Source organism: Protopterus annectens, chromosome 9.part0 (assembly GCF_019279795.1).
Source record: "Protopterus annectens isolate FY-2018-M chromosome 9.part0, PAN1.0, whole genome shotgun sequence".
NCBI lineage: Eukaryota > Metazoa > Chordata > Ceratodontiformes > Protopteridae > Protopterus > Protopterus annectens.
In genome coordinates this window covers 278,085,622-278,157,710 of record NC_056743.1, presented here as the reverse complement: position 1 = coordinate 278,157,710, position 72,089 = coordinate 278,085,622, and positions in this window count along the sequence as shown.

Genomic DNA, 72,089 nt, shown 5'->3' with positions numbered 1-72,089 from the left:
AGTGTAGAGAAATGGAAGTTAGGGTCTTACTTGGCATACATTAGATACAAAGAGAGGTAGGGGGAAGGGGCACATTGAACAAAAGGTAATGTATAAAAAAAAATCACAAAAATAAAGGCAAGAAATAAAATAATTTTCCCAAGTAATGAAATAAGCAATGACGATTTATAAAAAGATGCAAAGGGTGGGCCCTATAAATATCTACAGACAAATCAGCATAGGTAGACCTTGATTGCTCCTAAAAAGGAGGAAGTTAATTATGTCTCCTCTCTATCTTCTTTGCAGGACCCCAATCCATTTTCCTGTTCCCAAATTCACACTTCCATTTGGCTGCCAGAGGAGCTCCAAACAGGACCAGAGACTCTTAGATAGGGCTAGATGCAAGAAGACAGATGGTATGTTGATATAGCAAAGAAGGGGGATGGTCTGGCCTCAGTTGCTTCCCGTAGTACATCAAATGGTCAGGGATCATAGCTGTACCCACGTGGTGGTGGTTATTTGGATGACAGTGACCTAGGTTTGGTAAGCAGCAGGCATCTTGTGTCTGCGATACTAGGAAACCTCCAGTGGATGAAATGTATTTACCCAGTAGCTTTAAATCGGCCAGACATTTTAGAGTGCGCTGTTTTGTATCATGTGGGGACCATAGTGGCTATTGAACAGATACTATATATCCATAAGAAGGTAGCTAGTGTGGCACCTCACTTGGATCTGTTAGTTTTAAGGTACAAAGGCATAGTAAAGGGACCAATCCTGGAACAGGCCAATTGGGGTACATCTCACAGACAGCCATAGACCACAAACATTCACATAACTTTATTCCTCCAAGACCTTTCAAGTGAGCTTGCCTTGTGGTAATGCAGAAGGGAGGGGACAGATAACCATGCTGGTAAGGCTGACTGGTGGCCCTGTAACTGATGCCTGTCTGGAAGGTTATAGCAACTAACACAATTGTAAGTCTGGCTGAGAAAGTACATGCATTTTGCTGAATGCTATGGACGCCAAGGTGGGCAGAACAATCTACTTTGGTAGGGATTTGCCAGAATGAGTTAGAGGAACAGCAGCTGGTTATCTGTTGATGGAGCTGAGGAAGTTTTGGCTTTCAGGTGAGTTTGGCAACTATTTTGCATGTGAATTAAGTAGCTTAGGCACGGGATTACAATCAAAAGGGCAGAACTGCTGAAGCAGCAAGTCAAATGATGCACTAAATCAAATTACTAGTTTATGGATGTGAAGTGACAATGGGCATCCCAAATTATCAATGATAACTGCATTAAAATTAATGATTTAATGTGCCACTGTATCTTGTTGAAGGCTATGAAACACTGGGCATGTAGCTGCAACACAGTGTCATATAGTGTTTACTGATGGAAAGGGATGGACAAGCATATATTTTCATTTATGAATTTCAAAGACACTTCTTCTAAAGTTAATTGGAAAAGATTGTACAGCCAACGTAGAACAAACAAGCCACTTTATTCCAAAGTTTTCTTTATTTATTTATTTTTATTATATGGTGCCCTTACTTCCTGCAATGACTCTCCTTTTCGCTTCTTACATTGACGATGCATTCCTTTACAGCAGGCAAGACCTGGAGATTAGGTATTATATAATAGCTGGGGATATATGCACATGTGGACATGAACTTGGATGAAAAATATCCCTACTTCCAACAGGAAGTGATGGCCTAAGTACATCACGGAGCACTCCTGTGGCAAGAGACCACTGAGCATTTTCTCCAGTTCTCCTAATATTTATGGTGCACATCTATACAGTAGCCCTCTTACAAAATACACACCCTTTCCCTGACAAAAAGTTGACCACCACCACCAAGTCAGTTTCTCCGATGACTTGGCTTGCTACTCAAACCTGAGCCAAGACTCCATTTCTTCTGTGACACTCAGCATTGCTTTTTTGTCATTTTTCTATCAGCAACCTTCCATGAGAAGTCATCTTAATTTATCATAGCATCTTAATGATGTGGATATTATAAGAAGGCTCACTGATATGCATCATATAATATAATGATTTAAGCAACAAATACTTATCTAGTTCATGAAGTATCGCCACTAAAACAATTCAACGTTTCTTACAAGGTAGTGGTACAGTTATGCAAAACATGTATCAGCATGGGTCAATGTTTAGTCTTCATACTAAATACCCAAGTGCCTTGAGAATTCCACCTGTCAGTAAAACATGTCTGAATACAACTCCAAGTAAAACATGATGTGGGTAGAAAAATACTGAACAAAAACAAGAGCTTTCTAAAATGCAAAGCTTTTACTAAAAATATCTGTAGAAAGGGGAAGTTGAATATCAGCCAGCATGCATCATGATTTTTAAAATGCTTTGAACTTATACATGGTAAATGCAAAAGGATGGAATTAATAGTTCTTACACCCCCCCCCCCCCCCATATTCATTTAGGCAAGGCTAGGCAGTACAACAATGTGCATAAACAGACACAAGACAAATGTTTACATTAATGACATGGCACACAGTTATGTTGCTCCAGGCTTAGTAGAATGGATCTGAGGCACACAGAATAAATATGTTCACTGCAACATACGGTAACTGGAACAGACCAGTTGGTACAACGGTTAAGGTCTTTGCCTCTAAAGTACAAGTTTTAGTCCTGATTTCTGACCAATGCTTGTTTAGAATTTTCATGTTCTCCCTGAATCTCTGTGGGGTTCCTCCCACCTCTGAAAAACTTGTTAAGTACTGCCATCTCAAACTCAGCAAAGAATGGAGCTATGAGCAGCAGCACAGACTCTTCCTGGTGCCCTACAGGGGGAAGAGTTGTAAAAACCAACTGCTTTGGTACTGTGGTACGCAGTATCCTCAAGATAGAAGAACATGGATCACAGATTGCATGACATGACAGGGCTAGCCACCCAACAGTGAAAAATATAGCTCTAGGTGATCTGCTCATGTTGACATGCATTTTTGCTGGTGATAAGTGGGTTGAGCACTCAGCTTGCTCTAACCTCCAAGGACCCATGCTAATGGTGGGAGGCTGTGTATTGCCAGAAGCCTTGGGCCAATAAGCTATTGGTTGGTCGGTGTCTAGTTGCCCAGCAGCATAGGTTACCTGGGATAGCACTGTTGGAGCAAAAAGTTGAATGTAAAACCAATCAACCTGCCAACCATAAACTAAGAATTGAAACACTCAATGTGGGTTCACTGACAGGATAAAGCTTGAAAATGGATGACATGAAGGGAGAGGCTAGACATCTTAGAGAAGGTGGAAGGGCAGTGCAGCAAAGCCACTTGGCTTGGTGTGGGAATTGTGGTTAGGGAGAGGCATCAGAATTGGTGACAGACTGATGGCAATCAGGCTACAGTGCAAGTATATGGCACTATTCATAATCTCAGCCTATTCCCCACAGCAGAGTCATGACAATGAGGAAGACAGTCCATTCAGATAGCAGTTGCATGACAGACAAAAGAAATGACTACATAACAGCAGAAGCCAAAGAAGCTCCAATTTCAGAAAAGGTCAAAGAGAACAGATTATGGAGATTTGGGCATGTGCAGGAAAGCAGAAAATCTGGTGAAGAGGATTTGGGACAGACAGGAAGAAGGCAAGAGAAAACAAAGGTGTCCAGCAAAGAGGTGGCTGGATTGTGTGATAGAAGACCTGTGACAATTAGGCATGAGTGCCAAAGGTAGGAGAGCAGCACTGAATAGAGAAAGATCCCACAAAAGACACAACACCCTAACCCAATGTAAAAAATAGCAAAAGGAGATGATCATAATCTATCCTAAATAAAGCGCATGCAAACATTTATAAATTATATTTATGCTCTTCAACAGATTGTGTTTCTCTTTTCTTGATACAAGTTATTTAAACAATCAGAGAACTGGAAAAGGCATTCAGAGTCTCCAGGCGGTCAGGATATCAATCTTTCTCTTTTTGACCAGCTCAATATGCTAGTGATGAAAAGAAAACTAGTGTGACAATAGTTGTAAAATGGGCTCAGCACTCAGTAAGACAAACCACTTGTGCTCTAGCATTAACCTACAAGAAGCACTGCCTGTTAAGAACAAAGTCCTTGTAAATATATCATTGGCTCACCTCTGCCTGATACCTAACAGGATATTCTTTTAAAGAGAGTATATAGAACCCTCAGTACAAGAAGTATAAAGCCTTCAGCATATGCAGATTTAAATCTGATGCTGATGGTAAAGAAAGGCCTATCTTTCAGGCGAACTACTGCACCTGCTCCTCCCCATAACGCTACTATGCTCTTTTGCTCCACAGTAGTAAGAGAATAGCTAAACCAGTGGTCCAAAGTGCCTCTAAAATAAAAGCCTCTGTTGCCTTAGATGATTCTGTACACAATGAGGTATGTTCCTGCTTCCACCATGATGGAATACTGATGGATATCCAGTGTGCCTGTGTAGAACTCATGGAGAGATATCCTTATGAAACCATGTATATGATTCACATTAAGTAAATTAAATGGCAAGCAGTGCCAAACAAATGCTGAAAGGTTTGCAGCCTAATTTCAGCACGCACATATAGACCCCTGACTTTAGCATGGGCAGTGCCATATACCATTCCTTATGTAACCATAGCATCATTCAGAATAGCTGCACAAACAGTATTGGCAAGGATTTACTTAGACAAATGTCTGAGTACTCAGGGGCAAACCTGCTTACATAGTAGCAAGGTCTCTAATACAGACAGAATACTACTATTTAGTGTTGGAGTGGTAAACATCTCACAGTATTCACGTTTTTCCTTGCTGGTATAATGGACTGCAGAAACCATTTTTAGTTACTAGAAATGGGAGAAAGTGGTGATGAAATCTGCTCTCATGTCAGTATAAATACAACTTAATAGACCATTAGGCACCAAGTTGTACCAGAAGAGATCTAAGAAAAATGTTACTTTTTTTAAACAGTATGCTCCAAGCACACAAAATATTCACTTTTTTTCTTTCTTTTACATCTATTGGATATTAAAATGAAGTCCTAAAGATATGGATGAAGTAAATTCAGAGAGGCAACAGGGTGTGCTTAGCACAAATGGGGCAAAGATATCAAATGTTACAATTTTAGGAAGACACAAAAGCTATTCTGACATTATTGTAATAAGTTACTTGGAAAGAAAACCGTTGCTGACCCTTTCAATTGGATATTGCAAAAGGAAAACAAGACTGCAAGTAGTATAAATAAACTAGAGACTTTTTCATGCTAATTGTGTCCACGCTAGAAATAAAAAGCGGTTTAAATGCATTATGTACATAGCACTACAGTTTTTGTTTATACTGACTAGCATACTGAATATATTGTGTTTCATGTTGTAAAACAAGTAGAAATCCAAAGGGCAGCATTTTTACATTTTTGCCATTAAGCACAGGAAAATAATGCTTTGGATGAAGTACAGTTGTGTAAAATCTTACCATAACAGTAGATGCCCTTCTCTTCACTGTTACAGTTTTCTTGAAGGAAGGAATGTCCTGACCTGAGCAGCCCATCGCTCAGCTAGTGTGATAAAGCTTGAAAAGGATCTTGTGTTTGTTTGCTCCATGCATCACATTTATGCTCCTCATACAGAATGTAGGACATAAAAGGGACATACAGATGCAATGACCCAGAACTGAATTGTCCCAGAAGAGAACAATCGTCACAGGACAAAGGAGTCCATGCACATCCAGAAGGTAAAACTTTAGAATAAAGAAAGGCGGGGGGGGGGGTGGAGGGAAGGAGTGACTACTGCAACAACTGAAGAGAAGAACATCTACGGTTATATTAAGGGTTTACACAACTGTATTATGTCCTTCTATAGTACTGTTGCAATATTCTTGAAGGAAGAGACAGTAAAAAAGCTCCAAATACAGAACAGGAGGTGAGAAGGCTGAGAAGAGCCCTCAACAACCCCACATAAAATGGCTTCAGCAAAACCTGTTCTGGCCGTAGAAACAATATCCTTCTTACAATGCCTGGTAAAGGTATGCATTGAATAACAAGTAGCAGCCTCAAGGATGAAATTGGTGTCCAACCCCTTGAAGAAGGCACCAGAAGAGGCAACAGCCCTAGTAGAATGTGCTATAACAGAAGCAGACTTGCAATGAAAATAATAAAAATATATTGCCTTAGATATCCAGAAGTAGATGATTTGCTTAGAGACAGCCAAACCCAAAGACCTGTGAGGAAAGGAAACAAAAACATGATCAGACTTACAAATAGTGCTAGTTTTATCCAAATAGTACCGGAGCTGTCTGTCTAAATCCAAGGTATGCAGAACCCTCTCAGTAGAATACAGAGGAAAAGTAAAAATAAGGGAGTTGTACCGATTGATTTAAGGACAACTCACTGACCACATCGGGGATAAAAGAAGGATTAGTATGAAGTGACACACTGTCCCTGTGAAAAACACAAAGGAGCAATGGCCATAAGGGCCTGGAGCTCAGAAACCATCTGAGCAGAAGTAAGAGCTAGCAACAAAACAGTCTTCCAGGTACAATGTTGCAAAGAAACTGAATCTGCAGGCTCAAAAGGCAATGAATGTCTCAAACAAACTTAAGGTCACAAGAAGGAGGAGGAGGTGGAATAGGTTTTCTTGAAGGCCTAATACACAGGATGCCGTTTAGAAATTGTTTTACCTCAAAATGAGACATCAAAGGAGGAGTCAAGGGCAGACGAGCAAAAATGGCTGACAAATGGTCCTTCACAGAACAGGCCAAGCCAGATTTGAGCAACTCACATAAATAAGAGAGGCCCAGAGGGACCCCCCACTGTAAAAGGGTCCTGGTTATGAGCATGGCACCAGACCAAAATTCTTTTCCATTTGGACATACAAGATTTTTATGGTTGAGGGTTTCTTTGCCTCCTGCAAAACCCTGAGCACATCCTCAGAAAAAAGGTGCCTGAAAGAGATCAAAACCCTATAACTCACAATGTCAGTTAAAGAGTGGACAAGTGGGGATGGATGAGAGACCCCTTGTCCCGTGTGAGGAAATCCAGACATTGAGGTAACTTGTGATGATTGCCCCTGGTCAGATGCATTAAGCGGGGCAACCAGTGCTGTCTTGGCCAAAGGGGAGTCACTAGCAATATTTTTGGGGAGTCTAGCTGAATCTTCTTCAGAACTCTTGGAAGTAGAGGAAGAAGGGGGAAAGCATAAAGAAACCTTCCCTTCCATGGAAAGCATAGGGCATTCATTTTCCAGGCCAGATGGCATGGCAGTCTAGAACAGAAGAGAGGAAGCTGCCTGTTCAGAATGAAAGCCAAAAGATCTACCTGAGGAATACCCCACCCACCAATGGACAATGTCCAGAAACACGGACCTGCTCAGAGAGTCTGTCATAAGACTGTGCTCTGAAGGAATATATACTACCTTAAGAGTTAACTGATAACTGAGTGCCACCTCCCAAGCCTGAAGTGCCACACTGCAGAAGAGGTAATATTTCATGCCCCCTTGCTTGTTGACATACCACATCACTGTAGTGTTGTCTGTGTATACCTTCAAGGGGCCCGGGACAGAACATGGACTGAAAAGCCTGAAGGGCCAGAATCAGAGTCCTCATATCTTTGATGTTGACATGGTCTGATTTCTGATGGGGAGGCCAGAGACCCTGAACTTTCATGTGACCAAGAGTTGCCCCCACCCCATGTCAGAGGCATTGGTGAACAGCTCTTGAAAAGGACTGAAGGCTGAAAGCACTGGCCTGGGTTTTAAGTGAACTGTCAAATCCACCACTCGAACTCTTTCTTGAAACAGGAAAGGAGATGTACACTGAAAGTCAGAGGGTGATGTTGGTGAAGCCAAACCGATTTGAGGTGCCATTGCAGCTTCCACATATGCAGTCTGGCAAGAGGAAGCATCAGAATAGAAGAGGCTATGAATTCCAGAACCTGAAGAAACTCCCTGGTTGGCATGACAGTCAGGAGACAGACTGAAAGAAGGCAGTCAATGACAATACCTTTGGAGGCAGGAGAAAGTCCAACATCAGCACCACCTGAATCCTGCAACCCACATGCACATGATCCCGAGAGGGAGTCACGATGGACTTTTGGAACTTGATAGTGAACCCCAGACTTTGAAGGAGAGAGATGGTGAACTGCAGATCCTGCAACAATCAACTGGGAGAAGGCACCTGAAACAACAGATAGTCTAGATAAGGAAAGTCTGAATGCCCTGTAACCTGCAGAAGGCAATCACAGGAGCTAAGCATGTTGTGAATACCCTCGGGGCAGTAGAGAGGCCAAAGGGCATAGAAGAGAACTGAAAATGAGAGGAAGACACAGAAATGTAAAAAATTCCTGTAGTGTGTGTGAATAGGGATGTGAAAGTTAGCATCTTTCAGATCCAAGGACACCAGAAAAACCTGGGGTAATAACGGAGTCTGAAGAGTAAGCATCTGAAAAGATGGGATCTCAAGAAAGGTGTTGAGTGGAGAGAGATTCAAAACAGGTCTCCAACTGCACTCCTGTCAAGGAACCAGGAGGGTCCTGGAATAAAAGCCCTGTCCCAAATGGGAATGGGGGACAGGTTGTGTGGTTGCTTGGTTCAAAAGGGATGACAGATCGTCCAAGAGATGAGAAAGCTGCAACAGAGGAGGTTGAGGAATCCCAGAAAAAGGAGAGAGACATGTCCATACTATGAAGTAATTCTGATGGATGATGGAAAGAACCCAAGAGTTTGAAATGATGAGGAACAGGCTCATCAGAGAAGGGAGGTTTCTGGGTCACAGAAATTTGAGTTTGAGAAGCCTTAGCAGAGGGGGCCTGCCTCATAGCCTTTGATAGCTGTCAAAAAAAAAATCAGATCTGGAAGGATAAGTCCTCTAGAACTTAGGGATAGAAGAGAGAAAAATATGCTTAAAGTCTTGCAAGGATTTACCTTTTTTTTGAAGATACTTTAACAGGTCAGCAGCAGCAGCAGTCCCCAAAAGATGAGTATTATCCAAAGGAGCATCCAACAACTTGGCCTTAATGTCCTCAGTAAAAGACTGGAGATGAAGCCAAGAAGAACCCCTCATGATGGACCCAAAAGCTGCAGCCCTAGAAAAGGCATCACCAGCATCAGAGCTACACTTAGAGTGATGAGCCACTTGAGAATCTAAAAAAGATAAAAACTGGAAACCTCATTAGCAAGTCTGTAGAAATATCCGCTAACAAGTGACATCATTGTTGGGCTTCATGGCGATGTGTACAGATTATCCCCACCACTCACTGAGTGGGGGTTAGAACATATAAATTCTCAATGCCAGGATTCTATAAAGGGTACATGCAACCATCATGTTTGCATGCATGAAACCCTTCTGGATGGCTGTTAATATATATACTGTGCTGGGGCAATTCCCTAGTACAGGGTGAATGAATAGGCAGCAGTCTGACTATGGAGAGGCTTGACTGTCAGCAGGCACACAGGGCAAAAAGAACCTAAAAAAACAGCCTGTTTAGTTACTTGGAAAAGTAAATTTTCCAATCACTTTCATGAGAGTAAAGCCATGATACATTTGAAGGATGGAACTCGGAAGTATAGGAAGGCACAGAATAGAGCAGGGTATAGAACTTGCAACTTGCAGGAATTTGCAGAGAAAGAAAGGGCTTAGGGACAGAATGGTAGCATAGGCAGTACAGGTGAAAGGGTGTACAGTAATTATATAGAAAGCTGTCATCATGATGTGCTATGCTAGATCTATAAAGACTGCAACACCATTCAGCTGGAGTGGTGCCATTAGGATGAGGATATAATATGAAAGTCAGTTCAGATGCAATAAGTTTAGCTATTCCTTGACCTGAATATGTGAACTGCTGACATACCACCTCCGCTCAAGCTATACAAATGAAAGGATGAAAACTGAGATATCACGGAGGAAAAAAGACGTGGGATATAAAATTAATACCTGGTGGAGTCAATAAAAGTCCGTTGCCTTTCAGTGATTTTATTTGCAGCTTTGGAGTGAAATCATGATTGGACTGTGTCTTGGAAGAACTTTGGCTTGTCTTTGGAGTTGCAAGAGGCTAAGGGGAAGGCTTCTTACGATTTATAACATTATCTGGCATCCATCTGCTTGCCAACCACTAAATCTCATTCTATACAACTACATTCTCAATTGATTACTACAATCCAATGACCAAAATTTCCTTTCTATTCAGAAACCTATCAGATCTGTTGAGAATTGTATGGTCTTTACTTAAACCATGTTGTTAAAGATCTGTATCCATCAGGTCAATGTCATCTCACTATCTCATAAGGTTAGACCCACAGCAATTTGGCTTTATAAAAGCTAGAACCTGTTTAATGAATCTAGTGAACTTCTTTAAATGGCCACTCAGTCCACATGGCTTATATTGATTTAGCCAAGGCATTTTACACCATCTCCCATGCTTTCATAATTACTGGTTATTTCAGTGATCTCTAACATTGACCAATGGTGTTGTACAGGGCTCAGTACCAGGACTACATTTACTTTTCTGACCTCCAGACATAGAGCCAAGACCTCCAGCTAACGAGGTTATGCACAACTGCAAACTTGGAGTCATTATCATGCCCAAACATTCTAGCAATTGCATATAAATACCCAGTGTACAGAAAATGGGCTTAAATGCTAAAAAGTACAACTTTGTTGCATTTGGTAGACAAACTCCCACCAGGATAAAGCATAGCAAATACCCCACTTCAAAAAATGTAGTTAAAGACCTAAGAAGCTGTATTGATGATTCCTTCTCTTGATCACCAGTAACAGTCAGGAAATCCTCCTTATTAGCACAACTAAATTACCAAAGGTGTATCATCCAGATCTAAAAAGAAGTCATTGCCCTCTTATATTTAGCACTGATCAGGTCATTCATGGGATGCACCTCAGTAGACATATCAAGCAATTTGGAAAGATACCAAAGATGCCTAACCAAGATCACAGGTTTAAAAACCCTAAGCTACTAGTAATGACATGAAGCAGTGTCCCTCTTCTCCATACTCCTTGGAGGGGACTTGCACCTTGCCTTTCATGCAATCAAGGATGCAATGGTTTAGGATGTCTTGCTCCTTCACAAGTCGAACCATTCCACAAATATTAGAACTCGGAACCTAAATCTTCTCCAGCAGATTAATAAAACAAGTTGGTGAGATATTCATTACTCAGTATCTCCTCCATACCAGTCAAGCTCTTAGAGTAAGAAATCTGGACAAAACCATAAAAGTAGAACAAAGGCCCAAAAATAGGGACAATTTTTAAATATTGCTCTCACAAACTTAGAAACTTGAAAGGCGTTTTCGCTACTGACACGTAGCTTCCTCAGAGGTTTAAAAGTCAATTGACTCAGTAAGTTAAAAACACTTATATAAAAAATTTTAAACTCTGAGTCACAGGAAGTGACAACATAGTCTCATCAAACTTCACACTACGTGATTTTTTATGTACAAAAACAAGTACGTTTCCCCATTAACATGTACATACTATTAAACTTTAATAAAAACAATAATAATGTATATTAAAAAGCATATTGTGCAAGCAACAGTCTGGTCCAAAACAAGTAAAATACTCATAAAACCTCCTGTGTAGTTTTTGCTATAAACCTACAGGCAAGTCATATACTAACTGTGAACACTAGTGTGTGCAAAGTAGAAGAAAATGTGTTGTATACCTTGCATCTATTCAACCAATAGGGCACAAAAAACAAGTAGTTCATTATTTTAAAAACAATTACGATCGTACAACCCAATTTACTGTAATTCACTAGCGCAAGTAACTCCGTAGTTTAAGAACTGCAGGAATGTTGCAGTTTTCGTTTAAACCGGGAGCCTTGAACGCATCTAAAGAAAGTTGCCATTCAAGCTCCCGGTTTTCCAACATAAGTGCTGTTGGACCACCTCTAATCTCAACTGGAACATGGTCAATGCCCATAAATAAGAATGTATGCCCAGGATTTGTGCCAATATCCAGGATGAAGCATAGCAATACCCACTTCAAAAATGTAGTTAAAGACCTAGAAGCTGTATTGATGATTCCTTCTCTTGATCACCAGTAACAGTCAGGAAATCCTCCTTATTAGCACAACTAAATTACCAAAGGTGTATCATCCAGATCTAAAAAGAAGTCATTGCCCTCTTATATTTAGCACTGATCAGGTCATTCATGGGATGCACCTCAGTAGACATATCAAGCAATTTGGAAAGATACCAAAGATGCCTAACCAAGATCACAGGTTTAAAAATCCTAAGCTACTAGTAATGACATGAAGCAGTGTCCCTCTTCTCCATACTCCTTGGAGGGGACTTGCACCTTGCCTTTCATGCAATCAAGGATGCAATGGTTTAGGATGTCTTGCTCTTTCACAAGTCGAACCATTCCACAAATACTAGAACTCGGAACCTAAATCTTCTCCAGCAGATTAATAAAACAAGTTGGTGAGATATTCATTACTCAGTATCTCCTCCATACCACTCAAGCTCTTAGATTAAGAAATCTGGACAAAACCATAAAAGTAGAACAAAGGCCCAAAAATTGGAACAATTTTTAAATATTGCTCTCACAAACTTAGAAACTTGATATAACAACAAGTTTTGCAGTAGCGTGAATTTTCTGAAGGACATAAGGTGTGAAACTCAAAAATCTGTCATTATTTTCAAACTTCAGTCTTTAACAATTTACCACTAATTTGCCAGAAAAACAGAATTTTATGAAAAATGGACCAAAAATATGAGGCCAAAATCAGGACATTCTGCAAAAATCTGAACAGTTGAGAGGTAATATCTCCTCCACCCCTGAAATAAACTCCATCTGCTTATTATGATGCTCTATATTACTTCAAATGAGTATTCATAACTGGTTTAACCTACTTGAGGGAGATACAGCCTAGCATGGGAAATGTCAAGATGTAAAGGTCACAAGACTAAGTCTCCTTTCATTTTCCCGTGATTGTTTTGCCTATAAAAAGCCACAGTGAAATTATACTCACTAATTTGTAAGGTTAAGCAAGCAAGGAACTTGAAATATCCATGGACTGTCATACAGATGGTGAGAGGAAAGGTAGAAAGAACTTCTATTTTGCTATTCATCAAATCTGTGTACACCACCTAAATTCATGTTTTTCATTATTTTTTTTCTGCACCGGCAGCTGACAACTAGCCCGGATAATGTTTACCTCTGATATCAAATCATTTTACTAAGTGCAGCTAAAACCTAGGGCAACACCAAGAAATGTGCAAGTTTAATGAGGCTTTTTTGGCCAGACACTCAAGGGAAGACAAGCCAGACACTTGTTACCATCTATAGATGGGTATAACAGTGGCAGAAGGGGAAAAAAAAAACAGTAAAAACGCACAAGCTATAATGTAAATGGGGCTTACAGGAACCAGATATTTTTTCAAACATTTCCTGCTGACTCAGTTCAGTACCAGTTCTCTGCAAAAGGCAATTTCAACAATAATTATGTTAATGACGGGCTACATCCAGACTAGTAAAAAGTGAATCTTCAGGTTTTAAAATTTATGTTTTCCTAATAATAAAGCCAATGAAGCAAGTCAAATCCCTATTATCTGCTGATGCATTCAGGGATAGCAGAAGGTAAGGTACAGTTACAACACAGATGCTCTAAGGAATAAGTAAAAGTAGCTACCGGAGTTAATAAAGGCAGCTTACAAGTTAGCAGAATGCAGTTGTAAAGATGTGAAAGGAATAAACCAGATGTAATCTTTCAGCAAATGTTAAATAAAGGTATGGAGTTAAAGGGATATTGTTATGCTGGATTGCTAGAAAGATTTAGAGGACTGAGAAGACATCATGGGAAATTATGAATTTGGCAGTAACATAGTGAAACCAGGAAGAATTTCCAACAAAGGAATTGCTTTTGTAAATAAATAAATGAATAAACAGGCATCAATACAAAAGGATGTTCTAAAACATTGAACTAATATGACATTATCGTAGGATCTAAGATGGTTATGAATAGGAATAACGGGAATGTTTATTTTAAAAGCATTCTATCAACAAGCAAGTCAGTTGGAGAGATAGCTACAGCAATAGGGGGTGACTGTTTTTTAGGAACTGATGCAATTGCAGTCACTGGTAAATCTTCATTTTAAGGACCCCAAGTACTTTGTAAGAAAGAAACTGCCAAATCTTTCCCACGAGTCTAGTTTGCATTGTGTTGGAAAGACAGGGTAGAATCACTTAACCGGAGTAACATAAGAAAAGGTGGGTGGGTCAGTGAGTCATTACACACAAGCCTTTTCAAGTCACAGGACAGTTTCAAGTTCTGTAGTGTTATTTTTGGAGATGTTAATTAGCAGTAGGCATTCTGCAAATTGGGTCTAGCTTTACAGGAAATCATCTTGCAAAGTGTTTTGCATTTTACATGCCTATCAATCTTCTAGCTTTGAGCAGAGTAAATATATAAAGGATTTATATATGGATTACTACATAAACTGCAGACTTCTAACAACTTCAGCTCTCCCCACCAGTCACTGCCCAGATAGTGCAGGAAATGTGTAGTTCAGCTCTAACCAACAAACAACCCATTTATCACAAAACTCAACCCAGTCAATGAAATGTGCCAGTGTAGGTAAGTTTCTACAATGTAAATAAAGAATAAGGCATGTGAAAAACATGCAGGTAGCACTTTACAGATACAAACCTTTCCACGAGAGCTAAGGGAGGTCTGTCTTTTGTCCCCTTTAGCTTGTGGCACTGGCTACTAACTTCAGGAAGCTATGATTGTGTTCAGCAGGCAATTCATCTAAATGCTACCAAAAGCTACTGAAAACCAGAACACAATATCATTTGAATATACAGATTTTCAACTGTAGGGTACTAGTACACAAAAGCTGCAGACTGACAAGCCAAACCAAAGACATGGCAGCATTTATGTATACCCCCTTGTGGATGTCAGGTAAGACACAGGGAGTGGAATCTTAAGAGCAAGTTCACACAAGCAAATCTCTTAAGTACACCGAGGTGAAAGTTTTATTTTTGCATTTTCTGCAAAGAATACGGACTACAAGATACCTTGAGCCTTTCCATTTGAGGCCTTCCCTACCTTGTAAATGCTGCTTGGTGTACTTCAAACCAACAAAATCAATACCAGCTTCTGTGTGTAAAGTTTGTATTGTCCTAATGACTGAAGCACTTACTTAGGTAATGTAAGATGAGCAGTTGCCAGTATATATAGATGCCCACACAAATGTTAAAAAGGATGCACAGAAAATGCCCACAATGTAGTCTAAACAGGCAAATCTAATTGACACATTGCAAATATATGTTATTTATTTTTCCTTTGTTGACTTGCTTAGTCCCACTAGGCTGGTGGCCTCTCCTCGGGGGAAAACCCAGGTCATATTTCTACTACTAGGATAAATTTGGCCAGAGCAGCAGGGAATCTCTCTTACTCTTTTCAATAGCTGCTGTGGGATCTTTTAAATCCATGTGAGCTATCACCAGCTTAAGCAGATGACTCCTTGATACGAAGTTTCATCCAAAAGGAAACACACTCAGGAGTGGTTATATTTTTTGCACTGATTTCTCCACTATCCACTCCTCTTAATGCTTCAGTATACAGATTGAGGCTTTGACACAATTAGCAAGTGAATGTAGTCTTAAAATTTTCACATAAGCCACTCATGAAGTTAAGAAAGCTATTAATTCTCCTGCTAACACAGACTGGAATGATAGCAGAAGAAATGCGCTGTAAAAATTCCATTCCCTTCGATTTCCGTGTGCTGTGCTCAGATGGAGAGCTACATGCTGCTAGGAGTTCAGTGAGAGAGTTGAAACTTTTCCAGCTGATTCAAAGTTAAGCAGGAGAGTCAAAAGTAAAGACATTACCAAAAAAATATTACCACTGGATTATGTATGCATTGCTGGTATGGTCACCAGTAGCAAACCCTTGCCTCATTCATAATGGGCTGCAGGTAATACAAAATGGACAGATACTTATATTATTCAAGAAAGGCCTTTGCTTTCACAAAATGCAATTCATAATGTTCATAACTTGTAGTAACACAACTGTCTACCACTTGGTTATAGATTTTAATACAACTGTTTAATTTTATAGCAAAATACAGGTGTCCCTAGAAGGTTACAAGGCTAATGACCCGAGAGCCTTTTTAAACCTAGCCATTCATGTCACAATTTTCCCAATTAGCAATACCCATGGGCTGAATGGCTCTGGCATATGACTGTGCCTTGGGACATCTACAAACTGACCCTGTCCATAAGGGCCACAGGTGACAAGCCAGTGGTGAATTTGCAAATTTCCATTTCTTGGTTCAAATTGTGTTTGAAAAGACTTGGGGAAGTTTCACATGAATGGGGAGTTTGTTCCAGATAAGGGATAATCTCAGAGATACACACTTGTCCCGCCAACATATTTATGTGACATACAAGGTTTAAATCCTTAGATTGTGTAATTTTAGTGCTGTTTGTTTTGCAAATGTATAGCAGATCCATCAGGGTTGGATCGGACAATGCCTTGTAGGTTAGGCATACATCTTCCCTCAGTGGTTTGTAGCAGTCTGAGTACAGGGTCAAAGCTTTGAGGTGGTACACATAGGACATTTTTATTTAAACACGCTTCGTATTTTAGTGAGCAATCTCAGTGGGATAGTTGAAATGACCCATGAATATGGTGTTCGGCTAAATTGTGAGCGACTACAGTATATTCATACATGTGGTATGGTTATCCTGGGTCACAGATGGTGACATTGTATTGGACTTTATCTAAGGTTAGTTGGACATGGAGTAGCTCAAGCATGTCATTGTTTGATCAATCTTGAGGTGTGCTTACTTTTTATGCATATTGATACACCTTTACCGCGTCCCTTCTTTTGCAGTAGGTGGTCTAAATGTGTGGAAGGCATTATAGACTTGTACTGCTGGGATGCCTTCCAGGGCTTTAAACCATGCCTCAGTAACTGTACAGATGCCAGCACTCTCAAGGGTGAGGAGTGCTTCCAGGGAGTGGAGTTTCTTGTATAGACTCCTAGCACTGAGCAGTAACACCTTTAGTTTATCTTGTGTGGAATGCACTATGTTGGAAGGTTTAACAGACTGCCATTGCCTATAAAAGGCACAATGGGGTGGATAATGATTTGACTGATATCCGAAAGCATAGTGGAGACAGGTACAGACCAACCCTGGCTAAGCAGCAGGGTTCATCACATCTTCCCAAGCTGACAGATATAGGATCCCATTAGAATGACACCAGTAACTAAGCCAATTGTCAAAGTTAATCATATTCTGTTTATATTGTGGTACCATCCTTGGAAAAAGTAAAATGCTGCTAAATGCTAGGCTCATACCTGCCTGGGACATAATCTGAAAGTCCTATAAAGTCTCTCTTCATATAGTCCAGGTAGGTGTGCCTGAGGTCATTAATACCCACAAGGACCATGACAATGACAGAGACATTCTGGTACTTGTGGTTGAATATTCTGAGTGCACTTGGGATCTGGCATATGTTTGTTCCTGTTACACAACTTACTAGGACTATCTCCTTCCTCAGCCAGGTGGTGGTGGTGATGGGGGGGGGGGGTAGCATTGTGTTTCATAATAGATTCACCATTGACCAATATTTATGATTTATTTAATAAACATTTGATTACCAGGAAAGTCCAACTGGGTAGACATCCATTTTCAGTGGAGGCCTGGGGAGAAAAGCTTCAAATTATTACAAACATTTTAACAATTTTACAATTTTCAAAAATAAAAATTATAACAAAGTAGACATAATATAAAAACATTGGTTAAAAATCAATACAACGTATACAATAAGCATTTAATATTTTAGAGAAATTTTAGACAGTTAGTAGAGAAATTAAAGGTAAGTTAGTGTAATACAAACAGGAATTGCAATATGAAGCTCAGCAAGCTCCTGCCTGGTGCCCTGCAGAGTTCTACAGCATCAGAAAAACAAAAGAGAGACTTTGGAGTGATTAAGTATCATTTGTCTGCATTTTCTTGCTGCCTTTAGCTAATTCCGCCTAAAACAGAGATTTTCTAGAGTTTGTGATTTAAAAAACTTGTTTCAGCTACATGTTGTACTTATTTTACTGCCTGCACTTTAACAAAAGTTGTTTTTGTGTTTAAATTACCTGTTTAACTGTTGTAGGCTACACACTCAAGTGTGATAGCCATTTCTGTGCATTTAAAGTGTTTTTTTGATTGTATCTGCTTTATTTTCTGAAAAAAACTAAAAAACAAAAAATATACTTGTTTTCCCGCCTTTCTAAGCTACTTTAGTCCAGTTTTCAGGTTAGTGCTGAATTCAGGGCTGTGTTACAAGTCTCTGTGTTTGCCTATACCTTATTTGGATAGAAGGAAGTTTCTCTGTTCATTGTGAGAGAAGGAGCTTTGAGCAGCCTATCTGTCCCTGGAGGAGTGGTTTCAGCCCAGAAATTAGTAATTTATTGGCCATTTTGGGCTAATTTCTATCTCTTTCATTTCCCTGCTATAAAACCCACATTTGCAAGGTTTTTGTGCTAGTATACAGCTCAGCAAGCCCCTGCCTGGTGCCCTGCAGAGTTCTACAGCAGCAGAGAGAAAAAAAAGAGAGACTTTGGAGTGATTAAGTATCATTTTTTTTGTATTTTCTTGCTGCCTTTAGCTAATTCCGCCTAAAACACCAATTTTCTAGAGTTTCTGTGATTTTAAAAGCTTGTTTCAGCTACATATTGTACTTATTTTACTGCCTGCACTTTAACAAAGTCGTTTTGTGTTTAAATTACCTGTTTTTAACTGTTGTAAACTACACACTCGGTATGATAGCTATTTCTATGCATTTAAAGTGTTTTTTTTTTTTATTGTATCTGCTTTATTTTCTGAAAAAAATATATATATATACTTGTTTTCTCACCTTTCTAAGCTAGTTTAGTCCAGTTTTTAGGTTATTGCTGAATTCAGGGCTGTGTTACAAGTCTCTGTGTTTGCATATACCTTACTTGGATAGAAGGAAGTTTCTCTGTTCACTGTGAGAGAGGGAGCTTTGAGCAGCCTATCTGTCCCTGGAGGAGTGGTTTCAGCCCAGAAATTAGTAGTCTATTGGCCATTTTGGGCTAATTTCTATCTCTTTCATTTCCCTGCTATAAAACCCGCATTTGCGTGGTTTTGCACGCCGGACAGCGCCGATTAGCTAGGGTATAACTATTCCCGGCTCCACAAAGTCTATTCTTCAATTTTTTCCTTTGAATTAGACAAACTTTCAACTTAAGCACTCAAATCATTCACTTCTCATCCCAGCATTTGCCCAAAACTCATAACAAGCACTAATAAACCTTAGCACTAGACCCCCCCTATACTGTAGAGAAGGGCAAGGCTCTCTATTCGACCTTACCAGCCAACCAGTAAAACAGTTCACTGTACCTATCCAGGCATGTCCAAAGGGCAGTTTCAGGTGTACTCTCCAGTCCAACTGGTGAATCAGGGCATTATGAGGCAATGTTACAATTCATAGGTTCATAGGTTTATAGGTTCATACTAGGCTATCTGCCCTAGGGCATTTATAAGCCTAGCCAGAGTGTGTTTGGCTTTCACCACCCATTTTAAATTAATTTTGCTATGCCCTTTTTTGAGGTTAGTATACTGTGCCTCTGTCTAACAGTGACACAGAAGTGATACCCGGGATAAACCTACAATCTCCCATCCACTCATCAAGATTCCTGTTGAAGAGAGTCAATGAGGGACTCTGCCTAACCTGGACTGGGATTTTATTCCAGAGTGAAGGGAGCCTCTGGGTTATGAATCTGTCCCTCCAGCATGTCCTATTTATTTCAGTGCTGAGGTTCAAGTCTCTCGAGCGTGTAGCTCGATGGGATTTGGATTTTTTGAGGTGCAGCATGTCCCTTAATTCTGGTTTGGACATGGCCTTATACGTCAGGCACAGGTCACCTCTGAGCAGGCAGTATGCCACTGAGAAGAGCTGGAGTTTCTTTAACCGGGCAGCATATGGCATCTGTTTGAGCCCTTTGATCCTTTTGGCGAGGTACTTTTGGGGTCTTTCCAGTTGCTGCAGGTGTTTGGTAAGGCACATCCCAAAAGGGGCATTGTACTTGATTATGGGCCTGATGAGGGATGAGTAAAGAGGCACGATGACCTCCCCTAATCTAGATGTGAATCCCTTCATGATTAGGTGGGCTATATAAAATGTTTTTCTAACCACTTTGGCCACGTGGTTGTCAAATGAGAGATTGCTATTAAATTGGGTCCCCAGGTCCCTAATTACTTCTTCTGTACTTAATGGATTACCACCTATGTGGTAATTTGTGGGCACTTTGTTTTTGCCAAAGGGGATGACTATACACTTTTTGGTGTTTAGCTTGAGGCCATGGCTCTGGCACCAGTTGTCTGTTTCTATGAGGCCCTTTTGGAGGATGCTTGTGTCGGCTGGAGAGTCGATTATGGCGCCCAGTTTGCAGTCATCTGTGAACTTGGTCAGCCACAGTCCTTCCATATTGGCCTGTACCTCCAAGAAATATATACCAAACAAGAGAGGTCCCAGGACTGAGCCTTGTGGGACGCCACTTGTAACTGGTTTGGAGTCTGACATGGCTCCAGCAATTCTAACCATGTGGGTTCTGTCCTTGAGCCAGTTTGCAACCCATGTACACAGACAACCCTCTCCTCTTTCCACCAAACACTAATACATGCGAGAGATGCAATTATACAGCCAAACTGGAGGCTAAGCTCTCTCAACCCAAGACTGGACCAGGCAGTCAAGAGGAGAAGGGAATTACTTGCATTACACCATCAGTCACACATAGACCTATGAAACCAGCACTGGCTAAAAACACACATAAATACTCAAAAACATACTTGGAGGCTCTAAATAAAAATCTGCAAAAGCAACAGAGACCTCCAAAGCAGACATCCAAGCAACCTCCAACCCCCAACACAAACCATGAAACAAGATACTTTACAAAACCAGTGTGCCACACAATCACAGTCCTTAAGGCAAAATAACATACCCAACTCACCAGTAATAGGTGACTCTATAGTCAGGCACACTAACGTCCCACTCACTAGGCTGAACAAGGAGAAGGTTACAGTTAGTTGCTTGTCGGTTGCCAGGATCTACCACATAACACAAGCACTCAGGTCACTCCAGAACAAGTACAAATATGACTCTGTCATTGTCCATGTTGGTGTGAATAACCTGAGCCATATCTTCCTGGACTACATGAAAAGAGACATGTAGGAGCTCTCTGATCACTTAGCCCAGGCTGGTATGACCCTGATCCTGAGTAGCATCCTGCCCTCACCAAGAATGATACCATGGTATAGAAAAAAAATTATCAATTTCAACAATTGGCTAAGCTTCTGGTGTCATTCAAAGGGGATCGAGTGTCTGTCAGCCTGGGATGACATGCTCGACAAGTCATGCTGCTTTGCTAGAGATGGCTTGCACCTGTCACCCTTAACCTTTCGAATACTGGCCAAGGCTCTTGCCACCCTCATAGTGCCTTTTTTAGGCAAGGCTCAAAAGACAAACCCAACGCCATAAATAGCACAAATAACAAAAAACTGAGGATAATTCTGCTCAGTGCCAGAAGTCTAAACCTCAAAATGCACACACTTGAGGCACTCCTCAGTATGGAGAAAATTGATATATGTGCAGTAACAGAAACTGGTTTAAGGCTCCAGAGAGCACCCCAGCACTACCAAGCTACAACTCATACCATACATTTCATCCACAAAACCCAAACCGAAGTACAAAAGGGGGGTTGAGTATCCATATTCATCAAGGATACCCACACCTCCAGGTTAGTGGCACAGCACGATGCTTCAGAGATCATCCACGTGCAACTAACAATGGGCAAAACTGCTATTCAAATTTTAGCTTGCTACAGATCACCCACCATGTCCCAGGACTCCCACTCCGCATTCCTGGAAACACTGGGAAACATAATGGTCCTACCAAACACACTGATATTGGGTGATTTCAATTACCCAAACATTAACTGGGAGAACTACTCAAGTATGAACTCCCTTGCCCAACATTTCCTAGAATTTATAAACTCAAATGCCCTGGATCAACTGGTCAACACCCCCACCAGAGGTGGCAACATATTGTACCTAGTCATCACCGACATGGGCGATCAGTGTTCCACACCAGAGGTGAGCCCCTTGCTTGTTAGATCTGACCATAAACTAATCACTCTGGATATCCACATTGCACCACCACCTCCGGTCAAAGAAACCACTGTGAAAAACTTTTTAAAAGCAAACTTCACTTTACTTAAGACCGAGGTGGGAAGTTTCAAAGCCCCCATGCTAAAGGATAACACTGTCCAAGCTGCAAAATCCTTTACTAATGCACTCTATGGGCACCTACAAGAATGCAGTGATCGTACTATCCCCAAAAAAAACAAGACTCACTCTTCCAAGAAAAGGAAACCATTCTGGTGGACCCCTGCCATAAACAAGCTATACAATAGAAGGAGGAAAGTAGTACAGAAAAGAGTAAAATCCCAAGAAGGGAATACATCCCTGACCAGTATCAGCAAGAAACTACGTTCTCTCATAAAATCATCCAAGGCCAGCTACGAAAGAAAAATTGCATGGACTCCAAAGATAACCACAAGGCATTCTTTAGCTATGTCAAGAATCTAAGTGGCAATTCTCAGATCTGCTTGGAGTTAGTGCAGAATGGCACAAAATACACTGAACCAACTGATATAGCCAACATCCTAGCAGACAGGTTCAGTGCAAATTTCACCCCCAAAAGGGCCCATAACTATACCAGAAGAATGTAGTGCCCCTGAAATTACAGACATTCAGGTTAAAACAGCCCTCTCCAAAGCCAAAAACACAGCATCAATGGGACCGGACGGTGTCCCAGGCTGCATCCTACACAAGCTCAAAGATGAACTAACTCCTCACCTAAACACACTGTTTAAACTCAGCCTCTCCACAGGCTACATGCCCACAGAGTGGTGCACATCAATGGTTATTCTGCTCCACAAAGTTGGAGCCACAAAGGACCCCGGGAACTATTGTCCTATAAGCCTGAATAGATTGGTCTGCAAAGCTATGGAGCGCATCATCATGGATCTCATTAACAGAGACATTGGAAACCTCCAAACACTGGACTCTACCCAGTTTGGCATTGTTAAGGGCAGATCATGCCTCCTAAACTTGGTGGACTTCTTTGAGAAAGTTACCAAGGCTATAGATGAGGGAAAGGTGGTTCACACAGCCTACCTAGACCTCGTAAAGGCCTTCGACAACATTCCCCACTCAGGTATTATAGACAAGCTCACCAGCCTGAACATAAACCCCTATATGGCTTCAGACCATATCATAGTACTACTACTGCCCTCCTTTCCTTTGTAGACACTATTAACCGGAACCATAACAACAACCTACTCTCTTCTGCCATCTTCATTGACCTCTCCAAAGCATTCGATATGGTTAATCACTCTTTATTAATCAATACTCTTGAATCCCTATCTTTTGATATCCCGGCCATTAGATGGTTTACTTCTTATCTCACTAACAGAAAACAAGCTGTTCTCTGGAATAACCACATCTCTTCTCTTTTGCCTGTTTCTATCGGAGTTCCTCAAGGCTCTATTCTCGGCCCACTTCTCTTTTCCCTCTTCATTAATGATCTCCAAAATATAATCCCTCAAGCTACTTGCATTCAATATGCTGATGATTCTACTCTCATCTGCTCTGCATCATCCACCTCAGAACTTAGATCTCATACTCAAAAAGTCTTTAATACCGTCGAAACATGGTTCTCTAGTCGATTCCTCTTACTAAATGCTAAAAAAACTAAACTCCTCCTCTTCACTCCCACATCCAGGATTAAACTTCACCATCTCCTCTAACAATGCCACTATCATCTCTCCTGACTCTACCACTAAACTGTTAGGTATTACAATTGATAATAATCTCTCTTTCAACCAACACATTAACAACTCCATAAAACTTGTCAATAGGAAAATAGGATCCTTATATCATATTAGACCATTTCTAACACCTTCCTCTAGAACTAGGATTGCTCACTCCCATCTGCTTTCCACTCTTCTCTATGCTTCTCCCATTTTCACCAACCTTAAGAAAAACAGCCTTACTAAATTGGCTACCTGCTACAATAACATTGCTCGCCTTCTACAGGAGAACCCTACAGAACACATCACTGTCTCAACCTGAAACCACTAGGCTGGCCAGAATTTCAAAACTATCTTGCAATCCAGCAACTCACTATTGCCCATAAAATTCTGTACCAACCTATGAACACCCCTATACTCTCTCAACTCATAATCCCCTATAATAATCTTAACTCTCTTCGCTCCTCCAGTAAACTATTGGCTAGTTCTATAAAATCAAATAACACTGCTGGTGACTCCTTTACCAATTCAGTAGGTACAAAATGGAATTTACTTCCTAGCAACATAACAAAGATTACATCATTACCTCTTTTCAAACAAAACATTAAACTGCACTTCCAAAATCACTGGCTGTGCACCTGTAGTAAACCTGATTAACTTTCCACTACTTATACTCTACTTCAAAATTATCTCCTACTTCTCACCTACTTACTTGCTCTCCTTTCTATAGCTAATCACTTCTAATTTCCCTTATTCTTAGCCCTCTTTTCTCTTACTTCCTACCTGTATCAATATCTTACAAAGCATTTTTAACTTTATACAATGTCTTTGGACTTTAACTGTGTGTGGTAGTAATTATTTCATTTAATATCTTTATCATACTTAGTATTTTATGTTTGTATAGGTATTTTTTTGTTTTACTTTATGGACTGTGTGAGTCTGTAATTAACTCACTTAGTAATAATAAGTAACTGTAGAGTTGTTAGCTTTTGTCTCTTCAAACTTTCTTTAAAACACAAGTATGTTTTCCTTTATTGTATTCACTGTGGAGCTTTTCTCCCCGGGCCTCTACTGAAAATGGAAATAACTCCAGCTAGACTAGCCCGGTCAACAAATGTAAAATAAAATAAAATAAAATAAAAATATCACAACATGGGTTGCCAACTGGCTCATGGACAGAACCCACATGGTAAGTGTTGCAGGAGCTAGGTCTGACTCTAAACCGGTTACAAGTGGCATTCACCAGGGCTCAGCCCTAGGACCCCTCCTGTTCGGCATATACTTCTCAGAGGTACAGCCAAGCACAGGAGGACTATGGCTGACTAAGTTCACAGGCGACTGCAAACTAGGGGCTATAATTGACTCTCTGGCTGACACAGACATCCTCCAGAAGGGTCTCACTGAGACAGATACCTGGTGTCAAAACCATGGCCTCAAACTAAATGTCAAAAAGTGCATAGTCATCCCCTTTGGAAAAAACAAAGTACCCACAAACTACCACATAGGTGGTAGACCCCTACATACGGAAGGCGTAATAAGGGATCTGGGGACCCAAGTAGATAGCAACCTCTCCTTTGATAATCACATTGCCAAAGTGGTTAGAAAATCTTTCTTAGTGGCCCACCTAATCACAAAAGGGTTTGCATCCAGATTGAAAGAGGTCATTGGGCCCCTCTATGCATCACTCATGAGACCCATCATAGAGTACAATGCCCCATTTGGGATGTAACTTACAAGACACCTGCAACAACTGGAAAGACCACAGAAGTTCCTCACCAAGAGGATCACTGGCCTCAAGCAGATGCCCTATGCAGCTCGACTGAAGAAACTCCAGCTGTCCTCGGTTGTATACCACCTACTCAGAGGTGATCTCTGCCTGACATACAAGGCCATGTCCAACTCAGAACTGATGGCTATGCTCCTCCTAAAGAAAACCATATCCCCTCGAGCCACACGCTCCAGGGATCTAAACCTCACCACAACAATAAATAGGACATGCTGGAGGGATAGATTCCTGTCCCAGAGACTTCCCGTGCTCTGGAACAAGATTCCAATCTACATTAGGCAGAGCTCTTTGCTAACCCTCTTCAAGACAAACTTTGATGAGTGGATGGGAAACAAAGTGGATCACTTCAATGGCTCTGCTGGACAGAGGCACAGGGAACTAATCTAAGGGTCGGCGAAAGCCAACACATTCTGGCTAGGCTTATAAATGCCTTCAGGCAGATAGCCTAGTACCTACCTATGAACCTATGAAGCGAGAGAAAAACAGGGTTATGGTATACTTAGAGAGAAAGTCAAAGAAGAGAGTCAGATAGCTGTAAGGAAGTAAGTGAAGAAGGAATGAAAAGGTACTTGTTCACATTTAGGGATATAGGTTATTCTGATTTTGAGCAAGAACAGAGCCATATTTTAACTAGGAAGTCTTCCAGAGTGGTTGTGAAAGATGGGAGGCTGGGTACAGACCTGATGGATACAAGTAAGGCGTTCCATGCCTTTGCAACCTTGTACAAGTACAGACAATGTGCAGCAGATCTACTAGGTTTTCAGACAGGAGTTTTTGGTCACTGGATTGCAATGACAGACTGGAATAGCTGTGTTGAAAATTTCTTAGTGCTGAACAGGCAGATGGATGCTAGATAATTATATAGGTGGTAAGAAGTTGTATATGTTAGTTGATGTGGAAGTTCTAACCAATTTAGGATTTTCAGTGCTATGCAGTGCTGGGTTCTGAAAGGGGTATATGCCACAAATTTAGGAACTTTGTTATAACTATTCAAGTTTCAATTTTTTTAAAGCTTGGAGGTTAGTAAGGATGGGAGTGCCATAAAGAAAAGTGGGGAGGAGATAAGTAGTGGCAGGTATAGTTTTAGTTGCATTGGTGAGAAAGTTATTGGCTCTCTAAAGCATCTCTAGTTTTTGAAGAGTTCTTCTTATTTAATTTTGTATATGTAGTTTGAATGTAAGGTTATCACCCACTATCACCCCTAATAGTTTGCTATGACAAGTGACTTAAATGGTTATATTATCAAGAGAGTGGACTTTAAATTTATTTTTTTATGATAGAGGGATTTAGGGAACAAAAGCAGTAGTTTTGTCTTTTATGGGTTGATCATGAGTTGAGAGTTACAACGCCAGGCTTCAGTGGCTGCTAAGGCTTCCCCAAGTAACTGTTGGGAAATGTATTGAATTGTGTGGCAGTTTGCCTTAAAGTTTTAGAGGATGAGACATTGTGAGATGTGGTTGTTATGTGTCCTGGGGAGTGTTGTCTCTGTATAGTGTTTGGGAGATTGCTGAGGGCAGTGTATGGGTTGCCCTTGAAGTCTGAGTAGGTTGCACTTACGAACCTCAGCCTAAAGTAGATGTGTGTGATAATGGCAACCTGTTTGGAGATATCAGTGTCTGTATGGGAGAGCTTTGCCTCCAAAGACAGTGCAATTACACCCCTCTCATACTGTGTCAGTCTGCTTAAGATTTCTACATTGTCTCAAGGTGCCCATTTCCACCAACCTGGCTATACAGACAGTAGGAAGGTGCACATCCATGACTGCAGATCCTCTTTTTGTGAACTACGAGGGGTGGTGCAATTGAAGTTTGGGGCCATTGGGCTGGGAAGAGAGGTCTGGGATTGATCTAAAAGCAATACTGTTGGGGTAATGCTTCTCAGTGGGCAAACAAGTTGATCTAGACTCAGCTAAATACTTGAGACAATAGAAGTGTGGTAGACCTCTAGCAGCTGCAATGATTGGGAAGCATACTTCTCAACTGTCCAGACTTTTGCCACATATTTATGGGGTGCTACTTTTGTGTTTTTTGGTAAACCATTGCGGACTGAAGACATTAAAATGTTATATATTTGAGTTTTTCAGACTTCATGGCCTTCTCAAAATGCATGATAATACAGAGCTTATTATTCTAGTAATTTTCCAAGTTTATAATATTTGAAATCTTTCCCTGATTTTGATCCTTTGTTCCCAATTATTTGTGATTTTGTTCAGAAATCTTGGGCCGAGGTAAGTGGCATGTTGGGAAGCAAAGGCAGGGTCTTGCCTAAAGTATGATGCTGGTTTAAAGCTGAAAAAAATAGAACGATAAGGCTGTCTTGCACCCATTCAAGCTTTTGACTTATGAGCATAAAATGCCAACTTAAATTGTCGCCAGTCCCTCTAATTGTGCGTTACTGTGTACATACATTACCCAGAATACATGCTGTACACATGAGGAGAGGAGTATCAGAAGGTTCTAGCATTAAGTGCTAGTTATACAATGAAGATTGTGGTAATGCTACTGAAGGTAGGCAGAGAGTGGAGGAGAAAGGCACAGAATCAGTATAAAATTGATAAATATCACAGATGTAGGATAGAACCACCTAGTATGCTAGTCAGGATATCACTGTAGCAATAAGTCTGATATGTACACAGAGCTCATGATGTAAGGTTTGTAGGTCATGAAGCTGTATCACACTAGCAGAAAAGGGTGCTCCAAAGGGGTAGGATCCCCTTTCCTCTGAAGTGCAATTACTACAAAAGTGGTGATGATTAGCGAGCTCCAGTGAACTCAGCTGCTTGCACAGGAATATATGATTATGTGGCCCTGATGCAAGTAGAGCCTGGGTACTAGTAATGGCTGACTACATGAATATGTCTATCATATGGCTTTAATGTATTGTACTACATAATGTGACATTTTATTTACTTTGACAATTTAAGGTTCTGTACACCTGTTTTAAGGTATAGGCTTTGATACAATTGCTATTAGTGTCATAAAAAGACAGCCATTTGTATTAAATAGGATTTGAAAATGTAGATTATGTTTGTTGTGCTATAGAGTTTTTCCATATGATGCATCAAATATATGATGTTATTACTTATTTTTATTACACAATGAACAGTCACAGCATGCCCCTGAACCTTCCTGATTAAAAAGTTCATCCAAGAAAGAAAAAGAGAAATTATAGGACAGAAATCAGTATGGCTGTAGCTGCTGAACATAAAAGATACATCTGCCATTTACTCCATGTTGCTAAGCAAAAAACTGAAATCAAACAGAAAAAAATATACTCTCAAGAACACAGACAATTATTTCCCCACAACAATTAACACTGAAAAACAATTCCCAAGACTCAACTGAATATGCCAGAAGTGAGCAAACATCTTAACTGGATGCAGTCTCCCTCCTGAGCCCTGTAGGAAGTGGCAGAAACTGCATCTTGCCATTGTACTATTCAAGTGTCAGCACAGATGTATACTATGCATGTGCAGTGCATTAGATATGCCTATATGGTAGGGGCTTAAACTCCGGCCATACAATGACATTATAAAAAGATTAAACTTTTCATCATTGTCAAATACCAGCTGGCAATCCTGCCTTCTTGAGGTCAGAGTGTGAGTTATTGCTAATTTAACGTTTTTCTCTAAATATACTTTTTCTGAGAAAATTAATTTATTTTGTCCAGAGTTTTTTATCTAAATTTTACATACTGCAACAAACTGTAAAATTCTGTTATCTACAAACTCCATTTTTCAATAATATTTTGTTCAACTATTTCTAATCAAGTAATGTTTATGCTGTTTATCCTTAAATACTTAAACTCATCTAAATGTTTAAAATATAACTCACTCATAAAAGCAACCATTTATATACTATTGTCATACAATCTCCTGGGTAAAGTATTAAGGACTCTGAACAACTCACTTAACCAGTAGTGCTCCATGTCACCCTTAAAAAGGGACAATTTTTCCAGATGTCTTAGCCAGTCAATAAATAAGTAAACAAAAAAGAAAACTAAGTTAACAAATAAAAGAACAAACCGTTAGAAAAAGGCAATCATTTTTAGACTAACTTCTCCATTCCCTGAGTTTATAAAAAGGGTTTTTATCCCTTTTTGTTTTATTTTTCAGCTGTACATTTTTGATCTACTGAAATCACTTTCATGATATTTATGTTTACGTAACTGGAAAAGGATTCATAGATTAGCAAATGCAGATTAGCATAATGAAGCACAAAAACAGAACATTATGCTGAGTGGGCATATCTGAAGACCAGTCCCAGGAGACCAAAGAAGGGCACCTATAAGTATGAAAGAATGAGGACTTAAGGGAATGGTCTATGGATCTGGCATGGAACAGCTGATGGAACACAGCCAAATCTCCAAAGTGAGTGGAAGTAAATGTACATAACCAGACACCCAGCTAAACTATTCAGCAGAGAAATAAGGTGCATAGGAAGATAGAAGAGAGATGCCTCACAAGACAATAGAGCAGTGAGAAACTGCTATGAATCAACAGAGACTAATAGACACGTGGCAGAAGTATGTTCATTACCATATGCATAAAATAAGTACTGGTTCAGTATGGCACACAGCATGTGTGGTACTTCAGTAAGTGCAGGTGAATGGTTTTATGTGTGTATCTATGATATATACACAACAGGCTTGTTTAATGGAAATGTCATGTCCTGTAAATAAATCGGGCAGGAGATATTGCAGCATCAGCTGCAGGACTACAAGATTCAATAATAGTTTTTACCCTACAGTGATTAGACTTCTGAATTTGGGCACTAGTCCCATGGGTCTGGACACAAGTCAGTTTTTATTTGTGCAATATATAATTATGCATATTTTAAGTAAGTGCAATATTTATTTATTATAGCCATAGTCAGTATTATTTAGCCCACTCAAGTGCAATACTAGACAAATAACTTTGGAATTTTAATCTGTTATGTTTTATATTACTTTAAATAGGTAGTTAATGTAACTCAGGGGAGGGTATTCTTTTCGTACACGAGTGTTGGTAAATGTCTCTGCTCTTTCTTTCATGTACTGAGAGTAGTATTGTACTTGTTAGCCATGTTTATTCATCTACTTGTTTCTGTTCTTTCACTTTCCTTTGTAATCTCAAGAACTGAGCTGATACACAAAATTTTGTTTAGGCTACACATGTGTAGCTCTAAATGACAATAAAGTTTACTTTGACTTTAAAATGCATTTCTTTGCAATCTTTTCTGAAGGGGATAACTACTGGTGGACAATGAAAATACTTAATGACAGAAATTAATGTTAAATATTAAAAGTTCTATCTGTGCAGTGTCAACATTGTACATATTCAACATGACTTTGAAGGCAATTCATTAACCTTAATTTTATTTCTTTTTTAGTAATATGTGGCTCAATTTCTGTCTGGGTTTTGCATCAAAATACTGAGTGAGTCAGTATGTATTATAATGTACAACATTTGCCATTGAATGGCTTGCTTCATGTAATCCTTCTGGCAGTGTATGAGAAGTTGTTTATGGCCACTAAACTGGGATCCATCCACTCAAAGAAACATAAATATGAGATCAATTAAATATTAGTCACTGAATACTAAAGTCTCTGCAGGTACAGCCAAGTGCAAAGGAAAAATGATGAATCCAAACAGCAGCAGCCAGCACTTCAAATCAGCAAAACCATTTATTTATTATTATTTCATTAAGGAACAGACTTGTTTCAGCAACTTTATGCCTTCATCAGTGTTAAAGTTCCAAACAACAATGCCATAGAGAATCACCACCCTTTTAAAGAGACAGCATCACTTCATTGAGCCCTGGTGAAAATAAAGGGTCTATATTATATAATCGAACGTTAAACGTCGACAGCTAAACAGCGAAAGCTTAAAACCATGAACGGCCACTTCCATGAATTTTTTCATAGGGAAAAAATTTGCTTGACTGTGGATACAAACTTTCAATCCCTAATTAAGTGGGGGGCTGTGCCCACCACACCCCCCTAATTAAATATATTAATTCCGAGATCGCTCTACATTGGGGAAAAGGGCAAGTTCCCGATAACAGCCAAGCAAATTTTTTCCATGAAAAAATTTGTGGATGTGGCCATTCGTGGTTTTAAGCTTTCGTTGTTTAGGTGTTCGACAAGTTAAACCTTTGCTGTTCTAATATAGACCCAAAATAAAGCCCTCAATTTCACTATCCTGGAATATTCCTTATTATTCAGGATGCCAAGCCAAACTAACTTGTTACATGAAGCTAGATTAATCTGGTTAGTAATAGTGAAATTAGCTCATTCACTCCAATGGAGCTCAAGACGTTTGCACTGTAACTTCCAATGGGCAGTGTCTAAGCCTTTTTAAAGAATCAAATTATGTCCTCACATTTCAAATAAATGTTCATATCTCTGGAACCATAGGGGTTATGAAAGAAGTATAAATGGTAAACCCTTCAGCACAAACTATTTTTATAGTGGCAGTATTCTTTATGTTCTCAATCTGAAACTGAATTTTGTAAGTCAGAGTAAACACAGTAACTGTTACATTTATTGTATTTTGTAAACAACTTAAAATATCTCTGCAACCGTTCAAGTTTACGCATATTGTCAGTAGCATTCTATTCATCTAGCCGAGAGCTTTCATTTGAGGCTAAGGATTTCTGTGTTACTTGGATTTTGAGATATTTAGAAAAATGTGAAAATTGTATCTATATAAATTAATATCATAAGAACAACAGTTAATATCTATTGACCTACACTAGACAGAGGTAAAATATTAATCCAGTTGAGTATGCCATTGTGTAAGCTTTAAGATGAAATCTTTTAAAACCTGTGCACATGGCATGCTTTTAGAATTATTGATGGAAATATGAACATGCAATATTTGATGCCTAGAGGCGTCAGAAGGAGTTAACTGCAGATGCAACTGGCGATGTCACTCAAATAATGAATTAAACACAGCAGAAGGATGTTTCTGGACATGTTTATATAAATGCATTAGCCAAGCATCCATTTCTAATGTCACTCATATGCTCAAAAATTTGAGTTTTGTGCTGTCTGAACATCTGTCCTACATAAAAAGCTGAACATGTGCAAGTAGATAAATAAACTACCCAGTCAGAGCAGAAAGTACCAAAACAAAGGATATCAAAAACTTTGGGGTATTCCTAGATGTAAATTGTTTTGTTTTTAAAACGTACTCACATGTAGAACAATGCCCACATGGTTGGCAACCCACCACAGGGATGCACTCTATCATACTCTGTGTATCCATTTTATGTCTAACACTGTTCTTATAATGATTAAAGTAATTACCCATAGTTTTCCCTCTTCTGTAAGAAAATAAACAATGTGCAGGAACTAACTACCCTACATTACTACCATAATTAGTCACCAGCCTGAAAACATCAACCCTAAATTAATGTTTTTATACTGCAACAACTCTGTTCTATCAAATTCTTGGACAGAGTCATAACATGGGTAATACATTGGGGGGTTCTTAAGGGCTTTGATTTTATTTATAGGCCTAAGGATATTACGTTCAATTTGTTTTACATGCACAATTAATTATCTAGTTCAAGACAGATATGGGTGGACACTTTAGGCTGAAGTTAGTTACCAATTAAGTTGCGACTTGCACTCTGAGCTGATAGAGTTGGTTTGGTATGTACCACTTAAGAGTATGTAGGGTTTGATATAGCACTCTAGGTATGTAGGTGTTGTAGTGGTAGGAAGGGAAATGGGTTCAGGGTTTTGGGGTGCATTTGGTACAGGATTACTGGAGAATCAACTTGGTTAGGTGTTTGGCAGATGGTTAGGAAGTTGCAGAGAATTTTATTGGTTGACAAAAGGAGGCATGTGAGGACTAATTGGGGGGAGTTGGGCTGGTGGCTGGTTAATTGGAAGGAAGATTACTTGGTACATTGTAGATAGGAGTTGCAGGTTTAAGTGGGAGTAGGAAGTGCAGTTGGAGTGGTTGGGGGTTAGATTTCATTGCCTTTTAATAGGGAAATGGTAAGGAGTGTGCTGAAGGGTCCAAAGAATGCCATGATGGGTGAGTAATTGTCTTGTTTATAAGGGATAGTTCGGATGATGGCAGGAGTGATAGACAATAATATTTTTACTGATATCTTTTTGGTATTTTAAGCAGTGAAATGGGGCTGGGAGGTTGTACCATGGTCTGTTATTGCCTCTTAGTTGTTACAGATGGCAGTGGGTTTAGTGTTGTTGGTCCAGTGGGATAGTCATGATTGGTGAGTCATTAGGATTGTAATTGCAATGGCTTTAAAGAGTGTTCATTTGGTTATTCTGCTTTGGGTGATATATGGGGTCGCAGTGGGGTATGATGGTATTAATTGACCGAGTGTTTTTTGTAATGCCCTTGGACTCATTGTGGGACTGACATTTGTTCATGAAGTAAGGATTAGTAGCTCATGTGCACTGGTTATTTTAGGTTGTGAGTTTATGGTATTATCTCAGTATAGGAGAGGGGTTGATGTTTTGTTTTCAGCTGTTTAGGTAACTGGTTATTTTGGTAGTTATTTGATAAGGTTTAGGAGGTGAGGATTCTGTTCCAGTTTGGTTAGCTGGGACAGGGTACACCGAATGACATTTGGCTAGATGCCTTAATGGTGGTTAGGTTGCTGGAAGTTTGTCAAACAGAGGGGGAACAGCCTGATCAGGCTGATAGGTGGAGAAGGGCAGGTTTGCCCTTTTCTGTTCCCTCTCTGGTGTTGGATGGACATTTCAATAAGACGGGAAAGGAAAGTGACCGGTTGTGATAAGTAAATAAGCAAGTGGAGGAAGCTGCTTATTTGGTTGGAGGTATAATTCATTAAATGGTAATGGAAGTGAGTGGTACGCTGCTTCCTAAGTGAGTGAGTGGAGGTATGGATGTTGCTTACTGATCAGGATGAGCGGGTTACACTGTCCTGTCCTATGATAATGTCACATGGATGTGATTTTCACCTGTATCATGGTTAGGTTGAAATCAATAAATGTTGGTCAAGAATTATGTTCATGTAAATTTCAATAAAAGGTCATCAAATGTCATTCAGCATGGTATGTTTCTTGAAGGGGACCGGGACATCTCTAATTTGGGGATATTATGGACAATGTGGTGTCACTGGCAGCTAATGGCATACAAAAATGTGTTAAACCCCAGGTTTTTCCTAAATACAGTAGTGCTTAAAGTGGCATCATTATTTCTCGAGATGGCAACATCCAGAAAAGTGATATGTGAGAGATCATATTCAACACTAAATTGTATACCCCATTTATTTATATTAAGATATTCTATGAACTCATCCAAATAAGTTAAATCAGACTTGCAAACAATCCAGCAGATAATAAAATATCTGAGTTAGTTCCTGCATGTTATTTATTTTCTTACAGAAGAGGAAAAACTATGGGTAATTGCTTTAATCATTATAAGAAAAGTGTTAGATATAAAACAGATACACAGAGAATGATAGATTGCATACCTGTGGGGGTCTGCCAGCCATGTGGGCATTGTTCTGCAGGCAAGTACATTTTAAAATCAAAATAATTTGCATCTAGGAATACCCCCAAAGTTTTTATAACCTTTGTTTTCGTACTTGCTGCTCTGACTGGGTAGTTTATTTAGCTACTTGCACATGTTCAGCTTTTTATGTATGACAGATGTCCAGACAACTTAAAACTCAGATTTTTGAGCATGTGAGTGACATTAAAACTTGACGCATGTCTAATGCGTTATATAAACATGTCCAGAAACATTCTTCTGCTGTGTTTAATTTCACTATTATCAGGATTAATCTAGCTTTATGTAATAAATTAGGTTGGCTTGGTATCCTGAATAATAAGGAATATTCCTGGAGAGTGAGATTGGGGGTTTTATGTTCACTGGGGCTCAATGAAGCAATGCTGTCTCTTTAAAAGGGTGTGATTCTCTAATGGCTCTCTAGTACTTTTATATTTAAATGTGGTATTGTTGCTTGGAACTTTAACACTGATGAAGGCATGAAGTTGCTGAAACCAGTCTGTTCCTTAATGAGATATTAAATAAATGGTTTTGCTGATTTGAACTGCTGGCTGCTGCTGTTTGGATTCAACAATTAAATATTACACAATATGTACACATCTTATCATTCTTTGTGAATGTGCAGTACCTCACATCGAGTGCTATGAGGACTGTAGTGCCAGAGCTGATGCCAGGCTAAAGAAACCTGATTAACGGGGTTATGCATTTTTTTCCTCATTTCCAACTACTAACATATTTGGTCTGCAAAATGTGCACAGATTTGGTATCTTTTCTCTTATAAATATAAGAGTTAACAGTAAGAGGAATGCAGGATTCCACTGTTTGAAGTTCTAATCTCCTGTGTTAGCAGGTCATAATATAGGATTATAGCCCATTTCAAATTAGCAACTGAATATAATGGTGAAAAGAAAGCAGACATTAAAATGTTGACAGTTAAACGATATATACTGGAGTGTTCTATTGTTTCTTTGCAGATGCAATTTAGCCCTTGTCCTTTAAAGCTGGAAAACTGGTTTATATACTTTTGCTGGGAAGCAAAGCTACTAAACAAGTTGCTGTAATGTTTTCTGCAAATGAAAATTATGTAACGGTTTCTAGAAACATAAAAGTCATGACCAAAAATATATATTAAAGGCTGGTATTCATTCTACCTTGTCTTTCCTTGAAAGAAATCGGTGACGTGCATAAAAAGGTCTATGTCTGCCTCTATATTCAAATATTTTTCTAACTTAGTATGAGATAGCTAGGACAGTTATCTACTGATCAGGTTTCTCTATACATAACTATTTCCCAAACTACTTCTCTGGTGGTAGTCATAACTACTGTGCTCTACTCTAAATATTCACCCTGTGCTAAAGTAATTTTTCCCTGTTTCAACCCACGGAGCAATGTAGATCAGCCCAGATGTGAGCACAAAGTTCTCTCCTCATGATCACTGCAAGCCAAACATTTGTTCTATAAAAGGGACAGCCATCTACTAGCTAGCAAAATTGAGTATGCCCTTCTGTCTGCTATTCAAGACATAAAAGTAATTTTTTGAGAAGCTCTCACAGCTGTGTGACACTGTCAGTCTCTTGATACCATATGCAGAAGTCCCATAACCTGTGCGCCTGTGTTTACCAAAGTGTATCTCAACCATTGCAACATAAGCACATCAGAAAACTTTCTTAATGCCCAAGTCCCACATCTAGCTTAAAAAAAATAAAATAAAATTTCAGTCTATGCTCCTGCAGTGGACTAATTCTGCTCATAGAAGAAATAGATAAAAACATAAAAACTCAGAATAAACAGCAGTCCTCACCTCACAAAATAAAAAAAAAATACCCCTGTACTACTCTATGTCATACACTGGTTCAAGTCTCAAGTATCTCTAACTCTATCTGTGGCCTCCAGCTCTCATACTACCTTATAACTTGCATCTGTATCCGTTGCAATGATACACTATCATGTTATCTTAGGATAGAGTGCTGGTTTTGCATTTTTCCTCCAGAGTCAGTGTCTTGGTCAATGAAGGAAGACCCACTCAGTTCCTCTTCCCCACCTAAACCCACTCAGATTGCATTTTATATACAACCCCCATTTCAACAATCCATACAACCAACAAGAAAAAAAAACTTCTTTCATTCTACCACAGTAACCTCCTTTGCTATCTCAGGTTCCATCCATTCAATCACTCCTAAACAATTAGAACCACCATCACTCATTTATCCCCCCATTTTCTCACATCCCCATCCATTCAACATACTTGATCATCCAGTACAATCCTTATTCCTACTCTCCATCCAGCTGTCTACATTCCCCTCTTCATCCCATATCAAGATGACCACTACATACCACAGTTATTTAGACAACACTCATTGCAAACACTACACCAAAGTATTTTCACAACTTTTTAAAAATTCCCAACCTTACACCATATCTACCCTGCCTTTAAACTAAACAAACTGTTACCTACATCTCTAATGCCCATTGTCTACAACTATATAGCAATCTCCCTTCCCTGTTATCCCACAACATCCAATGTTCCTCACACAGATGACATTAATTATATTCCTTATACAGTTTGCATTTTTCACAATTTCTTAATATGGTCTCCATGTTAGATTCCTACCCTCCTCTAGCACCAATACAGATATCACAAATCACTTCCATATAGTTGCTACTTTAACATACATTCCTTCCTTCCCTCCATATTCTCAAACACAAGCTACTATACCTTCTGTTCAACCATCTTGATCCAAATCTATATCATAAAATCAAAGCCATCTGTCTCACTACCACTCTCATCCCCATAGCAAAACTTTGGAGAGATATTCACCCAAACCCTTGGGCATCTCAACCTATGCAAAAACTAAACCCTTTCACCTCTGCATTTCTAAACCAAAATTAGATATCAGGCATACATACTTTCTAATACCAACTTGCCCAGTATGTGCAAGAATCTCCCAAAATTCTGTACACAAATTGTCCATCACTCTCCACATATAATAGTTGCAACTAAAACCCATCTAAAACAAAATACAAAAGCTGAAGAAATCCTCCTTCCAGGCTATAACAGTCAAACTAGGTAGGATACAAAAGACAGGTGGCATAGTCTTAATCTATCAACTGCCTAAATAACTCGCCTTCTAGTACAAGCAACATAAAAATTAAAAATGCTGAAATACTTATTTCCTCTTTTAAACTTAATGGACAAAAAAAGATTTGCTTTAATGCTATAAATATATACATCTACTTCAGTAGCTAGAATTAACAAACTGATGAATTTAAAATAATTGAGACAAAAAAAAACTGCACAAGTATGAAAATTTTTAAAAATTGAACCTTGCAATATTGAAGTATGTTATTTTTTTTTCTTTAGTCTGGGGTTCCTTTACATTTCCTTAGTATCTAATGGTTTGCACTGGCAAAACCCATGTCGGACATTATGTATGACTCACCCGGCACTGTTGGCATTGTGTATAGCATTAAAAAATCTCAAAAAGGCAAAGCAGTACTAATATTAGGATTTGTATACCATTTGAAAAAAAAGTTTGAAAACATGAAAATAATAGGCATGTAAGTACAAATCAAGAGACAAGTGTAAGGGTAGAGTGGTTACTGCAGGTGTTACTAATGGAGAACTAGTAAAATCACTTACACACAAGCATACCAGAGAGCCTTCAGAAATTCAAAAGTATTTGATTTGCAATAATTTAAGACAGAGTTTCTTTGCTGAAAGATACCCCATGTTTATTTGTGGATGATGTTATGGCTTCTACCTCTCTAAATTATACTAGAACACTTCCAAGCAGAAAAGCACTGTAGCAGCAGCTAAATAAAGTTAGAAGAAACGTAATGGTTGCTAGTGATCAGTTAACCCTGGGAAAATACGGAAGTCATTAATTAATTATCCTTTAAAAATTAGATATTTTGTAGAAAGAAGAGTGTCCGATTCCCAAACCGATAACATTGTTCTAGTATTTTCTAATATTTACCACTGCAGAAAATTTGTTTGATTTAATCAGAGCTACAATTTGGTTCATGGATGGTACATACTTTTGTAAAGGGACTGTTTGTAGACAATTATATTGTTTGATGTGCAAAAAACTATTAAAGGCTTCTTTCATGTGGCAGTGTGTCTTTGATTTACTTACTAGCAAAGGTTATGAAAGTAATGTGAAACTTGTACTATGTGACTTTGAAATTGCTGCAGTGAAAAGCATGAAGCTAAGCATTAACAGTGCTGTGTATAAAGGTTGTTTCTTCCACTTTGGTCAAAACATATGGACAAAAGTTCAGTCTTCAGGATTAACTTTATTGTACAATTCTTCAGTAAGTTTTCAACTGTCTGTGAAAAAAAAATAGCTGCATTAGCTTTATGTGAAGAAGTTTTAACAGCATTTCAAAGTTTACGGAATAGTTTTCCACCTGAAGGCAGGAACCTAGTTCAGTGCTTTGCTGATTGGTATATACTTGGAAAAGCATGCAAATTTAGAACTTGAACTACTGCATTTGCCAGCTTTCCCCAGATTTTTCAGTGTCATTTTAGAATGCATCTTAACTACAGTAAATGCTTTGTTCCTACTAAGAACTCAGAATTCTGTTGAAGCTTGGCATAGGAGGTTAAAGGTTTACTTGTAAAATGTGCTACCGATTTATATGTCCTAATGTCTGCATTAGTTAGGGGACAGAATTGAGCGGAAGAACTAAGTACGTTATCAGCAGGTTGTCCTCAAACTATGAAAAGGAAGCTTTTACAAAGGAATAGTCCGTTTCAATTTGTTTTGCATGATAAAAACAGTTACAGTTCAGTGGATTTTCTTAAACCTATAGCCACTGCTTTGAAAATGTAAAACAAGCTGCTTAAGAAAAATAGAGCTCTGTTTCTTTAAATTACATACTGCTAGATGACAATTTGTTCAAAATGGATTGAGAAGTATTTATTTTGAAATTTTCTTTTCACAAATACATCATTTTTGTGTTTTTAACAACACGTGTGCTGGGAGTGGTGCATAAAGTCTGCAATTAATTTTTTTATATAATGGGTTTCGATGTTTTATATTTTCTTACTTATGCAGTTTCATTTTTTCATCTCTATTATTTTAAATTTTGCATTTTGTTAATTATTTATATATACATACACATATATATGGGTCAATTCAATTTTACTGAATGACCAAATGTCGACATGCATAACATGCTATTACATGTCCTGACCATCAACTTGTGCAAGCAATATAAAATCACCCCCAAATAAAGGTTACTTTTTTGCAGGGGCTCAAGCTCCTTTGCATGGTATGATAATTATATATATGAAATCTGAGATTTCACAGTTGTGGAAAGGGAATATTCCCCACTGAGAGAATTGTACACCTGTTAACATCTGTCAACAAAACTATTATTCATACAAAAGCAATGGATATCGTATATTACACATACATTTATATTTATATATATTATTTATTTATATATATACATACACACATACACACACACACACACACACACACACACACACACACACACACACACACACACGTATCCAAGCCTATAAGCATCACAGAAATGTCTCAAAAATAAAACAAAACAAGATAAGAAATTATAGACATCTTTAGAACTCCTACATAAACAAAGCTTTTCTAGTCCTCAAACCAGTACCTCCACCCAGGCCGCATCACCCAACCAACCTCCACCATTAACTCAGAAAATGATTGTACAGCCTCTCAATTCTCACTATACAGAGCGAGTAGCTGGATTTCTAAAAACTCATTTTGTTAAACTCTTAACAATGATCACAAAGAACATGCATTCAATGCAGACTTATTATTCAACTATACCTCCACCTTTATCAAGCAACTTGTAACTCAATTAAACCCACCTTCACTTTCATAATCTGCATACTAAAAAAATTCTCCATAAAAGAAAGTTATGTACCTACACTATGGAAAACATTCTGCCTTTACATGAAGGTGATAACCAGCTACTCCCACTACCAACCCATAGCCATTTTATACCCTGCATATAAAGTTTTGGAAAAATGTTTTCAGTGTCATTTCCTCAGATTCCTCATGGGCAATTATCTCCCATCTCCTACAAAAACACTGCTTCTTCCCACATCACATATACCAAAGAAACAGATTAAGGCAAACTGCATGTACAGAGTTGCCTGTCAAAAGCCTTCGACAATCTGTACCACACAACTATTCTGCAAATTCTTCTCCGTTCATCTAGCACTTTCATTTATCCCTTCTGGTTCAATAACTATTTATGTGAACAATCAAAAGTTGTAAAATAGGAAAATACCACCTCCAGTTCTCCCTTTCTCAGCAGGTGTTCCCCAAGGATCTATTATACAGTAAACTCTCGGTTAACCAGCACCCATGGGGATTGGTAGATGCCAGATAACTAGTTTCTGGTTGCTTGAGAATTAGTATTAAAAATAGGCCTGACTAATACTGTACCCTATACTATTTGTTTGGTTTGACTTGTTCTTAAGCTGCGGAGAGAGTGAATTTATTCCTATCTTCCTTTTTAAAACTCTAAATTTGTAAGGTATGTTTCTGTGGGGGGGGGGGGACAAAGAGCAACACATGAAAATTGTATTGTATTTCTTCTGATTGCTTGACAGGACCTGTTGCTCGAGTTCCAGTTAACTTAGAGCTTACTGCATGTCTAATTCTTTTCAGTATATGAGCCGCATACAGCTAACAAGCAAGCAAGCTATTATTGTGCAGTATGCTGATGACTTGACTCCTATTTGCTCTTCCAAAAAACATTGAAAAACTACAACAAATAGCACAGGAAGCCATCACTTTCATAGAGGCTTGACTCACCAAGTCTAAACTTCTCAATCTAAAATAATCCTAACTGATACTTGCAGGTCAGAGTGTGTGTATATACCTTTAAGAAGCATTTCCCGCTGTAGCACATGCATATAAATACTGAGCACATGCAGGCAGCAGTGCCATTTTGAGAGAACAGCCAGTGTTAACATGTATGACAGTTAACAGTCTGTTTATAAGTTTAAGTTTTGTTGTAAAGCCTCATTTCTGAGTGTTTATGTGCAATAAAGCTGCTTGAACTGAACCTATGATTGTTCATGTGTTTTAACCTGACCAGATGAGCAACATAGTGTCAGAACCAGGATTAGAAGAACAAGCCATGAGGTGCAGAAGCTGAAGGTGAAGACAGACTAAGCAGGCTGAGTGAAATGGAGCTCAGACAAATGAAAAAAAAGGGGGGGGGGGGCAGAAATTAACTAAAGGTAAAGAAAACTGCACAAATTATTTATTTGGCAAAGAAAATGAAACAATGCATTTATAAGGCACAAGACACATTAATCAAATGAGTAACACAAAAATGTATTCTTAAACGAAAGGCACAAGCCACATTATTAATTGAACAAAATGTTTAAAACCATGATATTTGATAAAACTAGCAGAACTATTGATATGGGGCTCAGAATTATCTTTGGTTTGCATAACAAGCATGTTTAAAGTAAAACGGGTACAAAAAAGTATAATGATCATGAATTGAGATTAAAAGGGCATGATGAGTACAATAAATGGGCAAAGAGCAAGGCGACTGCATGTCTTTTAGTAAAAGACCATGTTGGGCACAAACTACTATTTCGCATTGGCTGAAGCCATTCAAAGCATAACTAGAGTTGTTCGAAGTGTGTGTGCCAAGTATTTGCAGAGTGTGTGCTTTATTACTGTACAATTATTTCAAAGAGTTTGCTGTGTGCAAAGTACAGTTGTGTTGCAAAGTGCAGTCAAAGTACAGCCATTTTGAAAAGTTTCTTGTGCTGTGTGCATTTTTTCACAGAAAGCTGCCATTTCAAAGTGTTTCTTATGTTGTGCAGAGTTATTTCACAAAGTACAGCCATTTTGAAAGGTTCTTGTGCTGTGTACAGTTTATTTGCAAAGTGCATTCATCTTGGAATGATTCTTACTCTGAGCTTTTTCTACTGTGTACGGTTTATTTGCAAAATACAGTTGTTTCAAAGCATTTATTACACTGATAAGGAATGGTTTCATAAAGTACAGTGTCTTCAAAGTGTTCTTGTGCTACAGAAACTTATTTGGTAAAGTGCAGTTATTTCAGAGTATCTGTTGTGCTATTGACCATATCTACAAATATTGGCATATATATATTTGTGTGCATGTTTATACATGATGTATGTACATGTGTTGATATGGCAGAGGCATTTCACAGACCAAGTCCACTTGTGTTTGATCATAATATAGCAGAGAACTGGAGAGTATTCAAGCAGGAATACATTTTCATACAAGCAGCTTTTTCTGACAAAGATGCATGTACAAGGGCATGCATTTTGCTTAACTTAGCTGGGTCAGAAACCATTGAAAGAGTGTTTATTTCTATATGCACCAGAAATATATGCAGGAGAGGGGGTAAACTGTCATATTGTGGTACCAGCTCAATCCTGGGAGGACCTGGAGTGCTTAAAAGAAGTTATGTACTCACCATAACGTTCCATGTTTGTAGTCGATCTCGCCCTTCATTCTTATATATGGGTTTGGAGCTGATCCTCAGCTCCGACTCGTCCTTTTGCAAGCTCAGAGTCTTCTAGTGTGCTCATGGCTAGGTAGATATCCCATGGTGCATCAGTACAATCCCTAGATCTTGTTTGCTGCTAATTATAGAGAGAAAGAACAAAAACTATCCAGAATGAATAATAAAAGGTCTCCACTTATCAAGAAAACTTGTTTCTGTCTCCAGGTTCTTCCAGGATGGGGGTAGGAGGGTGGACTCATAAGAATGAAGAGCGAAATGGACTACAAACATAGAACATTATGGTGAGTACATAACTTTATGTTCTGTAGTCCTATCTCACCTTCATTCTTACATATGGGACAGCGTCCCTATAACATTATTCTTGGGTGGCTAATGGAAAAATACTCCTGAGTACTGTGGAATCAAAGGAGGCTCTATCCCTATAGGTCAAATCCAATTTGTAATGAGTAATAAATGAGTGAGGGGTCACCCATGTTGCTGCTGTACAGATATTATCGATTGGAACCTTGGCTTGAAAGGTTGCAGAAGTAGACTGAGATCTTGTGGAATGAGCCTTAATTTTGAAAGGTAAAGGCTTACCATCAGAAGAATAAATGTAAGATATACAACTGGAGATCCAATTAGAGAGGGTCACTTTGGAAACTGGGAGACCTAATCTGGAGTCAGAGAAGGAAACAAATAATTGGTCTGACTTTCTGAATTCCTTGGTCCGGTGTAAATAAAACCATAATTGTCTGTGAACGTCCAGCTGATGGAATCTGTATTCTGCTGCGTTGGTATGATTAGGGAAGAACACCGGAATCTCTATAGTTTGGTTCAAGTTGTTATGGGAGCACACCTTGGGGACAAAGGATGGATTAGTGCAAAGATATACTCTCTGTCTTTTTGAAAAATCAAATAAGGGAATTTTACAGACAGTGCTTGTAACTCTGAAACTTGTCTAGCAGATGTGATTGCCACCAGAAACAAAGTCTTCCAAGACAGAAATTGCAAAGGAAATGAATGAGCAGGCTCAAAGGGTGGAGACATTAATTTAGATAGAATGAAGTACAAATCCCCTGAAAGGGAGGTCTCAACAAAGTGGCACCTTTAAGGAAGGTCTTATACAACCTATATGACATCAAATTGGACTCCTGTTGACCCAAATGGAAATTTGAAATTGCTGCCAACTGAACCCTAATTGTGGCAGCAGCAGAGCCCTGGTGAAAAAGTTCAGACAAGAATTCCAATACCACCAGAATAGATGCAGTATAAGGGTCAACTGTCCTTTCCTCAGCCCAGATAGAAAACCTTCCCCATTTGCTGGTGTATAACTTTCTAGTGGAGGGTTTATGAGAAGATGTAAGAATATGAGTCACAGAGGGTGAGAAATCATGAAGCCTGACTAGGGATGGAACTGGAGCAGCCAAGCTGTCAAACTGAGGGTGTGGAGGCTGGGATGAAAAGAGCCTGACATGTGCGTCAATAGATCCGGCACTGGGTCCAGAGTCCATGGGTCATCTAGTAGGTGAGGCCTGAGGAAGGCGAACCAAACCTGATGAGGCCAGTAAGGAATGTTGAGGATCAATTTGCTTCCCGGCAGTTTTGCTTTCTGAATAACCTTGGATATGAGAGGAAAGAGCGGGAAAGCATAAAGGACACCCATGGGCCAATCGTGAACAAGTGCGTCTCTCGGTGACTCCCCTGGAAGGGGGATGAGGGAGAAATAGCTGCTGCATTTGGAGTTGATTGGGCTGGCAAAAAGACTGCAGCAAGGCTGTCTCCATCTGCATAAAATCTGTTCTGCCATTTCCTGCTTCAGAGACCACTTGTGAGGCATCAAGATTGTCCGGCTGAGTTTGTAGGCTATCATGTTGGTTGTCCCCAGGATGTGCATAACCCATTTCCAAACCCAAATGGCCTCTCAACAGAGTGGGTATGATCTGGTTCCTCCTTGTTTGTTGAGATACCATACAACCAACATGTTGTCCGATTGTATTGCAATCATCCCAAGAGGAAGAAGGTCATGGAGTGCTTGCAATGCCAGGAGCACTGCCCTCATCTCTTGAACACTGATATGCAGGTGGGCCTTGTGATCTGATCTTGCCATGTGCCTTGGACAGTCCTGCCTAGATAATGCCCCCCCCACCCTGTGAGGCATCTGTGGTCACAGTGGCAAGGGGTTGGTGAGGGAGGAATGGGGTGCCTGTCGTTAACTGATTGGGTTAGATCCACCAATGGAGGTCCTTCTTGCAAGACTCTGTTAACAGGATGTGGTGGTATAGTGGCAGCTGTTGGAAGGACCACTGGGATGATAGAAGCCATTGAAGAATCCGCATGTGCAGTCTGGCTAAAGGCAATAGTAATATGGTGGAGGCCATGGGTCCCTAGAAGTTTCAGAACAGTCTTTGCCTTGACTTTTTGGAGAGGGAGAGGACGGTGAATTTGTTGTATGAGATTCTTTGCCCTTTCTACTGGAAGATGAGCCAACATGGCTACTGTGTCTATTTCTGTGCCTATAAAAGTCACAAATTGAGAGGGTGATAAGGCAGATTTTACCCATTTTATAGTAATCCCAAACTGGGCACAAAGTTGGATAATGGCGTCTCTGGTTTGAAGAAGTAGATGCCTGGTGGGGGCGGCCAGGAGCCAGTCGTCCAGATACAGAAACACCTGGAATCCTAGACATCTCAAGAGAGCTGTCACTACTGCCATACCCTTGGTGAACACCCTGGGGGCTGTGGTGAGACCAAAGGGCAGAGCACAAAAGTGATAGTGACTGTTTCCCAGCCAGAAGCATAGATGGCTCCTCGATGCTCTGTCCATTTTTATATGTTAGTACACATCTTGGAGGTCTATTGGGCACATCCAAGTGTCTTTCCCCTTATAGAGGGAGAATAGACTGCAGTGTCACCATCCAGAACTTGTCCTTCTTTATGGATTAGTTTAGTTTGCTGAGGTCCAAGATGGGCCTCCAGTCCCCTGTACATTTTGGCACTAAAAAGAATCTGGAGTAAGTCCCGAATCCTACTTGGTCTGTGGGGATGGTTTGGATGACTCTGTCTGCGAGCAACTTGTTCACTTCTACAGTTGCTTGATCCCTGTGATTGGGTGGAACATCCTGGATCCTCTTGGGAACATGAGGTGGGAGAGAAAAGGGTATGGAGTAACCTCTGGTGATAATTCTTTGTACACATCTGTCTCGAGTGATACTTAGCCAGGCTTCCAGAAACAAAGAAATGCGACTCCTGACCAGCTCCAGAGAAGCACAGTCGGGCCCCACATCAGGAGTGCTGATAGGACCGGCCCTGAAACGAATCACGGCCTCCCTGGTTTTGCGGTCCCCCCCTGCCTCTAGGGTGACGTCTAACATTCACTCCTCCTCCTCAGCCTCTGAAGGAGCAGTCATCCTGTGCATCCTGGAAAAACTCTGGGACTTCTTGAAACATATTTTATCACCTCTCTGACCCTTGGGATATGGTCTAGAAGGGACGGTAAAATTTACTCCCATGGCAGAGAGCATTTCCCTTCTTCCTCGCACCGGGTGAGTGTGTCTTTTACCTTAGGTCCAAGGAATGAAGAACTGTCAAAGGGGGCATTGCTAAAAGTAGACTTGAATGGCTCCACAAAATTACATAAGTGCATCTAGGAGTGCCTCCTTAGGGAAACACCTGAACCCACTGCCCTGCTTGATCCATCGGCTGCATAAGATATCAGCCTCATGGATGAGTTAACAATGGAATTCAAGGTGGACAACTGAGCAGACACCTTATCAGGGAGTCCTTCAGTAGATGTCCCTTGTAGAGTCTCTCCTAGCTCCTTCAGGAGAGCTTTCTGAAGCCTTGTAAAGTGTGTTAGGTAGTTCAGCGATCTGAGAGTGAATGCTGCTGATGAAAAGATAAACATCCCATATTTCTCCATCATTCAACACTCCTTGTTCGGCAGATGGACAGAAGAAAAAGTCTCCGCTAGTTCCTTCATAGTGGCTGCTACCACCACCACCATGGCATCTATGGGAACACCCTTTGATAAAAATTCCTTCTCCTTGGGGGCTGACAGAAATTTATTAGGTCTCCTGGGGACTGGCTCCACAGCATCAGAAGTCTCCCACACCTTTCGACTAACAAACTCTAAAAGTTCACCAAAAGGTGGAGACACCCAAGTGGCTGAAGGTTGAGACCCAAAAGCCTTCCGGTACACAGACTCCTCATCAGAAGGGGTAACAGAGGGCTAGCCGCACCTCTGTTTGAGGATCTCTATGATGTCCACAAAGGTGACATCATCAAGGGATGACTTGGGGGACCCTTCTGACTCCTCGAGGTTGGTGTCGAAGGTAAGAGACTCATCCTGGGAGTCTACATGTTTCCTCTTGCATGTCCTCTTCCATGGGGGATCCTCAGAAGGGTATTCCGGGGAGGTCTCAGATGAGTGGGGGCCACCAGCTGGAGGCTCCTGAGGATGCAGATCTCTGCTATCCAGAGAGGGAGTAGGTGCTGAGACGGAAGTAGGTGCCCAAGGGTGAAGAGTGTCGGAACCCCTGGATGAAGCTGATGATCGGGACAGTACACTCCTCATCACCTTGAAGGCCGACCTCTCCAGCTCCAAAGACCTCCCCAGCTCTGAGGAGATGGAGGACACCATTGGCTCCGAGATAGGTATAGGGTCCAAGCTCACCCTAGCCAACACACCGAGAGGAAGACTCGGAACTGAAGAGGTTAGGTTCTAGGTGTCCATGTCAGGGCTGACTGGAGAGCTGTGGCTCCTAGACACTACGGACAGCACCAAAGGTGTCAGAGCAGAACTCTGCTCCAAGACAACCTCAGGGGGAGCTGTTGAACCAAGGGTTCCACAACCAGTGTTACCGAGCACTCCAGATCTGAAAGCCCAACATGGCTCTGAAGAGGAATCACAAAAGGGGTAATGGACTCAAGTGGCTCCAGAACTGACTGGTTTGGAGCCAACAGCATTTTTGGTAAGGCAGATGACTTTAGGAGTCTCAGCACTACTCTCTTCATATCTTCTTCTGATAGGCTCCTGGAAGACAGAGTGGGAGATCTAGACCTCTGTAATATAGGGGACCTTAGTGTAGGGGAGACTGGCAAAGGATCTCTAGACCATCTCCGATGTCTGCTATCAGTGGTTATATCTGAACTGCCTGGTGACGACACCATAACCATATAGTAGCTGTGTCCTCAATCGGTTCTGAACACAGTGGAGCCAAGGAGGAAGAAGACTTGTCTGGTTTGGAAATTTTGGGAGGCTGTTCCAATGCACCAGATGGCACTGGGGAATGCCTCTTAGAAGGTTTTGTCTTTTTTTTCTTGGAACCATACGATTTAGAGGAGGAAGATGAGCTGGCCAGGTCTTTCTCAAAGGAGGGCTTAAGGAGACCTTTTAGTATCAGTTTATTCTTTCTTTCCTGCAATACCATAGCACTGAATGAGTGACAAAACAAACACGTTTCTTGTAAATGGATAGCCCCGAGGCAGTACACACAGTTACTGTGGCCATCAGTAATGGACATCTTCTGTGAGCATTTCACACACTTTTTAAACCCAGAGGGTTTATGATCTTTAACCTCCTTGGACATATCACTGAAGATGCAGCCAAAAGGACACAGTCAAACAGAGAGAGAGGACTAGGTCCTCTAACTTAAACCAGCCTAGCCCTTACCGCACTAGTAATCACACAACCATGTGGACTAGGTCCTCTAACTCAAACGGGCCTAGCCCCGGGTAGAAAGAGAAGGGAAGGGAAGAAACCTAGGTCCTCTAACTAAAACAGACCTAGAAATAGGATAGAAGGTCAGAAATAGCAAATTTAGTTACACACACACACACACACACACACACACACACACACACACACACACACACACACACACACACACACACACCAGAAAGAGTCTCTATACAATAACTATGCCTTAGAAGCGATAAGGGTTGACAAATCAGGAACCCTTGTCAGGTAAGGTAAATCTGTCAAAAAACTATGCGGACTACTCCACAAATAAACTAGCTTAAGCTAACAACACAACACACTAAGAACACTAAATAGCTAAGCTCTAAATAATACTGCACACACAAGTTAAATGAAGTGCAAACATGCCTTGGACACTAACTATTAAACTACCAATATCTGAACTAACTGGAGTAAATAACAACTAAGGGCAAAATGCCCAGAAAGAAACTAACTGGCACACAGGACACCAATGAGAACAAGGCCAGCAGCCAACCAGTTCTCAGCAATAATTAGCTAAACAGAGGAAAAATATACTGTAGTAGACTAAACTACAATAACAATAGGAAACAACACTCGTAAAAGCTATATAATTCTATATAAAGCTGAAAATAGCACAAAATAGCAAAAGATTAGCAAAATGTGTTAAACTTAGCCACGGCCAAGAAGAAGCGCATGTGAACTCGTTGATGCGGCGAACGAGATTGGGGATTGTACTGGGATACCTACCTAGCCATGAGCCATCTAGAAGACTTTGAGTTTGCAAACTCCAAACCCATATGTAAGAATGAAGGCAAGATAGGACTACAGAACATCATAAATTTAGAGAAATGTACAACCTCCAGATAAATGTTACATTAGAGAGGCACTTATTTTATACAGAGACCAAAAGCCAGGTGAAACTTTTGCAGCTTATATTACTGACTTGAGAAACAAGGCCAAAACATGCAGATTTGGTGACTTGAAAGAGGAGTTAATAAAGGAAAGGCTTGTGTGTGATGTTAATAGTTCTGTAGTGAGAAAGATTTTGCTTCGTGACAGTGATTTAACATTAAGCAAAGCCAAAGATTTGTCAAATTTATGAGTTCACAGAAAGGCACACAAATATGCTTACAAGTAATAGCATGGTATCAGCAGCCTCTAGAGCAAACGAAGACCGCATGCAACATGTGGCAAGCAGAAACAGGCTTAAGCACATGACAGGGAGACCCCATAGCATTCTAGCAAGTTCCAAAATGAGATCAGTAAAAAAGGGCAAGCTCAATACAGTACAAGAATGAGTCAGCAAAACCAAAGTCAAGTCTTATTGTTAACTGTTGTAATTGTGGTGCCAATCATGAGTCTAAAAGAGAGAAGTGCTTAGCATTTGTTCAACAATGCCACAATTGTAAAAAATGGAACCATTTTCAAAAGTTCTGAAAATCAAGCAAGCCTCATTCAGTTATTGAGAAAGGTCACTCAAAAAAGAAAGTTGATCATATAGAGAGCTGCAACCCTACTTTATGTAGATGGTGTATCAGTTGGCAGTGAAAAGGTTAATGCAGGAGATTTATTGGCAAACAATGAAGTATTTTGTACTGTGCTGATCAATGGTAAACCCACAGAGCTCAAAGTAGACACTGGTTCAAAGTATAATATAATGTCAGCAGAATCATTTAGTAAAGTGAGGGCTGGAGAGCAACTTAATTTGGCAGTTGTGCAAAGCTTGTTGCTTATGGAGGTGAAGAGATTCAAACCGAAATTTCAGTAGTGCTTTCATGCTATTCGACTAAGAAGAGTTACAGCTTGGTATTTTATGTAGTATGAAGACCTGTGCAATCATTATTAGGTCTCGGAGACAGTGAGAATGAAACTGCCTTTTTTTTTTTTTTTTATACCAAAGTAGTACATCAGTCGCTAAGGACACTAAAGATAACCACAAAGCCTTCTTCAGCTATGTTAGAAACCTGGACGGAAACCCTCAGATATGCTCAGAGTTAGTTCACAACGACAAAAAATGCACTGAACCCACAGACATTGCCAACATTCTGGCAGACAGGTTCAGTGCAAATTTCTCCCCTCCCTCACCCCCAAAAGAAGAAATACTTATCCCAGCTGAATGTAATCTCCCTGTCATCTCAGATGTCCAGGTGAGAGCTGCCCTCAGCAAAGCTACAAACACAGCACCAATGGGACCGGACGGTATCCCGGGTTGCGTGCTACGTGAACTCCAAGAGGAGCTAAATCCGCACATAAAAATGCTATTTAACCTTAGCCTTACTACAGGATATGTACCTGAACACTGGCGTACAGCAACAGTGGTCCCACACCACAAGGGGGGGTACCTCTACAGACCCTGGGAACTACCGCCCCATAAACTTGACCAGTCTGGTCTGCAAGGCTATGGAAATAATCATTTTGGAACTCATAAACAGAGACATTGGGGACCTACAGACACTTGATCCCATCCAGTTTGGATTTGTAAAGGGCAGATCCTGCCTTTTGAACCTGGTTGACTTTTTCGAAACAGTCACTAGAGCCATTGATGAGGGCAAAGCAGTCCATACAGCCTACCTGGACTTGGCTAAGGCCTTCGACACAATACCCCACTCAGGCATCATAGATAAGCTCAACAGCTTAAATGTAAACCCTTATGTCACTAGATGGGTTGCAAACTGGCTAAAGGACAGAACCCATAAAGTCAAAATCGCTGGAGCCATGTCAGACTCAAAGCCAGTCACAAGTGGTGTCCCACATGGATCTGTCCTGGGACCCCTCTTGTTCGGCATTTATTTCTCAGATGTTAAAACAAACATGGGAGGGTTGTGGCTGACAAAGTTCGCAGATGACTGCAAACTAGGCACCATAGTCGATACACCAGCTGACACATACATCCTACAAAAAGGCCTCACAGAAACGGACAACTGGTGCCGGAGTCATGGCCTTAAACTAAATGCCAAAAAATGTATAGTCATCCCCTTTGGGAAAAACAAAGTACCCACAAATTATCACATAGACAGTAACCCACTGAGTATGGAAAAAGTAATCAGAGACCTAGGGACCCAAGTCGACAGCAACCTCTCATTTGACACCCACATTGCCAAAGTGGTTAGAAAGACATTCTACCTTGCACACCTTATCATGAAGGGATTCACATCCAGATCCAAGGATGTCATTGTACCCCTATACTCCTCCCTCATCAGACCCATGATTGAGTACAATGCCCCATTTGGTATGTACCTCACCCGGCACTTTTAGCAGCTGGAGAGACCACAAAGGTACCTCACCAAGAGGATCAAGGGTCTCCAACATATGTCTTATTCTGCCAAACTAAAGAAACTCCAGCTCTATTCAGTAGCATACCACCTGCTCAGAGGTGATCTGTGCCTGACGTACAAGGCCATGTCCAATCAGGAACTGATGGACATGCTCCACCTCAAAAAATCCAAATCCATCAGAACCACGAGAGCTAAAGACTTAAAGCTCGGCACAAGTATGAATAGGACATGCTAGAGGGATAGATTCATAACCCAGAGGCTTCCCATACTCTGGAACAGAATCCCAGTTCATGTTAGGCAGAGCCCCTCACTGACTCTCTTCAAGAGAAATCTTGATGAGTGGATGGGAGATCGTATGTTTACCCCAGGGGTCACCTCTGTGTCACTACTAGACAGGGGCACAGTAAACTAATTCTATTATATAAGGGGACCTCCACTGTGTCACTACTAGACAGAGGCACAGTATTCTAAATCTATTCTGTACATTTTTGTACCATTTCATGGGGTGGCGAAAGCCACATCACTATGGCTAGGCTTACAAATGCCCCAGGGCAGATAGCCTAGTACTAAACTATGAAACTATGAAACGTGTCCCAGTTCCAGCTTCAGTTATGCTATTTTCTCAGAGTATGCTGATGTTTTTGTTGACAAGCTAGGTAAACTTCCAGTTGTGTACTCCATAAAAGTAGACCCAGAGGTTAGTCCAGAGGTCAGATTAGCAGGAAGAGTTCCAATAGCTATTCTGGACAAAGTCAAGGTCCAGTTAGGCAAAATGATGCAGCAAGGTGTGATTTGTCCAATCACAAAACCAACTAAGTGGGCATCTTCCATGGTAGCTGCAAATAAACATTCAGATGAAATGAGAATATGCACTGACCCAACAGACCTGAACAAGGCATTGAAAAGACCTCCTCATCCTGTGTGTACAGCCGAGGAAATTGCAACCCTCATGCCAGATGCCACTGTTTTTTCTTAGATGCAGAGATTTCATTTTGGCAAGTGATGCTTGATCGCAAATCTTCACTACTGACTACATTCAGTACCCCATTTGGTAGATACACATTCCTCAGGATGCCTTTTGGAATAAATTCGGCTAGTGAAGTCTTTCAGCATGCAATGGAAATTTTTTTTCAGGCTACCCCTGTGCAATAATAGTTGATGATTTACTGGTTGGAGGTAATGCTGAAGCAAAGTATGACAGAAATCTCAGGAAAATTCTGGACAGAGCGTGTGAAGTGAATTTAAAGCTCAATCCTCTGAAGTGCAAATTCAGACTACCAGACGTTACTTATGTAGATCATTTACCAGTACAGGCTTATGACCAGAACCTTCCAAGCAAGCAGCCATTCTTGAGATGCCAGCTCCAGACAATGTCCAAGTCTTACAGCATTTTCTTGGTATGATTAACTATTTGGGCAAATGTATCCCTGACTTTAGTGAGTTTGTCAGCACCTTTGAGAGAGCTAACATGCAAAAATGTTACATGGTCATGGTTAGAACACCAGAAAGCATCTGATAACCTCAAACAGCAAATTGCTAACCCGCCTACATTAAGATACTATGATGTCCCTCGGTCTTGCTGCAGTTAGAGGGCAGACCTATTGCCTATCAATCTAGTACACTTACCCAAACTGAGATGCAGTATCCTCAAGTTGAAAAGGAACTTTTGGGAATTGTGTTCGCATGTTCAAAGTTCCATGATTATATTTATGGCTGAGCTATCCAGTTGGAAACTGGCCATCAACCTCTAGTCACTATTTTAAAGAAGCCTATGCATTCCATTCCAGCAAGACTACAAAGAATGATGCTCAAATTGTAAAAGTATATTTTCAAAATGGTCTATACGAGTGGTAAGCTTCTTTATCTTGACCAGATTGCCCAGAAATACTGTGGAACAGCTTGATGCAGAGAATTCTGACGTTGAGGTCATGGAAGTGCATAATGTTTCTACCATGAGACTTGATGAGCTGAGAGATCATACAAGGACTGATCCAATTTTGCAAAAGCTCAACCACTTCATCAATGTAGGATGGACATCAAAGCAGTCCCTGTGTACCGCCAGAAGTACAACCTTACTTTCTATACAGAGACGAGATGCTGATGGAAGATGGTATCATTTTTAAAGGTCCAAAAGTTGTTGTTCTTACTTCTTTACAACGTAAATGCATTCAGATTTTACGTTGTCGCCACCCAGGTTCCAATTCTACCAAAAGAAGGGTAAGAGGACTAGTATTTCGGCCTTCTCTAGCAAAAGACATTGATAAAGTGCTTTCATCTTGTTCAGTGTGCAGCAGTACTAAGCTGGATTTGAAAAAAGAGCCACTTCAGCTAAGCCAAATTCTTGAACTACCTTCCTCAGCAGCAGCAACGGACATATTTGAGTTGAACAGTCAGCATTACTTAGTGTTGGTAGACTCTTATTCAAACTGGTTTGACACCAATTTGCTACCTAACCTAATGTCCAGTGCTATTAGTAAGATGAAATTGTCATTTCACAGTCCATGGTAGTCCACACAGTTATTTATGGCAACGGTTCTCAGTTTACCAGTCAATTGTTTCAGAGATTTTCTAAAGAGTGTGACTTTGTCCATGTTACTAGCAGTCCTGAATATCCACAGTCAAATGACCTTGCTAAACGTACAAGTACAGAGTGCAAAGCAATTACTGGGGATGTCAAAGTACAGCAATACCAATATCTTCTTGAATTTGCTCAATCCCAGAAATATACCCTGTGACAACCAACTAGGCCTGCCTGCTCAGATACTTCTATCTAGGTAAACCAGACCAACCTTGCCTATCAGTTCTAGTTTGTTGGTGCCTAATGTTAAAAATAACAGAGCAATCAAAGCCCAACTTTCTAAGAAGCATACTTCTCAGAAGTTCAACATGATAAAATGAGCTGATTTCTTAATCTGTTAAAAGAAGGAGAGACAGTGAGGATGCATGCAAACAGCAAAAGGCTTTGATCGAATTGGTCAAGTGAGAGTTATATGTACTGAGCAGAGGATCCTTAGTGGAATCTGAGGGTATAAAGTAAAGGAGAAACTGCAGACATCATCTTCCTGTATCAGAAAGGATATTGCATCATCGTACCTGTGATACAGACTTGATCTCAGAGCAACCCTGACGATGTTAGTACCGAAGAACATATGGCAGTATTCATTCCTGTTCCCGATGATGTCCCCAAAGTTGAACATTGCTTGAAGAAAGTCCCCATTGCTAGATCTAAGTCTGACTTTTATGTCACATGGTCAGGTCGTATTTTTAGACCTAGTGTAAAATACACAGCAACCTGGACCTAATTGTTTTGTGTGTCTGATTTTGTATGATTGCATGTCAAATAATTAATTTTGTATAACTGCATGTCAAAAAATCATTTCTGAAAATTGCATATCATTGAATACTGTCATTTTGTATATAAACTATTTCTCAAAGAGGGAGGGTGTAGATCAGAGTGTGTGCATGTACCTTTAAGAAGCTAAATGTAGCACGTGCAGGCAGCAGTGCCATTTTGAGAGAACAGCCAGAGTGTTAACATATACGAGTGTGGTAGTCAGTCAGTTTATAAGTTTATGTTGCAGAGCCTCATTTCTGATGTGTTTGTGTGTAATAAAGCTGCTTGAACAGAACCCATAAATGTTCAACTGTTTTACCCTAACCAGATGAGAGACAATACTCCTGTCTCAAACAACTCTCTCAACAGGAAAACTCCTTTGTCTTGACATCCTCAGATAATACCAAATCAAACTTGTATTGCATGCAAAAACATTAGGAGTCACTATTGGCTGCAATGTGAAATGTGTCTACCACATAAAGAAGATGTTAAAAATGCATTTGAAACTCCTCTCTCTCTCTCTAAACAAAAGCTGTACCTGATTGACTCTGCTAGAAATCACATGGCTTCAACCACCCTACCTTGCTGCCTCCCACTCTTCTCCACACTGGTCTTACCTTCAGTCCTCTCAGACTGACCTTCCTAAGAAATGCTACAATAAAAATGTGAAATTTGCTGCAATCTTGAATTATGAATACCATTACTGCTTGACATTTAGTTCAAGCCAAGGAAATTATACAAGTTCTACCTTATCCATATCTCAACTCCCACAGATAAGCTAATCCACATACCAGAACCAAGTCTCATACTAAATAATATGCTCCAGACTTGCTCTCCTAACAGAACACTTTACAGATGGTCAAAACATACAACACTGCAGGTGACTCCTTATACTATCTTACATGTCTCTAATCTGTAATTCACTACCTTTACCAATTAGATGTTTTGAGTTGTAGCTTAAAGGATTTTATATTGCTTTGTCTAACAGACTCCTATCTTTGGTCTTGCTCCACTCTTGGTTAAACGCTTCCTTCAGAAAACAAAAACTACTCTTATGTATCATGCACTTCAGCATACCCCTGACTATCACACACTTTAATAATATACACCTGACTCATCTACCTTCTATAATATTCTTTTTAACACTAACTCCCTCTATGTCCTATAACTGTTTATTTAACATTTAACTGTGAAAGTCTGACTTGGAACGAGCCAATTTTCAGCAGAGTCATGGGGAGAAATGCTCCAGATGCATGTCTTTGCAATGTGGGAGGAAACTGGAACACCCAGAGGAAACCCACATGAACACAAGAAGGACATGCAGACTTTGCATAGAAGGCAGCCAACTGAGAATTTAACTGGAGAACCTCTTGCTGTTAGTTGACAATGCTAACCTCTGCAACACCGTGCTGTCCGTATGACTAATCTCCAAATATTTTCTATATCACCACTGGTCAACTTGTCTCCAATATGAACTGATGCAATCAGAAGCTCAATCTCTGTATATATTTTCTATTTATATATCATAGCTTGCATATTATATGTACAGTGTACCAGAGATCATCGTAAAATACCTCTGGGAAACAAACCACTTGGCCACCATGGTGAACTTCGCCCTTTTCGCCACTATAGTGCAATCTCCAAGTTAGTATATTTAGTTAGAGGTGTGTGCACAGACCCACAACTTAAGTGGGTTTGATTTGCTTCGGTTTGTTGTTGAAGTGTTGCTGGACAAGTGTTTTGTTACCCAGAGTTATTTTACAGTGATCCAGGTTGTTTGTGAAACTACATCTTCAGCAACATCATCTCATTATGAACTTTGACGAAGTGAGATATATATATATATATATATATATATATATATATATATATATAGATATATATAGATATATATATTGGGATCTATATATAAAATTAGACATGATGCATTCCAGGATGGAGGATGAAATCACTGTGAGGTTTCATTTCAGAACTTACACAAAACAATATACAACTGAACTGAAACCAAAAAAAAAAAAAAAAAAAAGAGCATAACTGAATTGATAAACTTTCCTTAGTTCTACTACGAAATGCCAAGTTTCAGGGCACTGTGGTTTTCTAAACGTAGCAGATGACTATAATTTGAAAAGTCATGCCTGCTAATGTCTCCCATTTCAAAATACTGAACAGTAGCTGTTCCATAAAGAGGTTGCCATCCTCTGCACATAAATGTTGTAGCTCTTCTCAGAATTATTATCTGCCCTCCTATGTTGACATAAAAGCAGTGGTGGTGCAAGTGTGATCTGAATGTCAGCATGGTGATGGATGAAGAAGGTGGCAGTGTTCAAACCTCACACAATCCCGGAGCACCAGGAATGATGTGTGAAACTGCAACAAGTTATAAAGGAAAGGCCATGTTACTGATAGAGGGCAATCAACTCAAAAGAAAATGTCAGTGTTCATATTGTGCATGTATGGCTAATAGGACCACATATTGTAAAGTATGTGCCATCATAGCTGGAATGGCTGCTGGTGAGGAACTATTAGAGTGTGGCACATCACCACGCTGTTTGTCCTGAAGATGTATCTGCTGCCCATTTTCACTTAGGATAAGGCACTGGATCCAGCTCCCATCCCAGATGGAGATGAAGGAAATGCTTGCTTTGCCTTTCCGATTTGCTGTGGACATCACTGAGGCTTTATAATGTGCTCCATAAGAACTGCTTCTGTGAGCCCATTCACATGAAAGAGTAGCTTTATGATAAGTATGTGAGAAGGATACCGTGTCTTAAATGACCAGAAGGTGCCACTCTTTTCCACCTACATTGTAGTCTGTGCATGCACTAACATATGTTGCACTACCATGCACACAAAGTATGGAAGGGTGGCACAAACTGCAGAGGTCCATGTGTCCTTCACATCATGTAGGCTTGTAGGAACTTCTGAAGGTTGTCATCTATGAGCAAGCTCATGTTAATAGATTACTTGATGGCATCCTGTGTGGCTTGCCAAAACAAAAGGTAGCTCTGTGTGCTTTGGTAGCACAATAAAACCACACTATACATGAGCATTGCGTGGTTATTGCTCATTTTCTTGTGATTCCCCCGAACAGTGAGTCATACTGGTTTGTGTGTTTAGACACAGGTGTAGGCTATACATTTTTTGTTACTGGGTACTGTGTGGGCAGTCTGAACACTCCTACACTACCAGTGATATGTCATCATAATGGTCTGCATTGCCTTTTTTGTGGCAGCTAGAACGTCTCTGTCCTGCTCCATCATTGTCATTCATCTTCACCTGCATGATAGCGACCTTGTTATAGATAGTTATAGTTTATAGACCAGCTTATAGGCCTGTCACCATGGGGACTGCTGATGGTTTCTCATAGCTTAGCTGCTGGTGTTCATGGATGCAAAAAGATGGTCACCTTTGTTGGTCATGCTGTGTAATATTTTGCTTCAGTACGGATGCCTTCAAATGGCCCTATCATCGTGCATCTGCATTGTGTGATATTACCTTGTTGCAGGCACTGTCCATGAGGTTTGCTTTGTGCTGGACTGACTATGGACACTACAAATGGACTATTATGAACTGAGGAATGGAGACATTTTGTCACTGGACATATTTTGTTTTACAGTCATTTTGGACTTTATGAGTTTATAGGTCTGCATTACTGCTGATAATGGAGTGTCAGATTACATTTCCTGTGGGTGTATGCTCATCTCCTATCTTATTTCTCTTCATTTTTGTCACTCCCCTACTATTCCATACATTTTGGTTTTCGCTCTGGGAATAAAGATGTGCAAACTGATATCACTGGATTTTTATGTACTGTTAAACATATATTAACTAGAAAAAACAATCATCCTGCTGCCATTTAGTTGTTGTGAGGCAAGTTATTCTATATCAATATTTGCAATGGACATTTGCTTAGTTTCTTTTACAGTTCTTATTCTCACAACTGCTTTTCTCTGAATTTCTTATTATGGTCTTGGAGGAGGAGCATGTGTGTGTGTATCTGCTGTGTAGTCATTTTGCTGCCCACTGGCACCTCACAGTGTAGTACAGTGTGTCAATGGTTATGTGCATGACATTCACACTTCTCAGCTCCCCTTTACTTTCAGAGATATCCCAGACTTTGACTCAGATGTTGCTGTGCCCTTCTTGCTCCCTCCTACATATGGACCTTTGGAGACTAGATGGCAGCTTTTACACACACATTGCTACTTTCTATTTCTGTCACCTTATTCACTTCCTAGCAGTTATATTTTAAACAGTGTCCCTATTTGCCCTACTTAATTATGGATTTCTCTGTTACACTTCTAGACTTCTTGTACATCATACAGTGCTTGTCAGAATTAAAACAAATGATAATTGACAACTTCTCTGGTCAGTAGCTGTCATATTTTAGTGTCCATGAGTAGCCCTATTTATCACTACTGGATTTGTCCCTGATTGCAGTCATAAGCAGTTGACAGCTGTGGATGATTGTCATTTATAATATGGCTGAACATTATATTGCATAATTTTGTACATTGGTTACTCTGCTGGTAATATATTATCTTTCATTTCTATTCATATCTTGCAAGTTACATAATGCCACCCCTCCCAACAGTTTGCCTTTCACAAACAGACTTTGACATTTCCTGTGATCATGCAGCACAATACATACATCATTTTTTAGCAGGTTGGGGAGTATTTATTACAACATGGGTATCCCCTTCCCCCTTTTATGTTTCCTACATTCATCTTTTCACACTTCACTGAAACATTACATTTAGCAAACAATCCTTGGCCCTCTTTATAAACTATAATTCTCATCTGCCCAGATTTTTGCTTCATATTTTTGGTCTATTCCTCGTAACATTTGTGGTTTTCTAGCAAATCACTGGGATGATCTGAGGATATTAGTTACTAAATAAAGACATACGCTTGAGTTTCAAACTTTAAATCTTTCAGAAAATGCACTGCATGTTAACATAAACCCTTATACTCTAGCAAATTTCTAAGTTAAGAGCAATATTTAAAATCTGTCCCTATTTTGGGGCCTTTGTCCCCCCATTTTGTCAGGCTTTGTCCAGATTTCTTGCACTAACAGACTGAGAGGTATGTCATCAGCTGTTCATATTACAGCACTCAGTAGGGGAGCCTTTCATTTTCTGTCAAATATTATCAATTTTGTTATGTATTTACAGTATGACTATGTACATGTGGCAACTAGTGAGAAAGTGAACTATAGTTCTCAGCCCAGGTGGGTGTCTGACATCATTTTTTTTGGTTTAGCTTTTAAGTGCAGCTTTATAGCTCATATGGGGAAAGACACAATTAAGACAGAATGGCACAGGAGGAAGTTGTATGTAAAACAGATAACAGTAAAGAAAGTCTGCAGGTAGAGGAGGGATAAGACTAGTTACAGGATGATACTTTGCTAACAAGTTCTACTGCTTAATTAAAAATCACTCCTACTGCTTTGTTAGAATCAGAAGCATATCTAGAGTTGAGGGAAGGGACGGTGGTGCCTGCTTTTAGCACAAAGTATTTGGGGGTAAGAGGGCAATTTTATTTTTTTTGCTGTCATGTAGAGGACATGGGCATGATATGGTCCTGGCATTTCTTAGGGAAGGGAGGAGCACTACATCAGAAAATGGACTTTTTATTTTTTGCTCAATGGCATTGAGAGGCACCACATGAGACAGCTACAGCTCTGTTTAGACCACTGGGATAGGGTGTTTGTTGAGGAAAGTATTGCTGCACAATAGTACTCTTTATCCTGGAAGTAGGAACATCTGTACAATGTCTGTAAAGAGATTTTATTATACTGAATGGTGAGTATTCTATTATTTGCCCAAGTATTATGGGAACATAGTTCAAATTAGAAGGCACGGTTTTATTTTTTCCTACACAAGTTCTGCATTGGAATGATGAAGGTTTTGAGTGGACACAAAAAAAAAATAGCATGTAGGAAAAGCAAAGCAAAGCCTGAAATACAAGGAGAGAGAATTGAAAATCAAAGCTTATACCACTATTACAGGTAAAATACTACACACTGAACTTTTAATAAAGCAACCTTACATCTGAATGTACCTATACTATCTGTCTTGTATTGTGATATACATTACGTGCTATATGAAAACTGTATAATATAATTTCTGTATAAAAGGAAGGAAAGTCTCCCAGCACCCCTCCCCATATAGGGATATGCATCTTCATGCCACCCCCACTTGTATACATAAACTCTATAACAATGTCACCTTCAAGCAAGATGCATGTTGCTTCTATCTTTAAAGAGGGGATTAATATATTTTAGGGAGAGAGATATGGGGCAGGGGGGTATTCTTCCCCATACAACAATGTTGACTCCCTAATTCTGTAAGGAGATTTTCATATTATTCTGTGCCTTATAATAGCTTTGGACTGTACAATTGTGTGTTTTAGAAGGATCAGATATGAACCCATTCCATTCCAAAGTTAGCCAGCTTTTGATCCCATTTTATACAGACTAAAGATAAAGACTACACAAGCTACTTCTTGTCACCTAGGATACGAACGCGTATGCTGACACCACTATCTGGTCTTACTGTTTGAGATGTGCAGCCATACTATGTTTATAGAGCTTATTTTGTTACGGATATATGATTACGTCACTGGTATATTTTTGTTGTATATCCAAGCTTAGTTTGTTCAAAAAATTCCTCTCTCTTGTAAATGGCATGGAAGGACAGTCATACCTTCAGAATTGTTCATTTCAGTATCAGTTGTTTAATTAGCAGGCTACATCTCTGGGAGATTTACTGCACAACAGGTATTTCCTTTACTGCATTTTGAGGTGAACCATATGCCTCTCTGCATATGGTTTCCTATGTACATTTACTTCAAGTACTAGAAAGTTTCTACAATCTGTCAAAAAGGTTGCATACAGCATGTTCAGTGCTCTTTATTAGAAGGCAAATGATCAGTTCAAACACCTAGTCTAACTGAAAAAAGTCTTCTTAAATCAAAAGGCCAATAATCTGACAGCATTATGTTTTGTTTACAGTAGGCTGCTAAATGAGAATGTTTGCTTAAATTAATGTGGCTGTTTCTGAATCCAAGAATATAAACGATGCTAGCCTGCACAGGAAAATCAGATGGAAGATAAACAGGTACCATATTGCTCGTAAACTCAGCAGCAAATGGCTTATCTGAGTTTTTACTTGATGTCATAAAAAAAGAAATAAAACAATAAAGGGTAGCAGTTATGATAAACACTGTCAACATATAGTCACAGACTGTCGGCACTAATTGGAATGCCAAGACTAAGCGCTCATTTCAAAGACAAATACATTATACAGCATGCTGAATTGAAGAATATAGGCTACTAATCTCATTATCTAGATGAGATCTTAATGTGGGTTTTTATGAAGCACAGAAGTGAGTACATAGAGATGCATGTTTGTTTAATCATTTGTTCCCAAGGCTGACCTTTGTAGTTTTTTTCTGCATCACTAAAAATGAGACAGATTGAAAATGCAAGATATATAACAGAAAGAAAAAAGGTAAAATAACTAAATACATAATCTTAGTATCTGTTAAGAGGAGTTTTGCAAATAAGTTGATTTTATAACCAAAGAAAAGTAATAATCAACTCGGTCAGCTATATAAATGCTATCATCACTATTACAAATAATGAATACAGAACTGCAAAGTATTAATTTGGTAAAACAAATTACCTCCTTTATAGCATATTAATTTGTTGAAATTAATATCCTGTAAATACAAAGAAATATGCAATAAACAGTATGATTTAAGAGTAAAAGCTAAAGAGCCAATATAAATGGCATGTTGTGACATCTATAAGCTTATTTACATAAAATTGCTAAAAAGTAAACACATTAAAGGAATCCACAAAAAAAAAAAAAAACACTGCCAGGATGCCACAGAACTAAAATTACAAAACTGTGTTATTGTCACATATAATGTTAAGTGCTTTAATTTGCATCTCAATGAACTTCATCAGATCAACCAACCAATTAAATCACCATTATATAAATGCTCTAATACATTAATCAATTAAATATTCCACCAATAACAAATGCCACCTCATACATATTCATGGAAGTTAATGAATATACATAAACATAGAATCAAGATAAGAAAATATAACCCCTAGAAATCCAAATTCACATTTGTGTTTAAAATAAACAATTTATATTGCAATGTCCACTTTAAGTCTTACATCTAAAATGTGTTAGAAATAATTAAAGTAAATACTTGCCTTATGAAATTAAAATCCAATTGATTTAAAAATGTGAGCTTTTAAAACCAGAACACTGTTAATCTTGACATTAATACTTGGACTGTCTGTTGCATTCAACTTAAACTGCCATAATGGTTTCCTTTCCAAATGGGATTCCCAATTACCATTTCAAACACTGCTGAGGACCTTTTCTAAGATAAAAAATAAAAATGTTTACATATTTTAGATTCTTTGGAACGATTATAAAATGGAGTATAATTGTTCATAAATTCATGTCGCAAGTGCTCTTTCAGTCTTTCCTACACAGGGTATAAGGAATTTTATTTATTTCAGTAGATATTGCAATATCAATTGTTTTGTTGATTTTAAATGCAGACATGAGAATTTGGATTTATATTGGGTATATCTTAAAACTTTGATTCTGTGTTTATATATATTCATTAATATTCATGGATATGTATGATGTATTTCTTATTTTTGGGATTTTAACTGGTTTATGAACTAGAGCATTTTTACAATGGTTATAGTTTAATGATTGTTATGGCAAAGTTCACTGAAATGTGAACAAAAGGGCTTAATGTGTAAGTGACAAAATGGCTTTGTAATTTGAGTTATTGCTAATTCTGGCATTGTTTTTTGTGGATTTTTTAAGTGACTGCATATGTGGTGTGGATCGGTTTGGTTCCCACAAAAGGAATATCTATTTTGAAAATATATACAATTTAATAATTTTCATAAGTTATGGTTAATGTTAGTATTAGAGCATTGCTTGGAAGAATTTTAAATGCATCTACATATGTAGATATAGTAACAAAACTTAACTAAGATAAAAACAATCTAATTCTGAGAAATATAATATTTAACCATTGAAAAAATGGTAATTAAAATTATTTTTATGGTGGGAAACTGGAATATGAGGAATGAAAAACTGCCATGTATGGACTATTTATGATTTATATTTTGGCTATTAACAGTCCATACTTTTCTGGCATATGTACAATGCCAGAAACCATGGGCAATGTCTACAGAATTGGAATCACAATGCAAATGATGTTTTGAGAAAGAGGCAAAGTATTAAACTTTTTTTTACTGGGATAAGTTAGGCATTGTTCAAAATAATAAACTGAGTAAAATCTATTTTTAAATGGAATATATTTGAAGGAGTATTTTATAGATTGTGCAATATAGCTACTGTGTGAAAAATAAGTGTGTTTAAATTTATAATCAGTTCCTAGCTTGTTAACTTTTGATATAGGTTTATTTTCAAAAAGTGTAGGATCCTGTTAAGAATTAACTTTTGCTACATAAAAACTGATGTATGTGTATTTAGACTTGATAATATAGAATACATGATAATTATAAGTAAGTAGTCTTTGGGTAGGTCTATATTTCTTATCTGCTCAATTAACATTATATTTAATGAAAACAAGTCTCAGATAAAGAGATGCTTTAAAAGGGGAATTGTGATAGGTCAGTTATTTTGTCTAAAAAAATATTGTGGTTAAATGGTTGTAATAATTAAACATTTAGATTTAGTCATGTTATTAAGTTTTAAAGGAAAAATTTAATCTTAAGAAAAAAATTGTGAAAATTTAAATATTTTAATGGTTGTGGGGTTCAAGAAGGGGTGAGAGAAAAGGTTGCTCTTATGCATTTTCAGGGCTCTCCACTGAATATCAATTTTTATATTTTGCTAAAATGACAAACATAAAACAAAGTAATAAATCATGATTAATAGAATGCAATACTGCTAGCATACTACCATATTAGATACAACTGTCGCAGTGGTTTATGTCAAGGAGCAAAGTTGTTCAAGTCAAGAGCTCCACAGATCTGCATAAATGTTTCCTCATGCTATAGTGCAAAAAAGCAAAGTTTTAACATCAAGTGAAGGTGTGCTCCAAACAGTATATTGCTAAGATGGGCAGGAAGTTGGCCAGTATGCTTGCGAGAAGGCTACTGAACCACTTCAGAGGCAGACATAGGGATATGAGTTTATATTTATGTTGGTTAGAAGCACTACAACAAGTGAAGAGTAAAGTTACAAAAAGTTTCATCATACGAAAAGGGACTTTTTTGTTGGATTTCCTTTGCAATTACAAAACTAAAATATGCTGAAACAAGGGGCTTGTAACAATCCTTTGCAACTAGCAAGGACAAATGATGTGGTGCTCGATGATGCAATAGGCAGATGGCAAGAACAAATGATGTGGTGCTCGATGATGCAATAGGCAGATGGCAAGAACAAATGATGTGGTGCTCGATGATGCAAAAGGCAGATGGCAAGAACAAATGATGTGGTGCTGGAGTGATGCAATAGGCAGATGACAAGAACAAATGATGTGGTGCTCGATGATGCAATAGGCAGATGGCACCTAGTTTTAAGATGGCTACATATGCAAATGACAAAGGCTGTGGGGGTCCAACTTTAGTCTTAGCTTCCTCATGACAGAGTTTCCTTTAATATTCATTCATTGTCTACTAAACTCAATTCAGGGTCACAGAGGAGCTGGAGGCTTGAGATAATCACTGGGTGCAAAGCAGAGGGAACTAATCCTGGACAGTTTCAACCCATTAAATGGAACACATAACTACAAGTAATTAGTAAGAATGACAATACATGATATCTTTGGGATATCATTGGAAACCAGAGCACAGGGAGAAAGGGCATGCAAATACCACACAATCAGCGTCACATCCAAGCCAAAAAAAAAACAAATTTGAAAACTAAGCATTGTAAACTCTGGTATATTATGAATACAAAATTTAAATAAAATAGCTGAGTCATGTGCATTTGTCTTTAAATGATTTGACCTAGGGTTATTTAGCCAGTCAATTCCTTCAACTGTACACAGTCAAGAATTGCATGAAATGAAAAGGGATGCCATTGTTTGAATGGAGTTGCCCTATAAATCATTAAACACTGATCACACTGGTTGCAATGCTGGATCATATGACTAGATTTCACTAATTTGAGTAAATGGGGTGGAACAGTCAGAGTCACTGTGATGTAAAGTATTTTAGAAAGAACCACTGTCTGATGCTCACAGCAATAAGAAAGAATTATAAATCAGCACTCTAAACAAAGGACTGTTTGGGTTTAATGAACATCAGCAATCAACTCTGCAAGTGTTGTGTAAACTGGATAAAGGAGCATGGAATACGAGTTATGAAAAGTTGTCTTCTCTGATTCTGTAAGTTAGTTAACAAAATGTTAATGCTTGCATTTTGATGTAGCAAAGAACTTACCAGGAGCACAGCAACAAACTATGCAAGTTTCATCTGCATGATCTAATATGTGAAATGGGTAGTGAAACACAGTGACATTTAAATTGCAGTTTGTTTAGCACTGTATAGCAAATGTGTGATATTAAGAGTGGGTTGGAAAACTATCATGCTGTGTTTGTTAGTTAATAACAGTATATACAGCAGGATACCTATATGCAGAATATTGGTGGGATAGCAGTAGTAGTACAAGTCTCACACATGGAACTTACATTTACCAATGAGCTCTTAATGTTTCTTATCCTGTGCATGAGCTGCCCAACGTGTTATATTAACATCTGTTATTTTAGGGAGACTTGTAGTTATACACTTATTACTCATAGAGCTCTGGTCTTTGCACCTAAAAAGTACCGAATAAGCATAACTGCAATGTATGTTCTGGTGGTTTAGTGTTTATGGACCAAAAACTGTAACTTTTAAGAAACACAACTCATTTTCATGACAGGTTCTTCCAGTCCTCCAGTGCCATCACTATAACTTCTGCTTACTGGCATGAGGTTGGCCATCTAATTAACTAAAGGGCGTCTTGTCTTATCAGCAACTCCATAGTGGTTGATGTGAAGTTGCTCAGTCAAAAGAGGTAAATGAGGCTTGTAATCACAGGAATTCCATAGCAAAATCTTTAAAATTATCTCATTGTGCTGCTACTGAGGCAGCTGATAATTACATATTTTTGTAATAACAAATACAAATGTTGGCGCCAGTTGAGTAAATAGCAGGGCAAGAACAGAAAAAGTATAAACAAGTCCTAGCATTAGGTACCCAAGGTTGAGTTCAGACCATTTGACTGTTCCACAAAGTGCTATACCATAACACGTTTACAGAGGGAATGACCAATTCTCACAATATCTACATACACAAACATTTTGAAAAAAACCTGTATTGAGGTTTATTTGGTAATCATTGGACACAGACAGATGGCACAGATGGGCAGGTACAGTTCTGGAAGATGGTATCTGCAAGCTGCTGAAGGTATCACACCACCATGTACCATATCCAACATCCAAAGGTGTATCTCACTCCATGGCAGAGTTATCTAGAGTTGTATGGCAAGCCTTCACAAGGAGATCATGCTGAAGTTACCATCTGCCAAAAGTCTAGGTCTAACAATGGCATGACTAGGCAGGAAGAGACAGCTAGCTTTCACCAGTAATCAGTCTGAGGTATAAGAGTTTGACCCAAGCACATTCCGCTTATAACTGATCACTTCATCCATTGTATGACAGAGAACGAGAGGTATCTTGTGATGGTTATATCCCTGAAATCAATCTAAAACATCAAGGAACTTCTCACCTGTCAAGTGGTCTTTATGGATGGTACCTTCCCCATGAAATCATTTGTGCACAGACAGTTGAATTCTATATTTGCACGAATAGAGAGGTTGACGGTTGTACCAGGCATACCACTGATGGTACCATTCTGGATGCACAAGACTGAAGCAGTATACAGTCACTTATTTGACAATCTGACAGGGCCAGCAGGATGGATATGTGCATAGTTGCGGAATACACAAGTGATTTTGAAAATGCAGCAGAGAGAGACCTAAAATGTTACTTTCACCAGGCCAAGAATTTCCACCTAAGCTAAATTCTGTGGCACCAGATGCAGTGACACTTCTCTGGATAATATGAGTGGGATGCTGTGTGCTCTACAAATGTGGCAGATACTGCCCTGTTGTAGATTACCACCTGTGGAAGGGTAGTATGTATTTGGACAGCTGCTGCACACACATTCTGGATATACTGGGACTGAGCTTGATAGCTACTTGTGAAAATTACATCCTTTGAAAGCCAATGTATTATTTATTCATTTATTTAACATTTGTTAACCGGGAAAGTCCAACTTGGAATGAGCCAATTTTCAGCGGAAGCCCGGGGAGAAACACTCCAGATGCATGTCTTTGCAACAGTGGAGAAAACCGGAGCACCCAGAGGAAACCCACACGAACCTGGGATATGGCATGCCATTCTGTGCCACCCAAGTATCCAATATATTTTTGGGAGCATCTATGAGCTGTTGGAAGTGGAGCTACAAACAATGCAAGAAGGTAGTCACCATTATGGAACTTCTGGGCATAGTGCAGGAGAACAGGACTGTGTCAACCAATCTCAAGAGAATTCCATCTATGGTTGAGCAAGAATCATTCTACACAGTTTGGTCATGGAGGGGTTGACCTTCTGCCCTGTGTTAGAATGGAACATTTAATAAATGACCTACCCAAAGGTCTTCATACACAATCTATGTCTGTGATACAGACAGTGAGCACAGGGGGTGAATTTCCTGCATTGGACACCATCTGACCTGCCTTCCAAAACCATTGCTGATATACCCCTATGACACGTGAACCACCAGTGTGACTGTATACTGCTACTTCCACTATTTAATTTATGTCACTCCCACTCACTATTGTTTTACCATTACATGGTTGCCCACTACATGTACTGCATTTGCTTCCATACCCACCTAGTTGTGCCAATGTTGTCATATGTTAAATGTTCCTTCATTGCTGTAGCTTTCAATATGAATAGTTATTTACATTAATAATGCATCAGCGTCAGGGTGTTTATATCAACGTGGTACTATAGTTTCATTATTTGCTACACTGCAGCATTTCTCTGCATTGATTTATGTTCGGCACAGTGGTGCAGCGATTTGTGTCATCTCCTCACAGCAAGAAGTTCTCCTGTTCAATTCTCAGCTGGGGTGCCTTCTGTGCAGAGTCTGCATGCCCTCTCTATGTTCTTGTGGGTTTCCTCCCACTTTACAAAGTCATGTGCCTGGAGCGTCTCCCCCCAATCTTCCAATGAAAATGGACTCATTTCAAGTCAGACGTTCCCAGTAAACAAATGTTAAATAAATAAATGTTCAGTATCAACCATTCCGGTAGGTAATATATGACTATTGGCCTGTTTTTGACAGCATGATAGTGGTTGATTGACTTCAATTTCTCTGCCTTCTCTCAGTGACATCCTGTGCATCATAGCTGGGCTTTGCTTCCTTGCCTTAAGAATATCTTGCCAGGGACATTCATTACTTTAACATGGACCTACACTTGTATGATGATTAGGTAATTTTCCCCTTGGGACTGCTATCAACAGTGTTTACAATCAACACTGTGTGTAGACATGTGGCAAACTATCTGAAGTTGCTGGGCCTGGTTGAAATGACCACTGAATTTTTAAGTCACCAGAAGTATATTGTTTACTCAAAGGCAAAGCAGTAGGTCCAAATTAAATGGAGGTCTACTACAGGGATATAGTGTTATCTTAGAAGCTTTAACATGCATCACATCTCCAAGGAGCCATGATCCAAATGGACATCTCTTTTGGTATGGATTATTGGTAAAACCAGATAAGCATTAGAGATTCCCTTTTTGTTTATTTATTTAAATTTAAAGAGGACTTTATAGAGTGGCTGGGTAAACTACTTAAGATGGAGCATGGGCCCTGGCCGTCCTTGTAGTAAGGCTGGTTAAATGACATTTGAGGGAGGCTCTACATAAAAATTACGAGTGGACAACATGCACCTTCTGGCTTGATACGGACATGAGGTTCAAGGGTGCTAGGGTAGGGTGATGAAGCTGCAAAAAGTCAGTCAAACATTAGACTGGGCATGTATGTTTTTGAGAGGAAGTATAGAGGAGATTTTTCATGTCTCTGCAGATAACCAAAATAAGTTATATGTAAAGCTAACATGTCAAGCTACTTATCCTAACCAAAGTTGTTCTTCTCTCGTGCTTTGAAGAATTAATAAGATTTGAAGATCAGGATATAGGGTTAATATGGATAAAACTAGGGCAGTGATCGATCTGTCTTTCAGTTAATAACTGAATATTCATAACACTGGAAGGTAGGATTGATAACATATCTGGGATTTGGATTGTTCTAATCTTTCTGCATCAGGAAATAAAAGTCAAGTGGATATTTTATTCATACTTAATCACGATATTAGATGATGCATGATTGTGTAATCTTTGGACTAAAGGATGCAGGATCTTGCTGCTTCTCCTCACATTGTATGCATTTCAGTCTCTCTCTGAAGATGATAAATTTTACAAATAGTATGAATAAAATAATTTGCAATTTCATTTGGGCTGGAGGGCACCATTGTGTAGCTTGTGAAAAAATGTGTTTAACAAAAACATAATGACCCTAGCATACCAGATCCTCTAAACTATCAGACACTACAATTTTTAAGTTATGTTAGCTGCAGTCATCAGGATACACTCAATGGAAAAAAAGCTCTAATAACTGGAAACATGAGGGATAATTACCAAGTTATTATTTTGGAACCGTTTTAGTAATGTGTTTAAACAATCATGTATATTCTAGAAAGGAATGTGCATGTCATTAAGAGTGTTGGGCTATGATATTCAAAATTTGGCTCAGGTTGTGTTTTCTGTAGGTTGAGGATCATTACTGCAATAGTAATTGGATTTGATAAATGGGTCAGGAGAAATAGACTTGGTCTATTGCAAGCAAGTCAGTGGTCCCTCAGGTTAGTTGGATTGTGTTGTGGCCAAGCTGAAATTTGACCTAAGGGATATTTTGCAGCTAAATTATATGGACATTGTAAAGATGAGGAAGATGATAAAGGTCATGCAGGATATATTTTCACCTAGGACTGCTACTAGAATGAAAGAATGAACTCCCTAAACAAAGTTGTAGGTTAGTAAAGTATACAAAATA